Source organism: Petaurus breviceps, unplaced genomic scaffold (genome assembly GCF_028583685.1).
Source record: "Petaurus breviceps papuanus isolate PSGF00001 unplaced genomic scaffold, PetGlider_PUasm1.0 351, whole genome shotgun sequence".
In the NCBI taxonomy this organism is placed as follows: domain Eukaryota; kingdom Metazoa; phylum Chordata; class Mammalia; order Diprotodontia; family Petauridae; genus Petaurus; species Petaurus breviceps.
The window spans coordinates 1-64,391 of NW_027186243.1; the positions used below are offsets into that span (position 1 = coordinate 1).

General features: G+C 37.8%; 1 protein-coding gene across 1 annotated transcript; it reads left to right on the forward strand.

The window, feature by feature from the left end:
- The first annotated feature begins 877 nt into the window (after positions 1 to 877).
- Positions 878 to 45,380, forward strand: LOC138168100 (tyrosine-protein phosphatase non-receptor type 3-like). Its single transcript, XM_069097132.1, has 4 exons — positions 878 to 1,050; positions 10,971 to 11,023; positions 34,860 to 34,980; positions 40,854 to 45,380. The coding sequence occupies exons 1-4, from the start codon at positions 1,031 to 1,033 to the stop codon at positions 40,957 to 40,959; spliced, it is 300 nt and encodes a 99-aa protein (XP_068953233.1). The 5' UTR covers positions 878 to 1,030; the 3' UTR covers positions 40,960 to 45,380.
- Positions 45,381 to 64,391: the final 19,011 nt, after the last annotated feature.

Here is a 64,391-nt window from a genome sequence, read left to right on the forward strand (position 1 = left end):
GTGATGGGTTCCTCCTCATTGAAATGTTCATACAAAGGCTGGGTTGCCATTTCTTAAATATATTTTAGTAAGCATTTTTTTTTTCAGGTATATGGATCGGACTAAATGACCACTGACATTCATCCCTTACCACTCTCTAACTGTTATTCCATAAATAATGCTTCTGTTATAAAAAAAAAAAAGATAAAGAATGAACAAATAAAAACAGAAAGGGAATGTTCACATGGGAAAGATAGTGGTGAACATTGTTGAAAAGGTCAGCATCCAACTGCTAACCACCCAACAGCCATTCATTCCATTTTTAGAAGACTTAAAGAATAGAAAGAAAGGGTATAATAAGAAATGAGAAGAGTGAAGAGGAAAATGGTAAACTAGGGAGAGTATTTCTGTTTTTAAGTTTATTTTAAGTTTTCAACATTTACTTCCATAAGTTTTAAATTTTCTCCCCCTCCCCAAGACGATGTGCAATCTGATATAAGCTCTACCTATACATTACTATTAAACATATTTCCCCATTAGTCATGTTGTATAGAAGAATTAGAACTAATGGGAGGGACCATAAGAAAGAAAAAAAAGATAACAGAACAAAAAAAAAGAAAATAGTCTGCGTCACTCTGCATAAAAAGAATATTTCAAAAACAAAGGTGGCTTTAAGGTAAGAGTGTTAGTAATCTTAAGGAGAGCTGTGTAAAATCCACAAACCTAGGCAATATTGTTAGAAAAATATTTCTACAATTACCCTGATTTTTTTTTGCCTTTTTGGAGGGCAATTGGGGTTAAGTAACTTGCCCAAGGTTACACAGCTAATTTTTTTTGTGTGGTTGTTAAGTGTCTGAGGCTGGAACCGAACTCGGGTCCTCCTGACTCCAGGGCCAGCACTTTACTCACTGTGCCACCTAGCCGCCTCAATTATCCTCATTTTTAAATGTACAGATTTTGTTCTTGCCTAATCAAGTCTCTGTTGCTTATTTCAATTTAAATATTACTTCTGAATTTGCTTCATAGGCACTTATACTTCTTGCAACTGAAGATGGATATTTGCGAAGGAAGGTAATGAAAATTTTATCATTTTTTTCTCCCTCTAAATCATTAGACTTTGAAAAGAATAACTTCTTCATAGCAGTTTCATCTAATGCAGAACTTTCATTCAAAGAAATCTACCTGAAGTCATACCGTACTTTTTGTCTTCTATTAGAACTCGAGTTATCTTTGTGTTTAGAATGCTATTCAGCATAGACATGCCTCTTCTTAAAAGCAGCTATGGGAATTCTAAACCTCGACATTCTATCTAGTCTTCTAAGTCCTTTTTAGACATTGTCAAAATCACTTCCTTAGTAAGTGTTTGGCTCACTGCATGCTGGTAAAGGGAGGGTTTGGTCAAGGGTAGGCAGTAAACAATTTAGAGTAATTGGGGAGTTACAGCCAGTCATATTCTGATCTTTGGGATAAAAACTTAAGAAACTCTTGGAAGAAGACCCAGAATACCTTTGGGGAACACTTTTAGGGAAGAGCATAAGATGTACCTGATGAGAAAACACTGAGAATGTAGGTGTGGCAAAGTGAAAGGAAAGAAAAGTAGACATCTTAATTGTTCCTTTGGCATTCCCTCCTCCATCCCCTAGGTCTGGGTTTGACTTCTTTTTCTTTTCTGGAGAAATAGCAGAGGGACTAGAGTCATTTGGGAAGTTATGTAGTATTATCTTGTCTGATTTCTGACTGTCAGTGCCTGATAATTAAATTTCTGCTTTGTGGTTTTTTTTGGGGGGTATAGGGGGAGTTTTCTGGCAAGAAGAGTCAGACAGAGTGGGAGAAAATAGAACATGCTGTTATTCAATTGAATAAATATCTGTTAAGCACCTACTATGTGCACAGCTCAGCACTGGCAATATTTATATGTGAAAGGCTAATCAAGGGATGAGCACTAAGGGCTTACTGTGTACAAGGCTGTGGGATAGGCACTGGGAAGCAAACATACACACAGAATGAAATGCTCCCTCCCCTTTATGAAGTAAGGGTGTTCTGGAGCAGGGAGGATGGAAAGGGATGCGGGAATCAAGTTGGGAAGAGTTTTGAATTTAAGGTCAAGGAGTTTGTATTTTATCTTGTAAGTAATAAGGAACCATTAAGTGTCTTTGAGCAAGGGAGTGCTGTGGTCATACCTCTGCATTAGCAAGATTATTTTGGCAGTGGTAGACTAATTTTAATGCTGTTATTGTGCCATGTGTAAGAGGTGATAAGGATATTCATTGAATGAGAGGCATGGCAGTAGAAGTGGAAAGCAACACACAAGTTATAATAGAATTAACAGGACATGGAAAGTGGTTTGATATGGAGGGTGAGCGAAGATTCAATGAGGTGAAAGTCTAGATGACTGGGAACATGGTGTTACTATTTCTTCAACAAATATTTATTAAGCTCTTCCTATGTGTATAACATTCGACTTCTAGGTAAGGTCAAGAGTTTAGATAAGATACTGTTCCTTTGCTCATACAGTCTAGTTGGGAGAATAATAAGATACAAATAATTATAATATATGAATTAAATGGGCATTGTATTAGAGAATAACATAACAAAATTCCACATGAGGCTTTGGAGGGAAGTCTTTATGCAGTTTGTGGGGAATGGATCAGGCTTCATGGAGAGAAGGAACATTTGAATTGGGCTTTAAAGTGCTAATTAAATGCCTCCTGGGAAAATCAAGGTCATTTCACAGAAGCTCTCTGTACTTTGGAGTCTTTTTACATCATCACCCATCTTTGCCTCTATTATTCCAGTGTCTGGAGAGTATGGTATAGGAAGCCCTTTTGGGTATAGTTAACAACAGAAGGGCATGGAACCAGTTGATCAGAGATCAATTGATTGGAGCATAGAGTGTGAGTAATATAAGCTGAGAATGGAAAAGGGTTTTGAGCATAAGGCAAAGTAATTTGAATATTTACTCAGAAGGCATTCAGGGGCCCCTGAAAATTTTTATTTTTTTGCCTTTTGGAGGGGGAAAGGCAGGGCAGTTGGGGTTAAGTGAGTTGCCCAAGATCACACAGCTAATAAGTGTTAAGTGTGTGAGATTGGATTTGAACTCGGATCCTCCTGACTCCAGGGCCAGCACTCTATTCACTGAGCCACCTAGCTGCCTGAAAATTTTGAGCAGAAGAGTTAACATGACCAGATCTGATAATCTTATGGAAATGATAAACTCAATGTTGAACTTACTGAGTTTAAGGTTTGGTTGTGGGACATTTGAGTGGAAATGCCTTACAGTTAGCTGGAGGTGGAGTTGTAAAAAGTCCAAAGAGAGATCAGGGTTATTGAGATGGTAATTGAAGCTTTGGGAGCAATGAGATTGCCAAGCAAGAGAATAGGAAGAGGGCTGAGGATGGTCCCTGAGAGGAGTGTGAACCAGAGGCCCAGACCCATAGACAACTGAGTATTGAGTAGGGGGAAGTGGTTGATAGTGTTAGATTATAAGAAAAGAAATCAAGGAGGAGGAGGTCTCAAAAAATCCAGACCTTAGAACTGTGCCTGGCACATAGTACACATTTAATAAATATTTATTAACTTGACTGGTTGGTATGCCATGCATGATCTTTGGAAGAACCATTTCAGTAGAATGATGGTGGTGATAAGGGATCAAGAAGACAGTGAGTAGTAAGGATACATCACATGGGAAGGAGCTAATGGCAAAAGTAAAGATGGCCGTGCATACTTTTGGTTACTTTAACATTCACAACTGATATCCCTTTAAATACCTTTCCCAATTTTTGTGACCTGTGTCTCCTCTATCCCATCCTCATCCAAAGCAGTCATGTCTCTGTGATTTTGCTTTTGTCCTTCCATCCTCCAACAGCTTCATTCTTCCTATACCTATTCTCCCTTCATGCATCAGTCTCTCCATTCTCTGTTCTTGCAGCCTATAACACCTTCTCTGGCCTCAGTTTCATCCCTTTAGTCAAGACCATTTCAACTGTGCACTATCCTCTATGCTTGAATTCTTTTCTTCTTTATCCCTAATTTGTGCTCTACTATCAGCCCTGGGTCACCCCTCTACCACTCCTATTTTTGGTGTTGTTAAGTCCTTTATTCAGTTGTCTGATTCTTCCTGATGCCGTTTGGAGGGTTTTTGGCAAAAATATTGGAGTAGTTTAACATTTCCTTCCCCAGCTCACTTTACAAATGAAGAAACCAAGGCAAACAAGGTTAGGTGACTTGCCCAGGGTCATAGAGCTAGTGAGTGACTGAGGCCAGATTTGGACTCAGGAAAATGAGTCTTTCTGACTTCAGGCCAGAGCTTTATCCACTGTGCCACCTAGCTACTGCACCTTCCCACTCCCCTCACCTTTTTTGTTGTTGTTGTTTCTACTTCAGAGCTGGTAAATGCTGCTAGTATAAGTCACAAAAATGTGACAGTAGGACCTACTTAACATAAGCTCATTACGATTGGGTCCTCAGCTGTTATGTGACAATCCTTTTATTCTTTTCTCTGTAATTCTTGTCACACTCCCCACAATTGTTGTTCAGATCTTCACATCAAACCTCCAGTGCTGCTCACAACACTCTCTCGAAGCAAATGATTGCTTTTAATGATAGTCTCTCATATATGTCCTTCATCTCCACTCACACAGCTACAGTCATCATATATAGCCCCTTATAACTTTTCATATGTTCTGTTGTAGTTAACTTCTAGCCTATGTTCCAGCTTCAAATCTATCCACACTACAATACATGCCCATGCAGCTGCCAAGATGATTTTTCTAAAGTAAAAAAGGTCTGACTATGCTACCCTTCCTGCTCAAGGATCTCCACTGGCTCCCATATACCTCCAAGATCAATATAAATTCCTCTGGGATTTAAAGTTCTTCATAACTTGGCCCCTTCCTACATTTCCAGTTTTTTTTATACTTTATACCACTCTCTGAACCCTACAAAAATTCCACAGGTCTACTTGTAGTTCCTTGAACAAGACACTTCATCTTTCATCTTTATGCCTTCTGTACTTGGAATTCTCTGGCTTCCTTTAAGACTCAGGCTGAATATTGTCTCTACCGTTAGAATGAAGGCTTTCTTTTTATCCCCAGTGCTTAGCATGGTGCCTGGCATGCAGTTGGTACTTAATTAATACTTGTTGACCAACCAACTGACTAATTGTACAAAATACATAAATACAAATTAATTTTGTATGAATTTATATAATTTAGGCATGAAGGTCTAGGAGAATGCTAACAACTTGGTGGATCAGTACAGACTTTCATCTGTATTATCCTATCAGGCAAGGCAAAACTATGGTTTTGATCCTGGATAATTGAGAGAATGGTGGTCTAAGTGACAAATCAGAAAGCCAGAAGGAATGGTTGTGGTGGAAAGAAACATTCATGGAAAGGATAAAAGGATCATAGCTTTAGAGCTTGAAGAAACTTTAAAGGAGAGAATAGAGGCTTAATTAATAAGAGAGGTTTGTCATGTTTGAGCTGCTGATGGACTGTCCATGTGGAAGTTTCCAATAGAAGATCAGGCAAGGAAATAAGTGATGGGGGACAATAAAGGGGAGCTCTGATTAAAGGAGGCAGTGGTTAGAAGCAAAATATACTTTTGAGGAGAGACAGGATAAAAAGAGATGAAGAAACAGGAGGTAATGGGATGAAGGAAATACAAAGAAATCATAGTGGTTTTTTTTTGGAGGGGGCAGGGCAGGGGCAGGGCAATTGGGGTTAAGTGACTTGCCCAAGTTCACATAGCTAGTAAGCATTAAGTGTCTGAGGCCAGATTTGAACTCAGGTCCTCCTGACTCCAAGGCTGATGCTCTATTTACTGTGCCACCTAGCTGCCCCAGAAATCATAACTATTAATGTGAATGGGATTAGCTCACCCATAAAATGGAAGGAGATAGCACAGTGGATTAGAAAATAGAATCCAACAATATGTTGTTTACAAGAGACATACTTAAAACAGAAAGACACACACAGGGGTAAAAGAAATGGCTGGAATAGAATCTATTATACTTCAACTGAAGTAAAAAAAAAGGCAGGGATAGCAATGCTGATCTCTGACAAAGCAAAAGCAAAAATGAACCTAATTAAAGGGAATTATCAGGGACACTAAATTTTTCTAGAAGCTAACATAGACAATGAAATAATATCAAAATTTTTTGCAGCAAGCTTAACTCTCATTTCTCAAAAATATAATAAGTATAGGACTCAGTCAAATTTATAAAAATTAGAGCCATTCTTCAAATGATAAGTGGTCAAAGAACCAAGCAGTTTTCAGAAGAAGAAATCAAAGCTATCTATAGTCATATGAGAAAATGCTCTAATTCACTTTTTTAAAATGCTTTATTAACTTCTGATTTACATCATTTGTTTCCACCAGATTTTGAGTTACAAATTTTCTCCCCATTTTTCCCCTACCCACTGCCCCAAAATAGCAGTCCCACAGGATATCCCCTCCTCCAATCTGCTTTTTCCCATATTTTCTGCCATATCCCTTTCGACTTTTCCAGTGGATCTCTATGCCTCAGTGCCTGTATATCTTATTTCCCAATTACATGTAAAATAGTATTAATAATGGTATACACACACACACACACACACACACACACACATATATATATATTTGAATATTTGATTTTAAAACTTTGAATTCCAGATTCATTCCCTTCCTTCCTTGTCACCTACCCTTACTGTGAAGATAAGCAGTTCAGTATAGGTTGTACATGTGTGGCTAATGAAAAACACTAACATAGTAGATATATTGTAAGACTGACTATATTTCCCTCCCTCCTATCCCACCTCCCACTTGTTCTGTTCTCTACTTTGATCCCATCCCTTTTCAAAAGTGGGTGCTTCCAACTTCCCTCCCCCCAGCCTGCCCTCCCTTCCATCATCCCCCCTCTCATCCCCTTCCCCCCTATTCTCCTGGAGGGTGAGATACCCTATTTAGTGTGTACTTCATTCCCTCCTTAAGCCAAATTCAATAGGAATAAGGTTGACCCTTTCCCTTTTGTCTTCCTATTCTTCCCCTCCATTGTAACCATTTTCCCTTGCCTCTTCTGTATGAGATAGTTTACCCCAATTTGTCTCTTCCCATCTTCTCTCATTATATTCCTCTCTCACCTCTTAATTTCACCTTTTAAGTATGATCCCTTCCTGTTAAATTGGTCCTGTGCCCTCTACCTATGTATACCTGTAAACATATATACACACATTCACACATGTATTCATATACCCATATACCCTCATATATAGACACACACACACATATTTCCATTCCCTTCAACTACTGAGAAAAGTTTCGTAAGTTACAATTATTGTTTTTCCATGTAGGAATGTTAATAGTTCAACTTTGATAAGGTCCTTATGATTTCTTTTCCCTGTTTACCTTCTCATGCTTCTCTTTCTTCTTGTATCTGAATGTCAAATTTTCTATTCAACTTTGGTTTTTTCAGCAAGAATACTTGAAAGTCCCCTATTCCACTGAATGACCATATTTTCCCCTGAAACATGATACTCAGTTTTGCTGAGTAGGTGACTCTTGGTTTTAATCCCAGCTCCTTTGCCCTCTAGAATATCATATTCCAAGCCCTTTGGTCCCTCAGTGTAAAAACTGCCAGATCCTGGGTTATCCTGATTGTGTTTCCACAATTTTCAAATTGTTTCTTCCTGGCTGCTTGTAATATTCTCTCCTTAATCTGGGAATTCTGGAACCTGGCTATAATATTCCTAGGAGTTTTCTTTTTGGGATCATTTTCAGGAGGTGATGGGTGGATTCTTTCAACCTCTGTTTTGCCCTCTGGTACTAAAACATAAGGGCAGTTTTCTTTGAGAACTTCCTGGAGGATGATTTCTAGGTTCTTACTTTGATCATGGCTTTCAAGTAGTCCAATAATTTTTAAATTATCTCTCCTGGATCTATTTTCCAGGTCAGTGGTTTTTCCCATGAGTTTTTCACATTGCCTTCTATTCTTTCATTTGTTTGGATCTGTTTAACAGCATCTTGATTTCTCATAAAGTCATTAGCTTCCATTTGCTCCAATCTAATTCTGAAGCAATGATTCTCCTCAGTGAGCTTTTGAGATTCTTTTTCCATCTGGCAAGTTCAACTTTTTAAGGCATTCTTCTCCTCATTGCCTTTTTGAGCCTCTTTTGCCATTTGAGTCAGTCTGTTTTTTAAGGTATTATTTTCCTCAGTCAGGCTGTTGACTCTCATTTCATAATTTCCTTGCATCGTTCTCATTTCTCTTCCCAATTTTTCCTCCAGTTCTCTTATCTGCTTCTTAAGGTCTTCTGTGGCCTATAACCAGCTTGTATTTTCCTTTGAAGCTTTTGGTGCAGGAGTTCTGACTTCACTGTGTTCTTCCTGTTCCATGCTTTGCTCTTTTTTGTCCCCAAAATAGGAGTCTAATGTTAGAATCTGCTTTGTTTCCTTTGCCTGGTCATGTCACCCCTCAGTCACTTGACCCCTGGGATTTTTGCCGCAGTAGGACTCTGCCACCAGACAGGGGAGCTTTCGTCCCAAATGCTGGGGTTTTCTCAGCTGCTGGAGAGCTAGATGATTGCTCTCTCTGAGTTCTCCACATGCTCTGGCAAGCTGGACACACACCCCAGGATCTCCACCCTAGACTGCAATCCAGATCCAAGCAGGTTAAAACAAGAGCGATTTCCCCTCAGCCTGGTGCTTGGTCCCCCTACACTCTGCAGGCCAGGAGCTGAAGCTGCCACGTGGCACTGGCTGGCAGTGCCGGCGTCTCAGTGGCTTCCCCGTGGCTTCTCCCCTGGCAGGGCAAAAGCCACGCATTCCCACTCACTGGGTCCCAAAGTGCAGACTGCACTGACCTCTCACTTTGTCCTTCCCATCTATGTGTTGATAAATCTGGAAATGGCCACAGCTGCTGCTGATCTGGAGTCCCTCTGGCTGGTGGCTGTTCAGGCCCTCCCTGGGGCTAAAGCCTAGGTGTGAGGCTGGGCTGAGCTCCCAGAGTGCTGGGCTGGATTCCTGCTGGCCTGCAGTGCTGTCCTCAGCGGGAGGTTAGCTTCTCTGTGTCATTTTGTGGGTTCTGCAACTCCAAAGTTCGTTTAGAGTTCCCTTTTTACATGGATTACAGAAGGTGGAAGCTGGAGCCACAGGGAGGTAGGTGCTTCTACTCCGCCATCTTGGTTTGGCCCCCCCAATTGTCTCTAATTCACTCTTGATTAGAGAAATGCAAATTAAAACAACTCTGAGGTACCATCTCATACCTATCAGAAATGATAAGTGCAGGAGGGGATGAAGGAAAAATAGGGATACTAATAGGGTGGAGTTGTGAACTGGCCCAACTGTTCTGGAAAACCATTTGGAACTGCATCCAAAGGGCTATAAAACACTGCATACCTTTTGACCCAGCATACTAGGTCTGTATCCCAAAGAGATCAAAGAAAAAGGAAAAGGGCTTATAAATGTGCAAAAATATTCATAGCAGTTCTTTTTGTAGTTGAATAAGTTGTGGCATATGATTGTGATGGAATACTCTTATGCTTTAAGACATTACTTGGAGGGTGGTTTCAGAAAATCATGGCAAGACCTATATGAACAGATGCGAAGTAAAGTGAGAAGAACCAGGAGATCACTGTGCATAGTAACAGCAATGTTGTAATGATGATCTACTGTAAAAGACTTGGTATTCTGATAAATACAATGATTTAAGACAATTCCAAAGGACTCTTTGTTTTTCTTGCTTTTTTTGTAATATGGAAATACATTTTGCATGATTTCACATGTATAATTGATATCATATTGCTTGTGTTCTCAGTGGGCTGGGGGAGAATTTGGTACTTAAAATTTAAGAAGAAAAAAATGTTTAAAATAAATAAATTTTAAAATTACAAAAAAAGAAAATTAGGCAAGTAGGACCTACTTGGGTGAGAGATCATGATCTGATCGGAGTCATGAGGTATTGTGTTGCCAGGAATTCCTTATTACAGTCATCTTCTTTCCCAATGTCTCCCTTCCTTCCTTCCTCCTGCCCATTCATCCTTCCTTCCTTCTTTTTTCCCAGGAAAATTGTTACCAGTCAATAGCATTTAGGAGTTTTTATATTTCTTTTTTTTTTTAAGATAGTATTTCTTTAAAGAATTTCCTGGGTCTCTACATTTTGTCGCAACATGATTTGCACTATAAGGTCTTGAGAGTTGACCTTTGACATCAGGTCAGCCTGGTTTCAGGCCCTGCTTCTGACATGTACTGGCCGTGAGGTCCTAGGCAGGACCTCTCAGTTTCTAGGCTACTTGTATGGATGAAAAATTGATTTAGACTTAAAAAAAAAAAACCCCTTAGAATATTACCAAACAATATTAAACTATTCTGTTCTGAACCTGACATTTGACACTTACCCTTTGTTGTTGTTGTTCATTCATTTCAGACTCTTCAGGACCCCTTTTGGGGGTCTCTTGGCAAAGATATTAGAGTGGTTTGTCATTTCCTTCTCCAGCTCATTTTACAGAAAAGGAAACTAAGGCAAACAGGGTTAAGTGACTTGTCCAGGGCCTAGGAAGAATCTGAGGCCAGATTTGAACTCAGGAAGATGAGTCTTCCTGATTCCAGGCCTGGCTCTCTATCTACTTAGCTGCCCCTTTGACTCTTAATACAAATGCCCAAAATAAGAGTGTTAACTTTTGTAATGTGAATGCAGTTGTCTCACTAATGTAAAAGCCAGTGTTTATTTTTTGTCTGGGTAATATGTGCATTTTGGGTGTTTTTTAACTTAAACCCTTTAATTCTAGTATCTAGTATTTACTTCAAGAACTGTACAAGCCTTGCAATTGGCATACCTATTTGGGATGAATGATTTTCCTGCAGTGTAGCAAAAATGACCTTCAGTATGATTCATGAAATTCCTTTAAAACATCAAAAAATGTCATCCACAATTATTTGTGATCAAATACATTGTTTGGTTTTATTCAGTATATTGTTGAATTTTATGTTTCTTGATTTTTCTTTCCTTCTAGGTTAACATGCCCTCTGAATTCTGCAATTGTTCTCGCCTCATACGCAGTACAATGTAAGTAGCAAATACATATTTTAGTATGATAGGGAGCGAGCAGCTGAACTCATCCTATTAACAGGATTTCTGCTTCTGTCTGCTAATTTCTTAGCAAATTTAATTCTTTAACATTAGAGGGGTCAACAAGATGTCTAGGTGGAAACATCCAATAGTTTCTTTTGCTGTTCCTACCTCTACTCTCTGTTAGGTTCTTCTCTGGCATACGTCCCTGTTTTGGTGGGCAGATGGGAAGCTAACCCGAGAGTGGATAAGTGTGGAATTCTGAATATGGGAAATGCATTTATGTTGATCCCATAAGTGATATTTTTAAAGATGTAGTTAGATGAGATTACAACAATGGTGCTTTTTGAACATGGATTTTAGAAAAAGAATACTTTGTTTATAAATTTATAATTCTCCTAATATGTAAATAATGGAAATAACTGGAAAAAGAGAAGGTAAATGCAAGAAAAGATGTGGTAGGGTTAACAGACAAATTATTTGGGTGGCAGTGATGAGTCTACTCGATTGGATAAGTCAAATCTTCTAGGATCCACTAAACCTGATGCTTTTTGGCTTGAGAAGATATTTTTGGATGGCATTAGCAGAAGCAGCGTGTCATAGTGGATTTAGAGCTTGCCTCCGACCCTAGGCTTGGGCTCCACCTCTGACACATACTGATTGACTCTCTTACTCTAGTGTAGTCATTAGGAGGCGCCGATTTGCATTGGTATTGAAAATTCTCTTACCCATGAGTTCCCTGCACTAAATAAATCACAGGTCCAGGTACTATCCCTATTAAATAGATAGTAGGAATAGCCCAGATTATCTTTTCAGTAAAAAAACTTTTTAAAGAATTATCCATTTCCTACTGTTTTCATGGCAATAATTCATGAGTAGTAATCATGGACTTGAGGTGTTTCAGGTTCTGAGAGGTTAAGTGCCCATGGGATTTCCCAGTAACGATGAAATCACAGCTCTGAGTAACAACAACAACCAATCGCAGAGTAAATTTCAGATAAATTATATAACTATTCAGAATTCTGTGTTTGACCTTTAACTTTTCATCCTTAAGGGTGAAGCCCTGAGAAAACCATTACAATGGAAATGTTAGTATGAAGGATAGTGATGATTGAGGTTTATTCCCCATACATACATTGATACATTTATACAAACCACTAGATGAATAGGAATCTTTAAGAATAAACTCTTCTGATTACTGTATATACAATTAAATCTCAAAAAAAAAAAAAAAAGGAATTCTCACAGTGATTGCTGCATGGCAAAAGAATGATTCCTTTTTTTTTTTTAACCAATGTTTTTTGAAGGGTCAGGCATGGAAATTCCTGGAAGGAAGCCTTGTTGAATAATATTAATTATCCAGCAGCATTGCAAGGTTAAATAAAGGAAGATTGCTCAGAGTTCTTGGAACTGCTTAGTGATCAGTGTTAGAAAAAATAAAATGTTAGTACCTAAGGGGCATTGAGTGGAACTGAAAAGGTGAGATAATTAATACATTTGAGATGGTGTCTTAAAAGGTTGGGGCAATTGTGCTTTTATAACATGAATTTTAGAATGAGAATAATTTTTGAAAAGGTTCTTACCCTTGTGTTTCCTTCAGCTTTTATCATAGTATCGCATACATACATGGTCAAATTTAAAAAAAAACGTAGAAAAAGGTCTGGCCTTTTAACTTTACCAACAAATTTATTAGGTGAAATTTTTAATTAAATAAAATAGCATTTTCTTAAATGAAATAGAAATTTTTTTATCAATTTGGTGGAATTTTGAAAAGTTGACTTGAAATTTCAAATTTATTTGTGCTTAGTAGGAATCTTTGTGATAGACAGAATTGACCTGTTTCAGACACGGGTTCCTCTGCCTCAGCCTACCTCCACTTGCTGCCCAGCAGTTCTTTGTCATATTATTCATTGTGTGTGTGTGTGTGTTTGCTTTTTGGAGAGGGGAAGGTAGGGCTGTTGGGGTTAAGTGACTTGCCCAAGGTCACACAGCTAGTAAGTGTTAAGTGTCTGAGGCCAGATGTGAACTCAGGTCCTCCTGACTCCAGGGCCGGTGTTCTATTCACTGTGCCACCTAGCCGCCCCTAAAGCTCATTGTTTCTTGAATAATTTCTGTCCAGAGATTGAAGTTTTTCTGGGCTTTCTTTTTCCTTAAGTATTCCAACTTGTTCCCCACTCCCTGTGCTTTTGGTTTTTAAGCACTCCTCCCATTTCAAAGAAAAGTCATCTCATGAACTTTCATCCTCTCTGTAACATGTCCCCACTTTGATATTTATTTTCTTTTGGTGTCAGAGAAAAACAGCCTTTTCTAAAACTAAGCCTTTGAATTATCCTCTGGATCCTTGGGCTCATGGGATAGTAGATTTAGAGCTGGAAATTGTTCTCAGAGGTCATTTAGACTAACCTCCTTATTTTGCAGATGAAGAAACTACCTCCTAGACAGGGGAAGGGACTTGATTGAGGTTACATAGGGAGTAGATGGCAAAGCCCAGATTCACATTGAGGTTTTCTGACTCTAAATCCAGTATTCTTTTCACTTAATAATGCTGCTTCCATTTGAAGCCTTCTGTTTTCTCCCTTATAACCAGTATTTCACAGAATTCTATTGTTTTACAATGTCTCTTGACTTTATGCCTTCTACTCTGTCCCTGTTGTTACCATTCTTTTCCAGGTAATCCTCACATCACACCTAGGCTTTTGTAGCAGTTTCTAGTCTTTCTGGTTCAGAAACTCTACCCTCGTCCATTGTATCCAGATTAGTGTTTTTAGACTAATCTTCCTAAAGTAACATCTGTCATGTCATCCTACTCTTTGTTGGTGTCCTGGATCTCCACATAGAACGTTTTGCTGTTGGTGATGAGGTTTTCCATTTATACGTAGAATCTAATTTCATCCAGTCCCAGGACATGTCTGAGTTTCAATAAAATCTCTAGTTATTCTAAATGGATTGGTCTAATCATCCACACTAAGAAAACTAAAGTGGAAGTTTTGTTTGTTTTAAAGTGTATTAGAGCAACTAATTTTTTTAAAGCATATTACATACAGTGTGCAGTCAGATAGGCAGCTTTGACATAACTTCTATGTCTTGAATAGATATTGAGTAGGGCCCAGTATTGAACAAGAAGTGGAAATTAGACTAGGTTGTATGTGGGGAATTATATGGTCCTTTAAATGGCACCAAAGTGTTCACTGCTGCAAAAGCCCATGTTTTTAACACCAGTATTCTCCAGATGATGCTATATATGCCTGTGAATCATGGAATACCACGAGCCCAGAAGAACCAAAATTGCACTTGACTCAAAGGAAAATTGAAAGATGCATGGTTATTTTAAGTAGGAGGCTGTAGCTTATAACCAATGGTGATGACTTGCATTTGAAAACTGCCATAACAGATATTGTCAGGGATATGTATGACTGGAAAAGGAGGTAAAGTAGTCATATATTAAGAGTAAAGGACTGCCCCAGCATTACCTTGATGCATCTGAAATAGACAAAGGACCAGAGGAAAAGTCCTCCTTATTAGATGGCTCCTCATTAGATGGGTCTTTTACAAACAATTTATAGACAGACATGGATAGGAATGTAGGAAGGCACTGTTGGGTTGTGAACTGCATCAGTAGGATGAATGAGGTCATAGATCCATTTGTTACATAGTACATCAAATCTAAACTCCTTTACTTGACTTCCACAACCTTCACACCTTGGTCTCCTGTCTATCGTATCATTTGGTGAATTAGTTGGATGAAGTGCTGGACATGGAGTTCAGAAGACCAAATCTGGGCAAGTCACTGGGAAACTTCTCTCTACTTTAATTTTCTTATTTATAAAATAGGGATAATAATAATGCCTGCCTGTCAGTTACTTATAAGGATGAAATGAGATAATATTTATAAATCCTTTTGCAACCTTTAAAGTGGTATATAACTATTATAGTAGAGATGGTAGTGGTAGTAGTAAGTGGTTGTGGTGGAGGTAGTGGTAGTAGTAGTGGTTGTGGTAGAGGTGGTGGTGGTAGTAGTAGTGGTTGTGGTGGAGGTGGTGGTAGTAGTAGTGGTGGTGGTAGTAGTAGTGGTTGTGGTGGAGGTGTTGGTGGTAGTAGTAGTGGTTGTGGTGGAGGTGGTGGTGGTAGTAGTAGTAGTAGTAGTTGTAGTAGTAGTAGTTGTTGTTGTTGTTGTTCCCATTCTTCTCTGAAGCTAATTGCTCCAGTTGAGTCAGCATTATCGCCCTATCCCTCCCCATTCCAAAACCCATTTCCTCCTTTCTTTCTTTGATTTCCTTGGTCTGGCACATAGTAGATGCTTAATAAGTCCTTTCTTCCTACTTTCTTTCTCTTCTTCCTTTCCTCTTACTCTTTCCTTCCCTCCTTTCCTTCTTTCTTTCCTCCTTCTCCCTCTATACATCTTTCTCTTCCTTTCCTTCCCTTCCTCACTTCCTTCTCTTCCCTTTTCCCTCTTTCTCTCCCTCCCTTCCTCCATTCTTCTTCCCCTTATTTTTTCCTACTTCCTTTCTCCCTCCTTTACTTTCTCTGTCCCTACCTCTCCCCTTTCTTCCCTCTCTTTCTTCCTCTTTCCTCTCTCCTTTCTTCCTTTACTCCTTTATTTCTTCTCTCTCCCTCCATTCTTCCCTTTTCCTTTCTCTCTCCCTCTCTCCTTTTTGCCCTTCCATTGAGTTAGAAGGAAAAAATGAAAACTATTACATAAGTGATTATGGAAATTACAAAACACGATGGTAACTTAGATCCAAGAGGAAAGTTTTTTAAAGAAATAACAAATCCTGACAATCACTACCTGCAGTTTCAATACTCTAATATTTACTTATGATAATAGTCAATATTTGCATACTTCAATTCCACCTTTCCAACAATGCTTGTTGGTTATAGGCTAGAATAAATTTTGCTTCATTACATTATGGTAGCCATAATAGTACATTATGGTAACTATATGGTACATTATATGGTAGCCACCATAAAAATCTTACCACTTGATCATGGTTCCATCAGTTATCTTCAAAATATAAAGGTCCCATAACTTCAAAAAGTTTGAAATCCTTGTTCACAATTAATTATTCAATTTTTGGAGTCTTACTGAGTGAATAAGCAGTGTTAACAGCTTAACATACTGTTTTATACTGCTTTCTGAATTGTTTCAAATAGGTTTATTTTCTCTGATTAAGCTATTAATTTAAATTCTTAGAGCCTAAATCTGAACCAAGATTTTTTGGGGCCCCTGTATTTTTCTTTTTTTTCCTTTTTCAAAATTTTATTTTAGACTCAAACATCGGAACACAAATATAGAATAAAGAAAAGAAACAAAAACACATGGTAAACTTAAATATTGGAGCTTAAATACAAAATTAGAAAGAAAAAGAGCTCATTGTGTGCATCACAGAACATAAGAGAGGATTAAAAATTTGTAGCAATAAATTTTCATTTTCAAGAAAGCCTATATAATAAATAATATTCGTTGTGTTGAGAATTGTCCATCTTCTCTTTGCTTCCTTATGAGTTTGCTTTTATTCTCTGCTGTGTACTATTTTACTTTGTTCTTTTTTCCCTCCCTCCTAACCTCCCCCAAGGTCACAATAAAGTTCAGATATGTTTCTTTATAGCTATAGTATATGTATATACATATACATACATACATATATAGTCATATGCTGTTCCAAACCTATTCTACTCCTGATCGTTGTTTTTTATGTATGATTATATCGCTTGTTTCCTATCCCTCCTGCCACCTCTACTTTACTTCTACTTACTACCTTGCCTTCCTATTACTTGCCTATCCCTCTCCAGGTATCTCTCCCCTTTCCTCCTATTCCCATAAATCTAAACACCCTTCTATACCCCTATTTTGCCTATTCCCTCCCCCTCCCCTCTAAAGCTCCCTCCCTTGTCCTCTCCCTATGCCCCTACCATTTTATTTCTTCTGAATTTAAAAGACATTTATACTCTTCTAAATATATATGTAGTGTTCCCTCTTAAACCCATTCCTGATGAAAGCAGGTTGCCAGAACTACCTGACCTCTTCTGCCATCTAATTCCTCTATATCAATTCTTCCTCTTGTACCTCAAATAATTACTCTTTTGGGGGGGGGGGTTTGGAGGGTAGTTGGGGTTAAGTGACTTGCCCAAGGTCACACAGCTAGTAAGTGTTGCGTGTCTGAGGTCAGATTTGAAATCAGGTCTTCCTGACTCCAGGGCCAGTGCTCTGTGCCATCTAGCCACCCAATAATTACTCTTTTAAGCTATTCCTAAATGGTTTTACTTTTTAAATTCATATCATTATCAGGTTTACCCCAATCTTTCTTATAAACTACCCAATTATTGATAAGAATCTTAGACATCCATTTTACAGATATAAAAAGTAAACAGTCAGGGGGTGGCTAGATGGCACAGTAAGTAGACTGCTGGCCCCGGAGTCAGGAGGACCTGAGTTTGGATGTGGCCCCAGACACTTAACACAGAAAACTAGCCATGTGACCTTGGGCAAGTTACTTAACCCCAATTGTCCTCCAAAAAGCAAAAAAAAAATTTTTTTTTAAAGCAAACAGTCTGTCCTTATGGGTCCCTTATAATCAGTCTTTGTTATGTGCCTTATATTTCTGTTGGTTCTTATATGTTAAATCTTATGTTAAGTTGAGAATTTTTTCTTTTTAACAAAGTCTTGAAAGTCTGAGAAACCTGTATTTCTTTTGTCTTCCTCACAATACCTGATAACAGTCCTAGAAACTTGCATTGAACCAGTGCTTTCTTTGGTATAGGCCACTCCCATTAAGAAAACTCCCCCTCCTAATGCATGTCATCTTTTCTGAAATTTTCAGTCTTAAGGGGTTTGTGTGGGGCGTTGAAATGTTAAGTGACTTGGCCAGGGTCATACAGCCGCAGTATGTGTCAGAGACAAAACTTTTCTTACATGGAGGCCAGCTCTTTACACAATATGCCATGTTGTCCATCTGAGCCCAGGAAATGTAGTAGTCATTTAAGACCCGCTTATTGATTGCCTTAATGTTAGACTCCTAGTCACGGAGTCATAGAATCTTAGAGCTGGAAAGGACCTTCAAGGTCACCTAGTCTGAGAGTTTACAGTATTACCATGTTGCATGTGGCAAAGTCCTCATGACTTATTTTCTCTAATTTAAATGTTTCTTAGCTGCCTTTTTCTTTTTTAGAAGAGGTAACCTCTGTCTTTCTGACCTTGCTTCTTTATCTGCTCCCTGCCTATTCTTTATTATTTGACTTTAAATACAGTCCAACATGATTTAGTGAAAAAAGGGTCTTGGATTCAAAATCTGACTCTGCTGCATAGGAACTGAATCTTCTACAAGCTACTTAATCTTTTTGGGTCCTAGTTTCCTATGTGCAAAATTATGGGGTTAGAGTAAGTTATTAGCAGAAGTCCCTTCCAACTCTGAATTTTCCATATTTATGATTATGATCCCATGAATTTATTAAAGCTGTTGCTGCTAGCAACTAGCATCTTTTATAAATTCTCTGGTACAAACTGTTCCAGCAAAACACTTCCTTAGTGGTAATTTCTCAATAAACTGTTACCTGTAGTATAAAAAAAAATTTTTAAGCAAATATTTAATAAGGTTTTGAGTACTTCCTGGAAGATAGTGAAGTAGTCAGAAATCAAAGAACTGATTTTCCCCAACAATAACCATTGCTAAGGTATGGGTGGAGAGAGAAAGGAGGGAGGGAGGGAGGGGATGGGGAGAGAAAGGAGGGAGAGGCGGGGGGGGCAAAAGAGAGAGAGAGAGAGAGAACGAGAACACAAGTCCATTAGAAGAGAGAGAGAGAAAGAGAACACAAGTCCATTAAAAGAGAGAGAGAGAGAACGAGAACACAAGTCCATTAAAAAATATGTCATGAGAGGAACTCAGCTTAATCTGCCCACTTGCCATTGCTGCTGAGACAGAGTACTGGCCTTGTTCCTCAATGCTTGTACTCCCCATTATGGGCAGAGGATGCTAGAGGAACAAAATGGTTTCTGCATCCTGTCAATGGAGCCAAGATGGAGGAATGATGGGCCATACGAGGGTTACTGCAGCATCCTGCTCTGGGCCCAAGTTGAGAAGAGGACAGCAGAAGAGAAGTTGTCTAAGTTGCCTCTGCAGTTATATAGCATACTTCCTCCCCAAGCTTTATGATCCCCTAAGTTGAGGAATAAGAAGGGGCAAAAAGGAAATCTGGAATCTGTCACTGCTGCCATAGCCACTTTTCTATTTCCTAAGGACTTAGAATAGGGACAGAGTAATGGAGGGAAAGCTGGACTTGGAGTCAGTAAGATTTGAATTCAAATTCAAAGACCTGCTTCAGATGGTTAATTACCCTGCAACCCTGGGAAATTTACTTTGCCTCAGTTTCTTCACCTTTGAAATGGGGATGATAATAGCACCTCCTTGAGTGATTATGAGGATAGAATGAGATAATATATGTAAAGCACTTTGCAAGACCTTAAAACACTAGAAATATTAGCTCTCATCTATAAAATAGATATAATAATAACACCTACCTCCCAGAGTTGTTGTGAAGATCAAGTAAAATTATATATATATATATATATATATATATATATATGTAAAGTGCTTTGTAACTGTAAAGCTCTATGTAAATGTTAAGTATTGATGGAGGAGTTTGTCTGCTGTTGGCAAGTATTTGTCCATTTCTGGAGTTGAGAGAGGGCCCAAAGATGGGATTACCACCATTTTATCTACTCCAGTCACCATTAAAATAATTGCTATCAGGTCATATTTTCTCTTCCTCTTCTACCCCTTTTGGGGTGGACAGAGATGATGAGGGAACAGGATTAGGAACCATTATCCCAAGACCAGGCCAGAACAAATGGGAAAGGAAAAGAGAGAGCAGGGGAGAATGTGTAGAGCCTTCCTAGCAACAGAGAAGGGGGAAGAGAATAAGCATTTACTATGTGTTACACTCTGAGCTAAGCTCTCTTTACAAATTTTATCTCATTTGATCCTCACAACAACCCTATGAGGTAGGGACTGGTATTATTCCCATTTGGTGGTTGAGGAGACTTGAGTCAAACAGAGACTTGCATAGGGTTATACCTAGCACCACCTAGCATTTTTGAAAGAAGTAAAAGGAATAAATATAGTTGAAGAAAGATCAGTAGTGAGAATAAAGTTGAGTTCAGAATGTCACAGAACTTTAAAAGTGTGATGTAAGTTAAATAATAGATTTTTGAAAATAGAATGAGTTTAGTCAGTCAATCATGAAGCATTTGTTAAAGAGATTGTTAATGTACCAGGACCAGGAGAAAGAAGGAAGAAGACAGTTTTTGATTAAGGATGGTTTATAGGGCTTAGATAGACCTGTAATTTCATGAGTCTAGGGTACTCCTGCATGTGCAAAGCCCCTCATATTACATGCCAATACTTTTGCTACATTTTATAGTCTTAGAAGGTGCCTACAGTACAAGGTTCAGTGATGTACCCGGGAGTCACAGAACCAGTACGTATTAGAGACAGGGCTTGAATTTAGGTTTTCTAGGGTCCAATGCCAGGATTCTATCCTGTACCCCGTACTCTTATTAGAAGAAGTAATTGGAGAAAATTTCCTCAAATGTAAAACAGTAATCAGTCCACAGGCAAAGAAAATCAATAGTGCTTCAACACGTAGAAATTAAAAACTGTAGTCTCCCAAACATATAATTATCAAATTTCAGAATGATAAAGATAGTTTTTAAATAGTCAAGAAAGGAAAATAAATTATGTATTTGCCCCTGGGCCCATGGGTGGCACTTATAATAAAGTACTGATTAGAATCTCCCCAGATTTTTCACTAATTAGATGAAAAAGAAGGCAGAATTGGTAAAAAAAAAAAAAAATATGCACAGGCCTTAAAGATAGAGAATTGGATCTAAAAATTGCATGTCAAATTAAAGGAATTTATTGAAAAAAAAAGTTCACAATTAAAGAGATCACCACAGTTGGGGAGCAAGCAACTTCAGATCAGTGAGATAAGATGTTTGTTACTAATTAAATAGTAGTCTAGTTCTGTTATTATCTTTAGTTGAGACTATAGAGTATGCTATGTAAGATTTTATTAGAGATAGAAACAAATTAGGATTTGAGATAATAATTATGTACATTATAATAGGGAAGAAGAAAAGAGTTAAGATTTATTTCTAGGCTTCTTTACAAGGCTTGGCAGGAGTAGGGGAAAAAAGGCAGGCAGAGACCTGCAAAATGAAATCCCTTTCTGGCCAAAAGTGGGTGACAGTTAGGGAGTTAGGGAGCTCCTATTTTACAGGATGAAAACTTAAATGGATTTGTTCATTTTCAAAAGTAATTTTTTTTTAAATTTTCTGCAGTAGAAATTTCGGAGGGTTATTTGTCTAGTCCTGTGATTTGATCACTATAGGGGGAACTCCTGGTTTGAAAAGTCCCTCTACTAAAGCAGATAGGCAACTAGTATGTAATTTACAGTCTTGGAGAATTCTCTTAACTTAGAGCACCAAGATTTTAAATGACTTGTCCAAAGTCAGACACCTTCTAATATATTGCAGAGGCTCCCCCCAGGACGCTGCCACATCCCTAACCATCCTTTCCAGTCCTAATTATATATTCTTTCACATCCTTCCTAATTGACTTTTCGATAATGCTTGTTTTTTCTTACCACTTTCAGATTCTCCCTGTACCACCATCACTCTTCAATCTCTCCTTATTGATACAGATTGATACAGATACAGATCCTTGTGACTGCAATCTGTTAGTACCTAGGTCTATTTACATCCTTTCTAAATAGGTCAGTCTCTTTCGCTATCCTGAGTCCTGCTGTCATACTAAGAGACTGTGATGACCCATGTTACTGTTCCCTTAACTACCCCAACTTATTACTTCCTCTGTCTTCTCAACTCATAGGACCTACTCTTTTCTTCTTTCCTGCCTTTGGACAGAGTTGGCCCTATCTTTAACTTTGCTATCTTTCTCAGGCATTACACATGTTCAAGAATTTCTTCAATCCTTATTCTCTCACCCCCATGCTTTATATTTCTAAACTTATTCTTTATTGTTATTATGACTTCCAGTCTATCTACCCTGAAGTGTTCTCTTCTCTTCTCAATCCTGATCCTTTGGCTAACTAGTCCAACTGAGTTCTGTGCTTTACTTTGGAATTCCCTGTTCCTTTTTCTTATCACCAGTCATGTCTTACTGATCTCTGACCCTGGAGTACTCCCACTGCCTGCCTCCCTGCTTCCTTTGCTACTAGACAGATTTGGAAGAAGTCACAAAACAATGCTGAGTCGGTCTATTAAATGTTTGTTATATATTCACAAACTGAAACCCTCATTGAAACAAGCTGATTCTTCTACTGCTCTCCAATTGAATCTTTATTCTGCTCCCTACAGAGACTGTTCCAAATATTTTCTTCTCTTTTCTAGTTGTGTAATACCCTTACACACACACACACACACACACACACACACACACACACACACACACACTCCCCCCCCTCTCTCTCTCCCCCTTTCTCTCAGGAGAGGGCATTCCTTTATAATTCACCATAAAGAATGAGAGCATTAGCTGTCAGCTCCCTCTTCTCCCCCCATTCTTATGTTTTTACCCCTCCCTACCTTTTCATCCTTCACTCTAGTTTCTGATAAAGAAGTGGTTCTTCTTTCCAAGGGTACCCCCGTAGTTGTGCCTTTGATCCAATCCCCTCCCAGCTTCTCTAGCAAACTTCCCCTTCAGTTATCCCCTCTCTGCAATCTTTAGTCTTCTTATCTATTGGTTCCTTTCTTGTTGCTGACAAGCACCCCCAAATGTCTCCCATTCTTCAAAAGCCCAATTAGACCTTAGCATCCCCACAATCATCTTATATATTGCATCCTTTCTCAGCTAAACTTCTTGAAAAAGCTATTTAGATTCAGTTCCCCTACTTCTGCTTTTCTTTCCTAAACCTTCTGCATTCTCATTCATTATTCAACTGAAACTTCTTTCTCAAAGTTATGGGTGGTTTCTGAATTGCTGAATCTCATGGCCTTTTCTCAGTTGTCATCCTTCTTAAGCCTCTTCCTCATTTGGCATTGTTGGCTACCTTCTTCTCCTCTCTGGGTTTCATGATACTATTCTTCCTTGATTCTCCTCCTACATATCTAACTGTTCTTCAGTAACCAATATGTCCTAGGCTCTCTTTTCTTTCTTTAATCTCTCACTTGATAATCTGATCTGTTCTTATGACTTTCTTCAATTATTATCCCTATATAGATGACTCCCAGATTTATAAACCTAGTTCTACTTTCTCCCTTGAGCTCCAGTCTCATTTTACCAACTACCTAGAAGAAATTTTATTCTTATGTCCCATTGATGTCTCAAAGATACCATGACCAAAACTGAACTCTAATTAACTTTACTCCCCAAACTCACCCCTCTTACGTACTTCCCTGTCATTGTCATGAATATCAGTATCCTTTCAGTTACCTAAGTTTGCAACCTTGGTGTCATTCTTGACCTCTCATTCTCACTCATTGTACCAGTCAGTTGCCAATGAACAGTTTTTCTTTTATTTTACACTTAAATATTTAGATATTATAACTTAAACTAAAACTTAAATACTTAAAAAAACAGAGAAAAGAAAAAGAAACATATTACTAACTTAAGTATTGAAGCTTAAATACAAAATAAAAAGGGATAAAAGCATGTTATGTGCACAGCAGAATATGAGAGAATTCAAAATATATAGCAACAAAATTCCAGTTCAAGAAAGCCTATATGATAAACTCTATGCATTGTGTTGGGAGCTATCTTTTCTCTGCTTCCTTGTAAGTTTCTTTTGTTTTCTGTTGTGCACTTTTTACTTTGTTCTTTTTTTTTCCTGCTGCACAACCCTCCCACCTCCCCAAGGCTATAATTAAGTACAGATATATTTATATATAGTTGCCAATTTTTATTTCATACATATATACATATATGTACATATACACACATATAATGCCCCCTTTCTCCATTCATACAGCCACCATCCTACTTCAGGCCCTGATTGCCTCTCACTAGGACCATTGTAGTAGTCTCCTCATTGATTTCCCTACCTTGAGTCTCTCCTCTCTCCAATCCAACTACCAATATGATTTTCCCAAAGGGCAAGTCATACATATCGCTCCCCTATTCAAGGAGCTCGAATGGGCTTCTACTCACCTGTAGGAAGAAATAGGAATTCCTGAGTTTGGCATACCCAACCTGAGCCTTCTTTGTCTTTGTGATCTTACACATTACTACCTTCTACTATACTGGTCAATTTGTTGCTCTCATACAAAATGTTTCTTCTCCTGTGTACAATACTGGTTCCTTCCATGGTTAGAATGCTCACTTTCCTCATCTCAGCTTCTTAGTATTGCTGGATTCCTTCAGGCCTCAGCTCAATGCCACCTTCTGCATGAGTCCTTCCCTGGTCCCTCAGTAACTAGAACTAAGTCAAATAAGGTTGGCTTTCATCTCCTCATATGTTCGTTAATGCAGAGTATGTACTGTTTCCTCTATTTGAGCCCAATGACTAGAAGGCTCTAAAGATAGCCTAGGTCTACTCTGTGTGTATTTTGTATATACTTGTTTGTGCATAGTATTTATGTTCTCTGCACCAGTAGGGCTGTAAACCCACTGAAGCCAGGGACTGTTTTCACTTTTATTCATATACTTAATATTTAACACAGTCCTTGGCAGATAAATGCTTAAAAAATATTAAATAATTGATTATTAATTGGTTGTCCAGACACAGATCATCTTAACTCCAAGGCTTAGCTTTCTATCACTATACCATGCTGTCTCTAGCAGGAGAAATAGTTACAGGGAAAAAAAAGATGGTTTTACCTCTTGGATCATATTAAGAACAAAAATTTCAGGAGGCAAATCAAATTTAATAACTATGAATGGTCTGGTTTGTACCATTAAAAGGAAGAGAGTTATGGGATGATTTAAAAAATGAAATACATTAAAATGTTGCCTAGAGGAAGAGCATTCAGTAGAAAAAGATATGTACAGGTATTAGAACATTAATTGGTCTAAAATATGTAACTGCAATTTTTTAAAAAGGAAAGACTAATATCTGATAAAATTGGATTCAAATTAGAAAATGTCAGGGACACAAAAGGGTACTATATACCGTGCTGAAAGGAACTTTAATGAATACATATACATCAATGCAATAATATCAATATTTTACTATATCAGACATTTCAAAATTAAAATAATAAAAGAGACATTAACAGCATAAGAAGCAGTAAATAAGAATGTAACAATAGGAGATATAAACATTTCATTATAAGAAATTAGAAATAACAAGAATTGCGGGGCAGCCAGGTAGCACAGTGAGTAAGAGCACCGGCCCTAGTGTCGGGATGACCTGGGGATCAATCTGGGCTCAGATACTTAGCACCACACCCAGAAATAACTGGCCACGTAAGTAACCTTGAGCAAGTTACTTAACCCTGATTGCTTTAAAAAAAAAAAAGAAATAACAAGAATTTTTAAAAATAAAGATTACATGGAGATTAAAAATGTTTCCATCAAAGAGCTAAAAAGAAATTAGAAAATTAAAAGAATATTTAAAATTACAATGGTAATACAATTTATCAAAATTTCTAAGATAGAGCCCAAACCATTCTTTGAGGCAAATTTACAGTACTAGCTCCCTATATTAATAAAAAAGAAAAAGACTAAAATAAGTCTACCCATGAAGTCATTATAGAAGGAACAACATAATAGTGCAAAAGAAAATGGAAAATGAGAGAATAGAGATAAAAACAGAAATAAAATATTAAATTAACAAAATAAAAAAAATTATCTTAAAAGATGGGACCATTGACATGTTTAACCAAAAGAAGGAATGTGAAAACAAATTTTATAAAATTAAAAAAGGATCCTGACAAGCAAAAAAGAAATTTGGAATATAGTCTGAGAATATTGCACATTACTTTGTGCCAATAAATTTGAAAAGTTCAATGAAAAAGATGACTACGTTATTGAAACTGCTAGAACAAGAAATAGATAATTTGAGTAAACCAATTTCACACAAGAAATACAAGTCAACTGTCAGTTTTCCCACAAGAAACACTAGGCCCAAATGAGCTTATGGGTCAGATTTTCCAAAATAAAACAACAGCAACAACAAATCCTATGTTGTGTAGCTTATTTCTAAATATCAAGGAAGAAGGAATGCTGCCATTCTTCTTGAGACAAACTTTATCTTGTTTCTAACACTTGCTAAAAAGAAATTTTTAAAATGCTACACAGAAAATTAGCAGATGGAATAATGCAACAGTTTAATCAAAATCATTCTTTGTAACCATGTAATATTTATATTAGGCCTTCAGGGATGGTTTAAGATTAGGAAAAAATAAATATATGTGATACAAGAAAAATTAATGAATACAGCATCTACCTTATAACAGAAATCTTAAGAATAACAGTTATGGGGGTGGCCAGGTAGCACAGCGAGTAAGAGCACCGGCCCCAATGTCGGGATGACCTGGGGATCAAATCTGGGCTCAGATATTTAGCACCACACCCAGAAATAACTGGCTGTGTAACCTTGAGCAAGTTACTTAACCCCAATTGCTAAAAAAAAAAAAAAAGAATAATAGTTATGGGAATTTTTTTTACCCCAGAAAATTTCTGACTAAAACCTACAGACATTCCGAAATGTAAAAAACTATTTAGCATTTTCACTAAGAGTAGGTCTGAAACAAGAGTACCTGCTTTCACCACTTTAACATGTGCTAAGAATTTGATTTTTTATTTGTTTTGTTTTTTGAGAACCATGTTCCCATTTTACCCAGGCTAGAAGTGCAGTGTCCTCTCACAGGTCCAACTCCACTGTTGAGTAACACAGAAACTTTGACCTGGTCCATTTCTGAGCAGGACCATTTGCCCCCTTTATAGGCAGCCTGTTCTTCCTCCCACTCTGAGCACATTGGTGCTGTACTTAGTACAGATATTAAGAGCTTTTCAGATCTATAGAACTCAATAAATCCATCATCAGCCCTAACCAGGATTACCAGGGATTATAGGAGTGTGCTGCCACACCCAGCAGCAGTCTGTAATAAAGTCCTCTCCTCCCCCCTGCCCCTTAAAAAAAGGAAAAAAAAAAAAAAGAAACCAAATAGATTGTCATAAGAAGCAGCTAGGTGGTACAGTGAATAGAACCCTGGGCCTAAAGTAAGAAAGACCTGAGTTCAATTCCAGCCTCAGATACTTAGTAGCTGTGTGACCCTGGGCAAGTCACTTTATCTTTGGTTGCCTTAATTTCCTGTAAAAGGGGAATAGCACCTACCTTTCAGAGTTGTTGTGAGGATTAAATGGGATAATAATTGTTAAATTAATGCAGTACCTGGAATTTATTAAGTACTATATAAATGTTAGCAATTGTTATTATTAGATAAGTTGTAGTGAAATTTATATGGAAAAAAAATGGGTAGCATTTTTAAAGGGTAAATTTGGGAGAGAAAAGTCAAAAAAGTTGTATTTGCCCTCCTGGACTTTAAAACATAAGATGAAAAAGTTCACATAAAAACTGTCTGATGATGGGCAAAAACATTTTTTTTAAAGAAAGGGGTGAAGAAAAGATAAGTAGAACAGAATATAAGACCAAATAAGTATAAAAGATTATTCCTTGGTAACTCTGGAGAATATGATAGCAGCTGGAGAAAGAATTCATTATTTGACAAATTTAAGAACAATGGCTAGAGCAAGGCAATAAATAAATTTATATCTTTGCTTCATACTCTATACCGAAATCAATTCCAACTGGGTCCACATAATTTTTTTTGAATATAAGAAAAACTATTAAAAAGAAGAAGGTGTATCTCCACTCTGGAGGGCAGATCATTTTTAATGACTGAACATATAAAAATTATAAGGTAGAAGAATTTTATTTCAAAAATAAAGTTATGCAAAAGAAAATACCAAAATAAAAAGTAGAAAAATTTTTGCAGCAAGTAGATAAAATCATAATATTTAAAATTTGAGAAACTCATTTAATCCAAGTCACCTTTGCTAATTTTTTTTTACAACAGAGAATATCCCATAAATAATTGTTTTTAAAAAACTCATTCTGACTCATGACCACCCCCCTGCCCCGACAAATTTAGCAAAAAACAGCTTTGAGGTTCCTACCTATCAAGTTGACTTATCAAGTTGAGAAGCAGCTAAAAGTAACACAATTATGTGGTGGCAGGATTTGGAAAAAGAGGGACACTCGTGGTTTTCTTGATAGAATTGCAAATTGGCAATATTTTTCTTTTTGCAATTTAGTAATATGTGATAAGTCACAACATCATATTCTTTGATCTACTGAAATCCAATCATAAGAGTTATCATTAATTATTGATATTAGTTATATCATTATCATTTAATAAGGCAATTTATGTTGGTAAAATGCAAGTATACCATCCATGATCAATAGAGAGCAAGGGTAAAGATACAACCATGTAGTGGAGAAAGAACAGATAAATAGGGAACAAAAATTGTGTATTCATCAGTATTCATTGGAGGCAGTTAGTCCAGGCTCATAGATACTAGCAAAGGGGTGGCTAGGTGGTACAGTGAATAGAGCACCGGCCCTGTAGGACCTGGGTTCGGATCCGGCCTCAGACACTTAACACAAAAAATTGTGATCTTGGGCAAGTCACTTAACCCCAATTGCCCTCTAAAAAAGCGCAAAAAAAAAACCCAATAAAAAATAATAAATAAATACTAACATTAAGGACTCTTTTGATGCTGGTGATCAAATTTTTTCAGCTTTATGAGACATATTCCTATAGAAGAAGAATTATCTGTGCTTTCACAGATGAGATTCTTGTTCAGAAATATATACACACCAGGTGGTTTCCTACCAAGTAGTTCTGTGCCCTTTTTCCTCAGACAGTCTGTTGTGGTGCTGCTTTTATGTCAGGCCATTTGATGCAAGTTTGGGGAAATGTGTGTTATCCTTTTTTTAAATTATTTTTTTAAATTAAATTTATTTAAAAAATTTATTTTCTCTCCCTTACCACTCATTCCATTGGGAAAAAAAGCAAAAAGAAATTCCTTGTATGCATAATCAACCAAAATAAGTTCTCTGACCCTGTTTTTTCTGTACCCTACATTCATCACCTCTCTCAGTCCTGAGATTATACCCTCACTAATATAAGAGGCCAGAGAGAGTTATGGGCTTCATCTGAAACCAGATTAGAATGACACTTTTAATTCTACAGACATTTCTGAAACATCTTCCAATGCAAGTCACTCTACTAGGGAACTAGGAATATGAAGACAAAACCAAAATATATCCTGCCGTCATGGAGCTTAGATTCTCCTTTAATTGAACTTGATTTTGAACCACATAGTACTTTGATAAAAGCCCATAGATTAATGGAAAATGGGGTGCATCGTGAGAATGAATTCCTCTGAGGTCAATGTAAACAATTCCTACAGTGTGGTGGTAAGGGAGGAAACCAAATGAAATTGAAATATTAATGGGAGGTTAATACAGTTTCATGGAAGCAGCTAGGTGGCTTAGCAGATAGAATCCCAGCTTTGTAGTTTGAACCTGAGTTCAAATCTTATTTGAAGATACTTCTTAGCTGTGTAACCCTAGGCAAATCACTCAACCCTGTTTGTTTCCTGATCTGTAAAGTGCAATGGAGAAGGAAATGGCAAATCACTCCCAGTATCTTTGCCAAGAAAACCCCAAGTGGGGTCATAAAGAGTTGGACATGAATAATAGATTGAAAAAGACACAGTTTCATAAGTATCTCCATTATGTGATAAGATAGAACTTGTTATAGAATTATAGTAATGAAAAGCTACTTTGATATGAGGTACATCTTTAAGGGCCGTTCTCTGTACTGGTTAGACCAACTGCGACATTTTAGAACACACATTGACAAGGAAGGATGAAGCCAGGGAGGGTATGGCTGTGGGCAGGGGTCCAGGATGGTTAGAGGACTGAGAACCTTCTGCAACAGCAGACTTTCTAGTATAGTACTTCCAGTTAAGGAAGAAAGACTGTTTATCACTTTTATTTTGTTCTGTATTTCTTACCCAAAAGGAATGAAGCAAAAAAATACTTCAAGGAGGAAAGAAGGTCATTGTTGATATCTCAAAATACTTGAAGGACTTTCTGTAGCAGGGGCATTAGATTTGTCTTGTTCTTTCTTAGAGGACTGACATGTAAGAACAGTGAGTGAAACTGAAAAGGCAGATTTTAGCTCAACATAAGGAATGACTTTCTAATAATGAGACCTGTTCAAAAATAGGCAGCTTTCCCCATCCCTGGAGCTGGATGAGAACTCTGTTGAGAATGTTGGGCATTCCTCCATGGCTGTAATTTGGACTGACTGACTATTGAGATTCCTTCCAACTCTGTGCTGTTTCTGTATGGGGATGTTGGGGTAACTTGTGTTGCCTGAATTCATGTAGGTGACAGAGCTATGGCTAAAACTTAGGCCCCACTCCAAATGCAGATCTGCTGTAATTCCTACTAAATCATAATATGCCGCACCCCAATAGTTTGCTGAAATAGAATTGTACATTGGCATTGATCTTTTTTAGCACCATCTGTAAAATGTGAAAAGTAACAAAAGTAATTGTACTCTTCAACCTGTTGAAATCCCATCATTGAGAAGTACCATAAGAAAGTTATTGCCCACCTCCAAACCCTAGCTACTGGGCTGATTGGGGAAATATTCCTCTAAAGACAATTATAATGCATTTTATTTTGCATATTAAGAGCATTATAAAAACTGTCCTATGAGAGGGCAAGGGGACAAGGTTATTTAGGTAGAGGAGATGGCATACAAATTGTATTTTAAAGGATGGGAAATGTTATAATCCTTCTTTACAACTTAACTAATGTTCAGTGTGAAGGTATTTGTAGAACCTATATCAGGTTGCATGCCACCATGGGTGGCGGGGCGGGGGAAGGGAAGGGAGGAGGTGAAAATTTGAAACTCAAGGGATTGTGGAATTGAACGTTGTAAACTAAAAGTAAATAAATAAATTTAAATTTTAAAAAAAGGATGGGAAAGAGTTTCCCATGGGAAGGGGACAAGAGGGCAGACATTTCAGGAATAATAATAAAGACATGGATGTTTGAGGTTGGAGTGCAGGGCAGTATTTGGGGTGTGATGAGGTATAGGTGGTAGGTGGGACTTAGAGTTGTCCTGGAGGTAAGAAGATTGCCAGTTTTATCTCCATTTTACAGATGAGAAAACTGAGGCTCAGAGAGGTTAAACAATTTACTTGTGGTCATATATCTAGTATTACTGGGCATCGGGTAGCAAGTTAAGCACAGTGGATAGAGCTCAGGGCCTGAAATTAGGAAGACCTGAATTCAGATTTGGCCTCAGATACTTATTAATTTGTGACCACAAGTAAGTCACTTTACCCTGTTTGCCTCAGTTTCCTCATCTGTAAAATGAGCTAGAGAAGGAAATGACAAACCACTCTAGTATTTTTGCCAAGAAAACCCCGAACGAGGTCTTGACAAATCTGACATGACTGAAAAATAACTAAGCAACAGCAACAGCATTTAGACAGCAGTTTTTCAGAAGAGATATGGGAGCTTTTGGGGACAAAAAGTTCAATATGAGATGTGGCAGCTTCTCCCCCCCAAAAAAAACCACCTCAATTTACTTTTAGACTCTGTTAGGAAAGGCAGAGCTTCTAGGGAGAAGGCTGTCCCTTTGTGCACTGCCCTGGTCACAGGATGGTCTTTGCCCCTGGATACCCCATTTTGAGAAGAATATAGGTAAGATGGAGAACGACTGTGGCACACAAGGCCTGGGCTCAAATCATGGGAGATTCAGGATAGTAAGAAACACAATATCATAGCAAAAAAAACCCAAAAACCTTTTACTGAATGGGAATGAGTTCACATATCCAACAGTAGAGGGAAATTCTAGGGTAAAGACCCCACAAGGTGGCCCCCTGGAGGGTAAACTTCTGGTATCACTGCTTTGAGCTGGTTTGAAGCTTTGAACCAGTCAGTGCATCCCCCTTTTCTTCTGATCACCTGTTGCTGTGCAACCTAGATTCTTGTCAGTCTGCAGGCAGTTATCACAGATAAAAGGGTTCCACTGGTTGGCCAGGTTCAGGCTGCAGTCATTTACCTGCTGCCTGGATTCAGATGGTAGTTAGTTACAGCTATAGTAGAAACCAAGAGAATGTCTCTTTGTTCACCTTGTCTTTCCACATAAAGTTTCCTGCAAATTTCCTTTCTTCTATCTAGAGCATCTCAACAAGTATAACGAGGGTGGTGGGTGACCTTAAGTCTATACCACATAAAGACCAAATTTGAAGGAACTAGGGAAGAGACTCAGGAAGAACATGGGAGTTGCCTTCAGATATTTGAGGAGCTGCCATGTTGAAGAGGGATTGAGCTTATTCACTTGGCAGAGCAAGATAGTAGAGCTGGGCACAATGTGGGGTGGGCTGCAAAGATTCAAGTTTGGGACTTATGTAAAGAAGAATTTCCTGACAAAGCTATCTAAAAGTGTAATGGGTTACCTTAGATTGTAGATTTAGAACTAGAAGAAATTTATTTTTAATAGTATTTTATTATTTTCCAATTAGACAATTTTCAAATTGTTTTTTTACATACAACTGGGAATTAAGATACACAGGCACTGGGGTATAGAAATCCATCTTACCCTACTAGAAAGTTGGGGGTGATGGAGGATGATATAAGAGAGAGCAGACTGGGGGAAGGGGTATTCAGTAGGCTTGCTATCTTGGGGTGGGGGATAGGGGAAAGACGGGGAGAAAATTTGTAACTCAAAATCTTGTGGAAACAAATGTTGAAAACGAGTTAGACAATTTTCAACATTCGTTTTCTGAAATATTATGAGTTCCAAATTTTTCTTCCTCCCTCCACTCCCTCTCCAGGATGCCAAGCAATCTGATATAGGTTATACATGTGCAATAATGTAAAACATATTTCCACATTATGAAATGTTACGAAAAAAGAAAAAGAAAAAAAATTAAAAAGTGAAAAGAGTATACTTTGATCTGCATTCAGACTCCACAATTGTTTTTTCTCTGGATATGGATACCATCATGAATCAATCATAGTTGACCATCATACAGTGTTATTGTTACTATATACAGTGTTCTACTAGTTCTGCTCACTTCACTCAGCGTCAATGCTAGAAGGAATTTAGAGGTCATTGAGTCAGTGCCCTCATTTTACAGATGAGGAAACTGAAGCATAGAGAGATTAAGTGATTTTCTCAGGGTCACACAACAACTAAATATCTGAGGTGAGATTTGAACTCAGATCTTTCTGATTCTAAAATTCAGTGTCACTATGGCACACTGCCTCTCATGCCACATGGTTCCCCATAATTGGAGGTCTTCAAGCACAAGTTGAATGGCCATACTTGTTGGATATATTAAAGAGAGAGAGAGAGAGAGAGAGAGAGAGAGAGAGAGTATGTGTGTGTGTGTGTGTGTGTGTGTGTGTGTGTGTGTGTGTGTATTTTAATATGGGTTGGCCTGGGTGACTTCTGAGTCCTTCCCAACTCTGAAATACTGTGATAAGGTTAATCCAGGCAGCATTGATTTAAGACCACAAATTCCATTGCTCCCAGTAGAGGGCAGACTGGTTCTCACTCCCATTGAGTTCATAGCTCTCAGCTGTGATTGCACTGTCCCCAAGGAGGCTAGGAGAGCCTGCAGCCCATAAACACAGAGGTCATGTATCATGGGATTTTAACAGAAGAGGGGAACAAAGGAATGGGTTAGCAAGACAGAGGTGGGGCACAAAACACGCATGTGGATTGTCTGGGTATCAAGTCAGCAGAATTGAATGGGAATAAAGATAACCTTGGCCAAAAAAAAAAGAATAGCATGGCTTCCCAGGGAAGGGCTTGTCATCCAGCAGAGATGAGCACTGAGAAGGCAATAGGAACTCCCATAGGTTCTTAAAGAGGAATTAGGATTTAGTCCTGGCACTTGAAAAGAACAATAGCTTGTCTAGAAGAAACAGATGCAGTAGAAGAAGGTGCCATAGCCCTATATGCCAACAAGCTCTCTCTCCTCTATGGAGATCTATTAGCATGAGGGTAGAAAATTATTGGGAAGTACTTATGTCAGAATCAAAGGAGAGAGAAGCAGTACTATATTGTTATAGTATAGACCAGGAAGATGATAAAAATAAAGTCCTTCTAATAGAAATTTCAAACTTAGGACTAAAGGAATTTATATAACAGTGTGTATGTGTATGAAGGTTTGTATGATATCTGTTAGATGTAGAAAGACATGTATATGTATAATTTGTTTTTTGTTTAGTCATTTTCAGCCATCTTTGACTTTTCATAACCCCATTTGGGGTTTTCTTGGCAAAGATACTGGAGTGGTTTGCCATTTCCTTCTCCAGCTCATTTTACAGATGAGGACACTGAGGCAAACAGAGTTAAGTGACTTGCCCAGGGTCATACAGCTAGTAAGTGTCTGACACCAGATTTGAATTTTTGTTTGTAATACTAGCATGTTATTTCTGAGGGAGATTTCTTATTTGTCTAAACCCAAGATCTAAGCCTAAACTGTTGTACTGTGTGTGGTCAAATAGAATGAATATTTCCAGTTCATCTATCAGCAGTGAACATGGTAAAGGACCAAGTCCAAAGGGGAGCTTTCTTCGGACTCATCCTGGCTCTCAGCTATGATGGGAATTCCTTATTGTGTGCACATAGCAAGGAGTATTATCTTTGTTAGTCTCATTTATAGAACTATTAATGCTTCTGACTATGATGCTGTTGTATTCTGTTAGTACAGACTGTATGAATAAAAGATTAAATTAATCATTAATTTCCCCTCTCCCTTTTTTTTCTTAATAGCTCACTTTGGAGACCATAACTCTTCACTGCATCTTTCAGGATATCTTTCTGATAGCCAGTTTATACCAGATCAGAATAAAGACTTTGTAACCAGAGTAGAGTCACTGCATGAACAGCACAGGTAATACCTGACTAAAGCAGAATCATTTCACATGCATCACTGATTATTTTAATAATGTGTTTAGGCATTATATAATATGACTTGTGTGATCTTATCTCTGATTATGGAATCATTTTAAAAGAATGGTGGATGGGTTTGCATGTTGGTAGCTCTATTTGTATAGACTAGTACCCTAAGTGGAGCAGCTAGGTGCCACAGTGGATAGAGGACCAGACCTGAAGTCAGGAAGACCTGAGTTCAAATCTGGCCTCAGATATTTAATAACTATGAGACCCTGGGCAAGTCACTTAACTCTATTTGCCTTAGTTTCCTCATCTGCAAATGAGCTGGAGAATGAAATGACAAACCACACCAGTATTTTTGCCAAGAAAATTCCCAGTGGGGTCAAGAAGAGTCAGACACAACTGAACAGCAATTAGAAGTGGTTCTGAGAGCTTCTCTTAGGGGCATACTACCTAATACCTATTCATTGAAGATTAGTCAATGTTGGTAAATAACTGTTTTTGCTTTTACCCAGCATAGATTATAGTAAAAGTAGTATGACAAATTTTGTTTTAAAATGGAAAACTGAGCCTATTTTCCTATTAAGACATTTGTCTTTATAGCCTTAATTCCTAATAGAAATATCCATTTCAAAAGTTGTCTTGACTGCCATTTTGTTTCAGTATGGCTGGCCAATGCACAGACTGAAGTTAATCTTTTGATACCTGTTAGTATTTTCACAAGTTTAGCAAAAATCGGCCAATTTCTACTTGAATTATTATGAAATTAATATACAGTCATGTGCAAAATGATAAGTCAAAACACAGGCTTCGCTTAATTAAAAATTACTTTCACAATAGGCAAAGCTCAATAAACTAGAAGTTATGGCCTCAGTATCTTACACAAAGAAGGAAGTCCAAGAGATTGCCTAGAACTCATGCCTATCTGTGCTCAAAAGCTACTTGTCTAGAACCTAAAAATTACAAAGCCTCTAGGAAGAAGAGAGAATTTAGAATTGAATTCAGGTTCTGCTACTAAAGTACTTTATGTGATCTTGGATAATTAAAAAAAAATAAAGGCAACACTACTTAGATTGTGAGCTAAATGTTCTTGAGACTGACCTTCCCATGCTTGGAGAAAGATCAGATTACTGGGTCATGACATCTTCAACATCACTTAATACCTCTATCACTCAGTTTCCTTATCTGTAAAATGAGGGGGTTGTGCTTAATCCATCAGGGCCCCTCTAGTACTGACGTTCCTTGATCCCAGGACTTCACATATGTTCATTTCAGATACATGAGACCCCTGAGACCATAGCAGACATGACCCTGCTTTATTAGGTAGCTCTGTCTCTGGGGCTTTAATTCAATCTGTAAGATTTGGACTAAGATTCCTTTCAGTTTGAACCTTTTTAACATTCATGAATATGGATCTATAAAAACTGTCTAGCAAATGTATATTAGATTTATAATTATACTAGTAGCTAGGTACCACCATACCAAGAGTCAGGAAGACCTGAGTTCAGATATGGCCTCAGAAACTTACAAGCTATGTGACCCTGGAAAGTCACTTGCCAGAAACTTCTGTTTGTCTCAGTTTTCTCATCTGTAAAACGAGGATAATAATAGAACCTATCTCAGAAGATTGTTCTGAGGATCAAATAAGATAATATCTATAAAGAGCTTAGTACAATGTCTATCACAGAAATAGGTGCCATATAAATGTTAGTTATTATCAGCATTATTATTATTAATCCATTTACCTCTCCTTTTCTTTTCTTTTTCAATTTGTTGTTGTTTTTCAGTCATGTCTGACTCTTTGTGATCCCATGGAGAAGTCCATGAGATTTTTGTGGCAAAGGTACTGGAGTGGTTTGCCATTTCTTTCTCCAGTGTCCCCATTTTACAGATGAAGAACTAAGGTAAATGGGGTTGACTTGCCCGGGGTCACACAACTAGTAAGTGTGCGAGGTTGAATTTGAACTCAGATCTTCCTGACTCCAAGCCAGTGTTCCATCCACTGTACCACCTAGCTGCCAGTTGCTTTTTTTTTTTTTTAAACAAGAGTTTATTTTTTTCCTCCTGCAGCAGTTAGATAGCATAGTGGATAGAGTGTGGGGCCTGAAGTCAGGAAGACTCATCTTCCAAAGTTCAAATCTGACCCCAGACACTTAGCAGGTATGTGACTCTGGGCAAGCCACTTAACCCTGTTTGCCTCACTTCCTCATCTGTAAAGTGGTCTGGAATGGAGTAGGAAATGGTAAACCACTCCAGTATCTTTGTCAGGGAAACCCCAAATAGGGTCATGAAAAGTTAGACAACTGCACAACTAATTTTCAGTTCTGAATTCTCTCCCTTCTTCCTGTCCCTTCTCTACCCACTGAGAAGGCAAGAAATACAATATATATTATACCTACTTCCTTGGTTGAAAGAACAAAAACACAAGGAAAAAAGCATAGACAAGCAAAACAATTTATCTTTCATTTTCCAAGAATTTCTGAAACATGCTGCTCTAATATCTTTATCTTTAATAGAACAGTGCATTTCATCTGAAGGAGAAAAAATTATTTGACTCTTATTCTGCTAGCTAGGAGATTAAAAAAAATAACATCACAGTTTCATGTTTATCTCTAAGGATAGGAACACTGGACCTCTGATTTCTTTGGCATGGGGAATGCCCAAATAGGAGAACAACTTCCACCAATGCAGATTAGCACCTTCTCTCCAACTTAAAATCTTAGAGAGTTGCCCGAAGTACTGAGAGGTTGAACTTGAACCCTGGTCTTGGCTAGGAAGCCAACTCTCTATCCACTTTGCCATCCTACCTCATATTTATTATTCTCTTTTAAAAAATGATTCCTTTAACAAGTAATTATATTTTAAAAGATCCTTTAGTTTTCAACATTTCTAATCAAAATTAATATGAAATTTTTGATGTATCTCTTTACTACATATGGGAAATTTTTGAGAAAGGCTTTCATTCCCTATACATATTTTACAACTTAGTTGAGAGGTTGGGCTAAGTGAGCACTGGTATCTTTTTCAAATCTGAGGTTTGAAATCCAGAACTCTAAATATGAGGCAAACCTTTAGAAATGGGAATATGTTACGTACTCATAAGTACCTTCTGATAAATTACTCCGGTGCTTGGCTCTTCTCCCATTCTAAGCAGAACTCGTGTTCTTGATTGTTGGTTTTGTTCTTGTTTTGGTTTTAAAGATCCTGGGTCTTCCTAGAGTATGTGTTTTTCTGAGTTTTGGCTTGAGGCTTAGAGCATCTCTTGGGCCATCCAACATGACCTCAGCTTTCTCCATAAATTTGTATCCAGTTGTTTGTCTTTATTAAAGTAAAGGGATCACTTTTGATACTTGCTTTCTTTAAAATGAGTCCTAGAGTCAGCTCCTAAGTATAACTAGGTATTCTTTTTGGAATCTGAATTGAAAAACAATAATAATGACTCTTTGTGCCTCATGATTAACCAAAATGCCCTGTCCATCTATTTATTTCCTAGCAGGGCTTTTGGGTATAGTATGCTTATGCTACTATATCATTTTATCATTTGCTGTCTTCAATCCCCTACATGTCTTTTTTTTTTTTTGCCTTTTGGAGGGCAATTGGGGTTAAGTAACTTGCCCAAGGTTACATGGCTAGTTTTTTTGTGTGGGTGTTAAGTGTCTGAGGCCGGAACTGAACTCGGGTCCTCCTGACTCCGGGGCCAGCACTTTTACTCACTGTGCCACCTAGCTGCCCCTATCCCCTACATTTCTGAAGAACAATTTTATGTACTTTTAAAAATCACTTCTGTTTCTAGTGACTTTTAAAAACTTGAATTTCTCCCTCATTGGGATTTTCCCTCATTGTGTGAATCCTAGGAATAATAATGATGACAGTATAAAATTGATATTATGATTTTATTGTCATAAAGGGTATCATTGAAAAGCAGGTTATATTTTCCTTGAGCATTAATGGTATAATTGGGAGTTATGCTCCTGAAAAGGAAACAAATTGTAGATCAGTCATAAAGGATAAGATACAAAAATTTTACTCCTCCATATTTATTTAAAATTATAAAATATTCATTCAGATACTAAAAAACCCCAAATGTACAAGGCACATACAGAATATAACTTTACTGTGTAATAAATTTCACTCCCAAATAGCACATTCTCATTATAAACATTAGATATTTGTACATGTGTGGAAAAGAAGCGGATTTAAATTGGGTAGCTTCAGTAGAATATTTTGGTGAATAGTCATTCAGTTAATCAGTAATTATTAAGAGTTTATTATGTGTAGGGGTGGCCCCGGAATCAGGAGGACCCGAGTTCGGTTCCGGCCTCAGACACTTAACACCCACACACAAAAAAAAAACTAGCCATGTAACCTTGGGCAAGTTACTTAACCCCAATTGCCCTCCAAAAAGCAAAAAAAAAAATTATTATATGCTAAGCTTTGGGGTTACAAATACAAATAAAAACAGAGACAGGCCCTGCCTTCATGGAACTTATAGTCAGGAAGACTTAGGTTTTAAAGTCTTGCCTCTAATAGATATATAATGGTTATGTGACCCTGGTCAAGACACTTTCAACCTGTTCTCTAAGACTATGAGTTGCCAGTGACTATCAGCATTGGTTGAGAGGAAGTTTCTTCTGTGGGAGTCCTCTACTAAATGAAATCACAGGTCCATTAAAATACATAAGTACACATCTGTATAAGACTGTCATGGTAGACAAAAGACAGGCCTTCTGGTCAAAAAGATCAGAGTTTAAATTTTGCCTCAGATAAACTCTGTTGGTGAAAATGAGCAAGTCAGTTTTCTTCTCAGTGTTCCAGACAATTTGTTGAGACTTAAAAGCTATAGAATTGTCTATCTCCATTGAAGGAGTCCATATACTTGAAGCTCACTACATTCGTTGAAGAAAAGGTTTGGAAATTACACTTCAGCAGCCAGAAAGGTATTTGTGTGTGTGTGTGTGTGTGTGTGTGTGTGTGTGTGTGTCTCCCCTTTTAGCAATTCATAACCTCTAGGACTTCTTTGGAATGATTCAGAAGGCTATGATCTTTAAAAATACATATTATATTAGATGAAATGTAAACCAGTTAATTCTTGTATTTCGCTATCGCAATCAAATGCATTCATGATCATCCCCTTGATGTTAGACTAATCTCAAAGTACTGTAGTAATTCCATTATATGTGTATACATGCATACCTGTTTTATTGATTCTTTTCAAAAGGAGAATCCCTTCTTGTCATTATTTTAAAAGGAAGAATGATTAGGCCTTTCTTCCCTATTTGCAGTTGCTCAGATTCAGGCCAAATTAAACCATAATAAAAGAGTAAGTGTTGACTTCGTTGACAGGCGTAAGTATACTTCAAACTCTGAAAGCTAAAAGCAAGGACCAAGTCATTAAAAAGAGCTCATAAAAGGAAACTTCAAAATATATATCTTTCTCTGAATTTCAAAGACTTTGCTCTGTGTGTAACATTGCCTTTGGGTGTTCTGGCATTGGGACTCTCCAAGGAATTAAGACAGAAAATCAGTTTGGATTTAAATTGGGTAGCTTCAAATAAGTAAAAAGACGAAGGAAATTGTAATTGAATATCGATGGACTGGTAAATGAGATGGGTCATTTAATTGTAAAAGTGGTAGAGAAAGTTGAGGCCATAGTAAATAGATGAAATTGATCACATCATTAATAAAAATTTTGCTTTTTTTTGGAATTAACAGCATTAAACTAGAACAACCATGCAACGATGATTATCAAATTTTATTGATTTTATTATGAAAAAATCCAGTTCATCAATTCCACAATTTCTCTTTTATCTACTTATTGAATTACTCTTTCCCATTGTCATAAAATCTCTTTTTTATTTTTGTTTTCTCTAGTGGCCTCAAGCAGTCTGAAGCAGAATCCTGCTTTATTAACATTGCCCGAACACTAGAATTCTATGGAGTGGAATTGCACAGTGGTAGAGTATGTTTGTTTTTGTAACTTTTTGGTTGGAAAATTTTACTGTGGTTTTATTTTTTTTTTAACATGAAGATGTCCTTGGCTAATAAAACCTATTTCCTCTCCACAGTAGATGGGTGGACCATTATGAGTTCTAATATAAATTTCTTCTCTTCTATTTTTAGAAGGCTAATATAGAAAACATTTTCTATTGATTATTCTTTAGTGTTCTTACTTTTTAAAGGATTTTTTTCTAGAAATGCTTTTTATAAAGTCATATCTGCAATTTTCTTTTTATTTAATTTAAATTTATTTATTTATTTTTAGTTTTAACATTTGCTTTTATAGGATTCTGAGTTCTAAATTCCCCGCTCCCCCCCACTTCTCCTTCCACAAGATGGCATGATGTCTGGTATAGGCTATATATGTATGATCATATTAAACATATTTCCACATTAGCCATGTTATGAAAGAAGAATAAGAACAAAAAGGAAAAACCATGAGAAAGAAAAAAACAAAGAGAAAATAGAATGTTTTGATCTGCATTTAGACTCCATAGTTCTTTCTGTGGATGTAGATAGCATTTTCTATCATGAATCTTCTGGAATTGTCTTAGATCATTGCCTTGCTCAGAAGAGCTAAGTGTAACAAAGTTAGTCATCACACAGTGTTGTCGTTACTGTGTATAGTATTCTCCTGGTTCTGCTCAGTTCACTCAGCATCAGTTCGTTCCAGTCTTTCCAGGGTTTCTGAAGTCTGCTTGCTCACTATTTCTTATGGAACAATAATATTCCATTACATTTATATAGACAACTTGTTCAGCCATTCCCCAATTGATGGGCATCCTCTCAATTTCCAATTCTTGTACATCAGAAAAAGAGCTGGTATAAAAACTTTTGTACATGTGGGTCCTTTTCCCTTTTATTATGATCTCTTTGGGATACAGATCTTAAAGTGGTATTTCTGAGTCAAAGAGTATGCACAGTTTTATAGCTCTTTGGGCATAATTCCAAGTTGTTCTCCAAAATGCTTGGATTGGCTCACAACTCCACCAACAATCATTAGTGTTCCAATTTTCCTGCATCTTCTGCGACGTTTATCATTTCCCTGTTTTGACACATTGGCCAATCTGATATAAATAAATTCCACCTGGTCATAGCATATTATCATCATGATAAGTGAGATGGTACCTCAGAATTGTTTTAATTTGCATTTTTCCAATAATCATTTGACTATAGATAACTTCAATTTCTTCATCAGAAAACTGCCTGTTCTTATCCTTTGACCATCTATCAATTAGGGAATGACTTGTATTCTTATAAATTTGACTCATTTCTCTATATATTTAGAAATGAGGCTTTTATCAGAGATACTGGTGGTAAATATTATTTCCCATCTTTATGCTTCCCTTCTAATCTTGGTTGCATTGGCTATGTTTGTGAAAAACCTTTTAAATGTAATGTAATCAAAAATATCTACTTTGTATTTCATAATGTTCTCTGTCTCTCATTTGGTCATAAACTCTTCACTTCTCCATAGATCTGACAGGTAAATTATTCCTTGCTCTCCTAATTTGCTTATGGTTTCACCTTTTTTAATTTGTTTTTATTTTTTTAAGTTTATTTATTTTTATTTTTTGACATTCACATTCACTTCCTTAAGTTTTAAATTTTTCCCCCTCCCTTCCCGAGATGTCCTGCAATTTTTGTAAATATTCATCCATTTCACTTAGGTTGTCAGATATATTGGCATATAGTTGGGCAAAATAGCTCCTGATTATTGTGTAAATTTCCTCTTCATTGGTGGCAAATTTGCCCTTTTCATTTTTGGTATTGGTAATTTCGTTTTCTTCGTTTTAAAAAATCAAATTGACCAAAGATTTATCTATTTTATTGTTGTTATTTTTTTCATAAAACCAGCTCTTGGTTTTATTTATTAAATAGTTTTCTTAATTTCAGTTTTATTAATCTCTCCTTTGATTTTCAGAATTTCTAATTTGTTTTTTTTAATTGGGGGTTTAAATTTTGTTCTTTTTCTAACTTTTTTAGTTGCATGCCTAATTTATTGATCTCTTCTTTCTCTATTTTATTCATGTAAGAATTTAGAGATATAAAATTTCCCTAAAAACCACTTTGGATGCATCCCATAGTTTTGGTATGTTTCATTATTGTCATTCTGTTGGGTGAAGATATTGATTGTTTCTATGATTTATTGTTTGACTCACTAATTCTTTAGGATTCGATTATTTAGTTTAGTCTATCTTTCCTTGACACTTTATTACATGTATTATTACATGTTATTATTACATATTACATCATGATCAGAAAAGGATGCATTTAATATTTCTGTCTTTCTGCATTGTGTTGTGAGGTTTTTATGTCCTAGTACATGATCAGTTTTTGTGTAGGTTCTATGTACCACTGAGAAAAAGGTGTATTTCTTTCTATCCTCATTTAGTTTTCCCTAGAGGTCTGCTATATCTAACTTGTTCTAAAATTCTGTTCACCTCCTTAACTTCTTTCTTGTTTATTTTGTGGTTAGATTTATCTATTTCAGAGAGGGGGAGGTTGAGGTCCCCCACTAGTATAGTTTTGCTATCTATTTCTTCCTATAACTCCCTTACCTTCTCTTCTTTTCCTTCTTTATCTCTTTTAATTAGATCTGTTTTTGTTTTGTCTGAGATCAGGATTACAACCCCTGCTTTTTTTTTTATACTTTAGCTAACTCATAATATATTCTGTTCCAGCTTTTTACCTTTACTTTGTTTGTATCTCTCTGCTTCAAATGTGTTTCTTGTAAGCAACATATTGTAAGATTTATGATTTTAAATCCAGTCTGTGATCTGCTTCTGTTTTATAGGAGAGTTCATCCTATTCACATTCACTGTTATGATTACTAACTGTCTTTCTCTAAAAAATCCTATTTAACCCGTTTATACTTTTCTGTCTCCTTTCATCATTTCCCTGTGTTTTGCTTCTGACCACCACTACTCTCAATCTCCCCCTCCCTTCTATCAGTTCCCTTCCTTTTTCTTTCCCCTTTTCCCAACTACTTCCGTATAGAGTTTGATAGGTTTTCTATAACCAACTGAATGTATGTTTTTCCCTCCTTGAACCAAAAGTTCAAACAATGCTTTCCCCCCTCCCTTCTTTCCCTCTACTGTAATAGGTCTCCGTGCCTCTTCCTGTGATGTAAGGTATCCTATTCTGCCTCCCCCTTTCCTCTTCTCCCAGTACAATCCTTTTTGTCACCCCTTAATTATTTTTATCATCACATCAAATTCAACTTATTCCCATACTCTCTATGTAAAAAAAGACTTCTGAATGCCATAATAAAGATAAAATTCTCAAGAGTTACAAGTATCATCTTCCCATGTAGGAATGTAAACAGTTTAAATAACCTTATTGAATAACATCTTTTTTTTCCTTTCCTGTTTAAATGTTTTATGCTTCTCTTGAGTCTTGTATTTGTGGATCAAATTTTCTGTTCAGTTCTATTTTTTTAAGTCAGAAATGATTGAAAGTCCTCTATATAATTGAATATCCATCTTTTCCCCTGAAAGATTATATTAAATTTTGCTGGATAGTTGATTCTTGGTTGTAATCCAAGCTCTTTTGCCTTCTGGAATATTGTATTCCTTCCCTGTGATCCTTTAATGTTGAAGCTGCTATGTTCTTCATAATCCTGACTATGTTTCCATGATATTCAATTTGCTTCTTTCTGACTGCAGTATTTTCTCCTTGATCTGATAATTATGGAATTTGGCTATAGTATTCCTTGGTGTTTTCCTTTTTGGGTCTCTTTCAGGAGGTTGTTGATTCTTTCAAGGACTGTTTTACCCTCTGGTTCTAGGATGTCAGGGCAGTTTTCTGTGATTATTTCCTGAAAGATGCTGTCCAGGCTCTTTTTTTTGATCATGGCTTTCAGGTATACCAATAGTTTTTCAATTATCTCTCCTGGATATATTTTCCAGATCAGTTGTTTTTGCAGTGAGGTATTTTAAATTTTCTTCTATTTTTTCATTCTTTTGATTTGGTTGATTCTTGATGTCTCATAGTCATTATCTTCCACTTGCTTAATTCTAATTTTTAATGAATTATTTTCTTCCATAACTTTTGTACTTCCTTTTCCATTTGACCAATTCTACTTTTAAAGGAGTTCTGTTCAATGAGTTATTGTACCTCCTTTTCCATTTGAACAGTTCTACTTTTTAAGTTGTTTTCTTCAGTGGTTTTTTTTTTCCCAATTTGGCCAATTGTATTTTTTTTGTTTTTTTAAATACTTTATTAACTTCTGATTTACATCATCTGTTTCCGACAGATTTTGAGTTACAAATTTTCTCCCCATTTCCCCCCCACCCACTGCCCCAAAATAGCAGTTCCACAGGATATCCCTCCTCCAATCTGCTCTCTCCCACATTTTCCCCCATACCCCTTTCCACTTTTCCAGTGGATCTCTATGCCTCAGTGCCTGCACATCCCATTTCCCAATTACATGTAAGATGGTAGTAATAATAGTATATATATATATATATATATATATATATATATGTATGTATATATGTATATATATATATACATATTTGAATATTTGATTTCAAAACTTTCGATTCCAGATTCATTCTCCTCCTTCCCCGTCACCCACCCCTACTGGGAAGATATGCAGTTCAGTATAGGTTGCACATGTGTGGCTAATGCAAAACAATAACATAGTAGATACATTGTAAAAGACTGACTACACTCCCCTCCCTCCCATTCCACCTCCCACCTGTACTACTCTCCACTTTGATCCCATCTATTTTTTTTTTAAGCAATAGGGGTTAAGTAACTTGCTCAAGGTTACACAGCCAGTTATTTCTGGGTGTGGTGCTGAGTATCTGAGCCCGGATTTGATCCAGGTCATCCCGACACTGGAGCCAGTGCTCTTACTCGCTGAGCCACCTGGCCGCCCCATCCCATCTATTTTCAAAAGTGAGCGCTTCCAACATCCCTCCCCCCCCCAGCCTACCCTCCCTTCTATCATCCCCCCTCTCATCCGCTTCCCCCCTTATTCTCCTGGAGGGTGAGATACCCTATTTAGTGTGTATTTCACTCCCTCCTCAAGCCAAATTCAATGGGAATAAGTTTGACCCATTCACTTTTGCCTTCCTATTCTTCCCCTCCATTGTAACCATTTTCCCTTGCCTCTTCTGTATGAGATAGTTTACCCCAATCTGTCTCTCCCCATCTCCTCTCATTATATTCCTCTCACCTCTTAATTTCACCTTTTAAGTATCATCTCTTCCTGTTAAATTGGACCTGTGCCCTCTATTTTTGTATACCTGTAAACATATATACACACATTCACATATGTATTCATATGCCCATATACCCTCATATATAGACAAATATATATTTTTCTAATCCCTTCAACTACTGAGAAAAGTTTCATAAGTTACAATTATCATTTTTCCATGTAGGAATATTAATAGTTCAACTTTGATAAGTTCCTTATGATTCCTTTTCCCTGTTACCTTCTCATGCTTCTCTTGCTTCTTGTATCTGAGTGTCAGATTTTCTATTCAACTCTGTTTTTTTCAGCAAGAATGCTTGAAAGTCCTCTATTCCACTCAATGACCATATCTTCCCCTGAAACATGACACTCAGTTTTGCTGGGTAGGTGACTCTTGGTTTTAATCCCAGCTCCTTTGCCCTCCAGAATACCATATTTCAAGCCCTTCGATCCCTCAGTGTAGAAGCTGCAAAATCCTGGGTTATCCTGATTGTGTTTCCACAATATTCAAATTGTTTCTTCCTGGCTGCTTGTAATATTCTCTCCTTAATTTGGGAATTCTGGAACCTGGCTATAATATTCCTAGGAGTTTTCTTTTTGGGATCTTTTTCAGGAGGTGATTGGTGGATTCTTTCAGCCTCTGTTTTGCCCTCTGGTACTAAAACATCAGGGCAGTTTTCCTTGAGAACTTCCTGGAGGATGATTTCTAGGTTCTTACTTTGGTCATGGCTTTCAGGCAATTTTTAAATTATCTCTCCTGGATCTATTTTCCAGGTCAGTGGTTTTTCCCATGAGATATTTCACATTGCCTTCTATTCTTTCATTTGTTTGGATCTGTTTAACAGCATCTTGATTTCTCATAAAGTCATTAGCTTCCATTTGCTCCAATCTAATTCTGAAGCAATGATTCTTCTCATTGAGTTTTTGATATTCTTTTTCCATCTGGCAAGTTCAACTTTTTAAGGCATTCTTCTCCTCATTGCCTTTTTGAGCCTCTTTTGCCATTTGAGTCAGTCTGTTTTTTAAGGTATTATTTTCCTCAGTCAGGCTGTTGACTCTCATTTCATAACTTTCTTGCATTGTTCTCATTTCTCTTCCCAATTTTTCCTCCACTTCTCTTATTTGATTTTCAAAATCTTTCTTAAGGTCCTCTATGGCCTGTGACCAGCTTGTATTTTCCTTTGAAGCTTTTGGTGCAGGAGTTCTGACTTCACTGCCATCCTCCTGTTCCATGCTTTGCTCCTTTTTGTCCCCAAAATAGGAGTGTATTGTTGGAATCTTCTGTCTGCTTTGTTTCCTTTGCCTGCTCATTTTGCCACTCAATTACTTGACTTATGGGCTTTTTGCCACAGTAGGACTCTGCCAGCAGACAGGGGAGCTTTCGTCCCAAACGCTGGGGTTTTCTCAGCTGCCGGAGGTATTAGACGGGTGCCCTCTCTGAGGTCTCCACGTGCTCTGGCAAGCTGGACACACACCCCAGGACCTCCACCCTAGACTGCAATCCAGATCCAAGCAGGTTAAAGCAAGAGAGATTACCCCTCAGACTGGTGCTTGGTCCCCCTACACTCTGCAGGCCAAGAGCTGAAGCCTCCACATGGCTCTGGCTGGCTGTGCTGGCATCTCAGCGGTTTTTCGCCCTAGGGGTAAAAGCCACGCACTCCTACTTACTGGTCCCAATGTCCAGACTGCACTGACCTCTCACTTTGTCCTTTTTGTCTATGTGTTGATAAATCTGGAAACGGCCACAGCTGCTGCTGATCTGGAGTCCCTCTGGCTGTGGCTGTTCAGGCCCGCCCTGGGGCTAAAGCCTTGGCGTGGGGCTGGGCTCCGTCCTGGAGCGCTGTGCTGGATTCCTGCTGGCCTACCGGGCTGTCCTCAGCGGGAGGTTAGCTTCTCTGAGTCATTTTGTGGGTTCTGCAGCTCAGCCAATTGTATTTTTTAAGGAATTGTTTTCTACATTCAATTTTTGTCCTTTCTTTTCTAAACTATTGACTCTTTCTTGCATTCTCATTTCTTTTCCCAATATTTCCTTCTACCTCTCTTATTTGATTTTTAAAATTCTTCTTGAACTTTTTAAGAAGGCTTGAGATCAGTTCATATTACCCTTTGAAGTTTCAGATGTAGGTATATTAACAATGTTGTCCTCTATTGACTTTGTATCTTGATCTTCCCTGTCACCATAAGTTGAACAGTTCTACTTTTTAAGTTGTTTTCTTCAGTGGGGGTTTTTTTTTCCCATTTGGCCAGTTGTATTTTTTAAGGAATTGTTTTCTAAATTCAATTTTTGTCCTTCCTTTTCTAAACTATTGACTCTTTCTTGCATACCTCTCATTTCTTTTCCCAATATTTCCTTCTACCTCTCTTATTTGACTTTTTAAATTCTTCTTGAACTCCTTCAAGAAGGCTTTTTAGGCTTCAGATCAGTTCATATTACCCTTTGAGGTTTCAGATGTAGGTATATTAACAATGTTGTCCTCTACTGACTTTATATCTTTATCTTCCCTGTCACCATAATAACTCTCTATGGTCAATGTTCTTTTCTGCTTTTTGCTCATTTTGTTTGCCTGTTTCCCAGCTTTTAAAGTTGAGCTCTTTTGTTGGAGCACAGGGGGCACTGTCCCAATCTTCTTGTGCTGGGGAGCCAGGGACCTGGCTTTGTGCCCTGGGACCTTATGTGGCGGCTGCTAGAGGCTGTAGATATCTGGCAGCTTACCTGGTGCGGAGCTGGGGTCCTAGTGGTGGTGTCTGGCTTGTGCTGAGGCCAGGTGAAGTTTTTCTGTGTTTCCCCAGAGTTGCACTGAAGCACAGGAATGTTCAACTACTTGAGGACACCTGGCTGCCCAGGGCTGCACTGGCACATGTGGTGGTTCTCCAGACTGGAGTCTGCTAAGGCACATAAGGGATCCTGGTGTTGGCATTTGCCTGCTCCATAGCTCTGAGGCTCAGGATCTCCCACTGATTTGTTGAGGTGGAGCCTTGGGCTTGCTGGGACACTCCCCTTTAACTCGAGTGATATGGGCCTTATTTGCCTATCCTCTAAGTTTCCTGGATCAAAAGAGTCGTTTACCCCATCTTTCCACTGACTCTGTTATTCTAAAGTCTGTTCTGGGGAACTGTTTTATGGGTATTCAGGGATGAGAATGGGAGAGGGACAGCAATCTACTGCTTATACCATCTTTTTTGCTTCAAGAAGTCCTCTGTAATTGTCTCTTAGGCAGCTTTATGATCCAACAGGTCCTAATTTTTCAAAATTTCTGTCCCTGCCAGTAAATAAAACAGTTCATTTTTCACATGGAAAGTGTGATTGTGTCAGTCAGCAGATAAACATTTGTTATTAATTGACTATATCTCTTTGTTTTATTCTTTGGACCATCTCCTCTTAACCTGACCTAATTGAAGAAGAATTATTTGTGTGTTTTATTCCTTAAATGTAGTTTGATTTTATTTGTGGGAGATATATTAGGAACACTTTTAGAATCTTAAAAGGTACATTCTTGTTTTCAAATTCTTTAGTGGGTTCTTCTTAAACCTGCAAGGTCATTTTTCACTTTTTGGAATTATGCTACCTGGCTCTTCCCGAACATCTTTTACAGTCAGTATTTGAATGGGGTTCCAAGTTACCTTTTTACTTGAAGTTGACAACTTTTTTTTTTGGTTCTTTGGGCTTCTCTGTCTTTGAAATGCCCATTGCATTCCAAGATAAGAGATTCCAATGAGGAAGCATATAATAAAAGAAAATTGTACCCTGATACATCTAAAAGTATCAGAATGAACAATGAGCCAGTGTTCGTAATGTTGGAATAATGCATTATGGAAACCACTGTTTCTATTTCTATTCTTTCTAGAAAAGGGCCTTGTATTGAGTGATCTCATATGTACCAGATGTATCTTCTTGGTAACTTTTTCTGTTGCTCTCCCTAGAAAGTAATTTAGAGATGATATTATAACAGCTTTTAGGCTAAAGCCCAATGAGTAGATTAGTACTTTTTATGAAAAGGGAACAGCTTCAGACATTTCTGCAAAGATAATATTGACATCTTCTACCTTTGAACTGCTCCATTCTTCTTAATTTACAAAGAACAGCATAATACCTTCTTAGCATTTTTGCAGTGATATCAGAAGTATGAGTATTTTTTCTTTTGATTTATACAAATGTACTTTATTTTTCAAATACTTCTTCCACTCTCTATTTTTCAATTTTTTTTTTATTTTTAGTTCTATGTTCTTTCACTTCTCATCTCTCCTGTCCCACTCTACTGCCAGTTGAGAAAGTAAGAAAAGCAACCCCCACCCCCTTCAAATATTTATAGTCAAAGTAAAACAAATTCTGGCATAAATCACATTAAAAAAAAGAATTTGGTCTCAATCGGTACTCAAGTCCATTACCTTTCTATCAGGAGATTATTGACATGTTCTATCTTGAGTCCTCTGGAATTGTGGTTGGTCAGTCACTGCGTTGAGCAGTGTCCATCAGTCTTTCAGAGTCTTTGTAGTATTGCTGTTATTGTCTCAATCGTTCTCCTGGTTCTGCTCACTTGTCTCTGCTTTGGTTTATACAAGTCTTCCCATGTTTCTCTGAAATATCCCCTTCAGACAGATAGAACTGTTAACATCATGTAAGAAAAGATTATTTCAAAGTGTTTCATTAAAAACCTGAATATGATTCAGAGACCAGAGTCTTATGAAACGGGAACTTTTGGCTTAGGCATGTCTCCTTATGTTTCAGAAATTATCTGTTCTTAGTGATAAATTATTTTCTGAGGATTTTAGCTAGTGGTATATTTGGTTTTCAAATATGCCAAATTAAAAAATATTATGGTTTGAGCTGTCTTGAGCAATTAAAAAACCCACTTTAAGTGCTGGTGTTTATTTTATATCTGCCCTCTCTAGTCACCTTGCATATGTCCTCTCTATTCCCTACAGCCACCATTGAGATACTATAAATATAGGTCTTCCTCCTCCACTCTTTCTCTCCTCTAATCCATATTTTGAATTACTGCCAGACTTATCTTCCATATTTATAGATTTCGTGCTACTTAGAAATCTTCAGCTCCTTACTCTCACTTACCCCAAGCATCTATTCAATTGCCAAAGCTTGTCATTTCTCAAATCCTCATCTCTCCATTCACACATAGTTTGCACTCTGTTTCAGGCCCTCACCACCTAATTACTCAGACTTTTGCTTTAGCCTCCTAATTCTATTCTCTCTACAGTCTATCCTCCACACAATCACCAAAGCAGTTTTTCTGAAGTTTGGGTCTGACTGTATCACAATCCTACTCTATAAACTCAAATGACTCCCTATTACATCTGGGATTAAATGTTAACTTAAATATTAAGTAATGATTAAATATTAATTTTTCTGTTTGGCATTTGAAACTCTTCACAGTTTGGCCCCACCCTACCCTACACGTTATTCTCCTTCACATACGGGATGGTCCACCCAAACTGGTTGTCTTTTCTCATGGATAGCATTCCACCTTCATTATATGTGACTTTGCCCTGGCTACCTCCCATGCCTGTAGCATACTCCCTCTTTACCTTCCCCTCTACCGCTCCAAATTCTTCATTTTCCTGCAAATTTTCTCTCAAGCATCCCATTTTAGATGAAGCTTTTTCTCATCTCCCTATGTACTAGTCATTGCCCCTTAAATTTTCTTGTATCTGTTTTGCCTATGTTTCCTGTGTACCTCTGTATGTACACATTGTCTCTTGGTGAGATTGTGAACACTGCAATAATGGATTCTATCACTTTGGGCTGTTTAACAACCTTACCTAGCATGGTGCTTGGTACCTGGTAGGCATCTATAAGATAAATGCTTGTTTGTTGACTTAAGTGGCTTCCTCATTGCCTGCTAAGACAATTTTAGTCTCTTTTGCTTGGTTTGCTGGTTCAAGATCCTCCTCAGTCTCACGCCATCCTTTCTTTTTAGCTCTATCTCCTCTTGTCCTATCCCAGTCACTGTTTGCTCCAGCTAGAACCTGGGTGCCTCATCCTCTGAATATTCCCTGTGTTTTCCATACGTTTTCTAACACTCTTCCATATAGTTGACATTTTCCTCCTCCTCATTTCTTTAATTCTAGTCTGCCTTTCAAAGCCCAGTTCAAATGCCACTTCTTCCATGATGCCTTTCCTAATTCCTGGTCAGTAAAGACCTTCTCCTTCCAGCCTTGTTTAGCACTTTGTTTTAGGACAGCTGGGTGGCACCGTGCATACAGTGCTAGGCCTAGAGTCAAGAGTTGAGTTCAAATCCAGTCTTAGACACTATTTGTGTGAACCTAGGTGAGTCACTTCACCTCTGTTTGCCTCAGTTTTCTCATCTGTAAAATGGGTATAATTATAGCCCCTTTTGCCTAGAATTGTTGTAAGGATGAAATGATATAAAATTGTAAAGTACTTACCTCTGACAGCCCACAGGCAATTAGGTACTAATGGGATACATACAGGGTCAGTTAGGGATGATCTTAGAGGGAAGGCACTAACATGAAAGGACATAAAGAAATAATTATTCCTAGTGCATAATTAACTAATATAAGCTATATTAATGTTATTTATTATTATCATTATTATTCTCTTTGTTATTTTCTTTTTAACTTTTGTGTTATTTATATTATGTATTGTAGTTATCTATGTATATGACTTCCCTTCTGAACTCTTAGGCTCTTAACACCATGAGGATAAGGACTATTTCTTATCTTTGTAGCAGCATGGTACAGTGGAAAGAGAACTATACTTAGGGTCAGGAAACACGGGTTTGAGTTTTGGCTTTAGCCACTTAATGGCTGTGTAACTCTGGAAAATTATTTCTTTTCTTCAGGGTCACTGGTTCCTCATCTGTAAAGTGAAAGTGAAGGGGGTATGGGAGAAGATATGGGAGAGAGCAGATTGTAGGAGGGGATATCCTGTGCTACTGCTATTTGGGGGCGGTGGGTAGGGGAAAAACGGGAAGAAATTTTATAACTCAAAATCTGGCGGAAATGAATGATGTAAATCAGAAGTTAATAAAGTATTTGAATAAAAAAAAGAAAAAACATATTTTGAAATCTAAGAAATCAGTGGTTTCTAAACATTGGAAGCCATTTTGGAGGGAAATGTATATGTGTACACATATACACACATATATGCACCTACATATGTAATACATGTGTATGTATTATATATAATATATACTCACATACGCATATGATTTATACATTATATAAATTATATATGTTCAATCATTTTCTGTCATCCCCGACTCCTCATGACCCCCCATTTGGGGGTTTCTTTGCAAAGATACTGGAGTGGTTTGCCATTTCCTTCTGCAGTTCATTTTACAGATGAGGAAACTGAAGCAAATAGAGTTAAGTGTCTTGCCTGGGGTCACACAGCTAGTAAGAATCTGAGGCTAGATTTGAACTTGGGAAGATGAGTCTTCCTGACTCCAGGCCTAGTACTGACTGTACCACTTAGCTGCCTTTAAATTATAGATATGTAAATATATATTGATTAAATATATATTAAAGAGGATTAGAGTAGATGATCTACAGAGTCCCTTCCAAGTCTTAAATTGTATAATTCCTGGACTTAAAATATTAAAACACTGGTTAAAATTTAAATATTTTAGACAGTGCATTTAAAAGCACTAAAAGGGGAGGAGGCAGCATGATAATTTTTTTTTTGTTTGTTATCCAGAGAAAACAAAAAAAATCTTTGTTTTTGTCCAAGACAACTCCAGGGGTTAGAAGCCACTGCCTGATTGTTTTTTTTTTCTGTTCTTAATTGGCAACCATTTGAAATTATATCAAGATAGAGGTTCATTTGAATTAAATATTTTTCTAATTAAGAAAATGCAGGTACCAGTATGAGGGTTAAGGGTCTATTTAATCATTCATTGTGCAGTAGTTTAATAAGATTGTTTTGTTCTGAATACATATCCAAGATTAGCTGCCTTGAGAGGATATACATTTTGATCGAAGAAGAATTAGGTGAATTTGGTACATATGACACTCTTAAGGGTAGGAATAGACTGGTTAAGATAACCCTCCTGACTGCGAAGTGATAGAAGAAATATGCAAAATGAGATGCATATTTCTGTACACAGTCACTATTTGAAATTTGTTTATCTAACAAGGCATATTTTGTTGCATAGGTTTTGTTTTTCTTTTTTAACTCCCCCCCCCCGCCGACTTTGGAGGAACAGGAGAGAAAAAAATGTAAATTGAAGAGAAAAAAAAACCTGGGGAGGAGGGAGCAAAACAAAATGTTTTGTTTTTTTAAATAGCTAGCTAGAATACCTGTTTCTTGTCTCTACAGGTGTCAGAGTGCTTTCAAATGGGTGGGACTGCAGTTATGCTGATGTGCTTGTAGGTTAAGTACTTTTTGCAAACATTGTCTCATTTCATCTTAGCTTCTGGGAGCAGTTCCACTGTTTCAACAGATTCAGTACTCTAGACAGCTCCTGCTTGTGGACCAGTCCTGAATGTCTGCCTATACCTACTACAGCTCTCTCTCTCTTTCAGATCCCAAGCTGTAAGTGCCTCTTTGCTCAACCACCAAACAGTGATCTAATAGTGAAGTGATGAAGTTATTTGGCCCTGGATTCTGAGCACAAATACATGTCAGCTTTTTGGCATCTTGGGAGCTCAGGATCAGTCTAGTTTGAATCATTTACATCAGTTTCATTTCCAGAAGCTCCTGTGTCCAGACATTTCAGGCCCTGTGTAACCGTTTCCTTTTCTAAGTGATGGATTAAGAACAATAAGTACTGATAAGAAGCAGGAGAACTTTGAGAGAAGGCTCATGCTGGCATACCAATAGACTGTCCATAGTACATGTGTACGTTGGTATAGGGTTCACTGATTGATTGACATATCTGTATAGGTCCAGTGTTCTGCTAGAGTCTATGGTTGTGGTGTCTCTTGATCTTCAAGCAGCAATTAACTGACTTCATCAGAAAGAATTATACCTCACCTGAGGTAAGCTTACTCTGGAAGTTTGAACTTAAGTTCCTCCTGGAATCATTTTACCATCTGGTTCTAGTCTAAGATTTGAGCCAAGACCCTGAACCCAATGGCGTATCTCAGCAATGAACCCTAGCCCTGTTGCATACCTTCTGTTTTACTGAGAACTTGCATAAGACAAGAACTCCCATGGAAGTCAGAGAAGTGGTACAAGGACACTCTCAAGGTCTCCCTGAAGAATTTTAATATCAGTTGTGAGACAAGGGAGACACTGGCACAGGACCACCCAGTATGGCATGCCCATGTCAAAGAAGGCGCTATGCCTTCTATGAGCAAAAGCAGAATCACAGTTGTACAAAGTAAACATGAGATGTACAAATCCAAAAAGTTCTCCATCCCAAATGTTTAAATGGGCTATTTATGCCTGACCTGTGGTAGAGCTTTCTGAGCTCTTGTTGAACTGATCAGCCACATTAGAACACACTGTAGCTTGTCTCCAGTGCCATGATGTCATTGGGCCTCTTTGAGGAGGAAGGACAAACAATAACAGCCTCTAATAAACACAGTCTACTTTAGGTTTTTAACTTTTCTACACACTGATTAAATTAACACGTGTCCATTCTAAAGGAAAGTCCTAGGGTCTTTTATCTATATACTGATATACTGTCATAGTGCTTCCTATAGTAAAGTGGAGAACTGGGCCCTCTGGTGGGCTTTTAGTGAGTAGGGGTGATTCTTTGGAATCAAGAAGAGGTGAATTTGAATATCATCTCATACTTTTACTAGCTGTATAAAACTAGGCAAATCACTTGACCTCTGAACTTCATTGTCCTCATCTGTAAAGGATAAAGATCATAATAGCTGCTCCCTCACTGGGTTGTATGAGGATCAAATGAGATCTGTATAAAGGTGAGCTGTTATTAGTTCAAAGCTCTGTTTGCTGCCTGGCATTTTCTCCAGCTACTAGCCTTTGTAGGACAGTACTTTCTTCCAGATCGTCTATGAATTGTTCCTACAGGGTGATATTCATTATTTGCTGGTTGAGCTGAATTGAGCTTGACCCCTTCAGCCCATATGCGTTAGGGTGAGCTGTTGTGTTCAGGCTTAATCAGCTTAATGATGCCTTTGGAGGGCTGTAAAAGTGGGAGGTCAGTAGTCAGAGTCAAGACATTTTAAGCAGAAAGAGAATAGTTTGGTTGGATTTTTACTTAGAGGCCAAGGAGCAGAGCAGTAAGAAAAAGATAATCATGTTAGAGTAGTGGATTGAATCTGAGAAGTTTAGAAGACAAAGACTGAGGCCAGAGGCTTAATACTTACCAGTCTCTGGAGTCTGTATCAGCAGCTTGGTAAGAGCACTGAACTTGGAATGAGAAGACCTTGGACTGTACAAGGTCTGAGTCTTCATTTATGAAAAAATCACTTAGCTTTTCTGGGTCTGATTTTCTTCATTTGTAAAATGGAAGGCTCAACTAGATGATCTCAAACCTAGTATTTTGTGATTCTAGGGATAAAAATATCCCAGAGAGGTTCATACAAGCTGTTACTCAGATGAGGACTTAGGATTTTTATAGCCTCATTGATCTGTTAAGCCTCTCCTCAGTTTCTAATGAGAATCACTCTGTCAGGAGTAGCTAAATGAACCTGAATACCTAAGCCCACCAGCTTTATGTTTTTGGATGGAACAAGGGGCCCTGACAACTTTCCTGTTTGTAATAAGTCTACTCCAGAACAGCAAGGTGACTCAGTGGATAGAGCACTTGACCTGGAGTCAGGAAGACCCGAGTTCCAACCTCAGACCCTTACTAGCTGTGTAACCCTGGGCAAGTCAATTATTGTCTGCCTCGGTTTCCTCATCTGTAAAATGGGACTAATAGCACCTCCCTCCCAAGATTGTTGTGAGGATCAAATAAGGTAATAATTATAAGCATTTATCACAATGCCTGGCACAAAGTAAACACTATATGAATGCTGGCTATTATAGCTTTTCATTGAGCTTCCTTTATACCCATTCTAATCCAGTGACAAGATATTCAGTTATATGTTTGATAGGGAATACAAAGATAAAAGGAAAAGACATCCTTGCCCTCAAGGAGCTTACATTCTATCAACTTAGTATCCTCTAGATGAGGGCCTGTGACTAAGGAATCCACATAATGCTTTCCTTCACCAGCCATGCCCCCCCCTCCTTTTTTTCCTTACTCAAAGTTCAAGGTCGTGTTTTAGAGAGATGTAATTGCCAGAAATTTGACTGGCAAATAAACAGAATGTACCTAATCAAAACCAAACCAGAAACACCTGAAAACTAAATAACTCACAGAACCAAAAAAAAAAATTTCAAAAGAGGCAGCATTTGAAAATTATAATTTTCATATTCTACTCAGTCTTCCGGGTACCGAAGATATAAAAATGTTACTGTGTGAACAGCACAGCTATACAAAGGCAGCTGTCTGGAGGAGACATAAAAGCTGCTGTTTCCTTAGCAGGAAAAACAACACCAAACATTAGTGTCCTTTATATAATTTCTTTATAGCTAGAACCCTGGAATTGATTATAGTAATTTAATTTATTTATAGCCAGTCTGCTTCCATAAGGTTTTGAGACAACTTACATAATTAAAAATAACATGGCAGAGAATAATGAAGGCTACAGACAGAACAAAGACCTGTCTTAGAGGCACATGGGAAGCAAAAGCTACCAGAAACATGGACAGTAGTAATTATAGCTCAACACCAAATCTGGCCCTAAGTTTTGGGGCTGATAAAGAATGAACCAGAAAAGTTTGGGCTTGTTGTCTGAGGAGAGAAAGCACAAATCAGCCTGCAGGGATCCACTTTGTACTGGAACCAGACTTAAGTTATGCTTTATTGGTTAGGTCCTTGTACCAGGGACTTTGAGGAACATATCAGACAACACCTTCAACTGCTTTTAGACAAAAGACATGAAAACACGGACATGTTATTTAAATGGACATTTTTGTATCTATTCTCTACAAAAGGTTAGTCCATAATTTTGTGTATAGGAAGGGGGATGAGATATTGCCCACGTACCTTGTCTGATGACCTAATTTAATAGAGGGGAGACAGCTGTAAGAGTCTTCGCAAATAAATAGCCTGTGAAGCTATCTTTCACATAACAGTTCAATTAAGTTCAACAAGTACTGATTAAACATCTTCTATGTGTCAAGCTAGGTGAAACAGTGGATAGAGTGCTAGGCCTGGAGTCAGGAAGACTCATCTTCCTGAGTTCAAATCTGACCATAGATACTTACTATCTCTGTGACCCTGGGTAAGTCACTTAACCCTATTTGCCTCAGTTTCCTCATCTGTAAAATGAGCTGGAGAAGGAAGTGGAAAACCACTCTAGTATATTTGCCAAAAAAAAAACCCAAATGGAGTCACAAGGCATCAGACATAACTGAAAAATCACTGAACGACAACAACATGCCAAGCTCAATGCTAGATAGATGCTCCAGATATACAAACAGTGAAATAGCCTCTTCACTCAAAGACCTTCTGTTCTATTCAGAAAAGATAACTATATAGATAAGTAAATACAAAGTATACACTAAGGAAATGCGTTTTAATTTTGAAAGTGGGACAGAGAACGCTAACAACTGCTGAATGGTGTGGTGGTGCTAGTAGTGAAGAAAGGCCTTGTGCTGGAAGCAGCATTTGGGCTGAGTCTTTAAAGGAGAGTTCAGGATTCTGAGAGGCAGAGGTCAGGATGGAGAGCGTGCCAAGGCCCACAGGAGTGCTGAATATGGGGAGGTGGAATACGGAGTGTTTGTTAAACAAATAGGCTAGTTTGGCTGGAATGCAGAATACATGAGCTGGGGAGCAATTTGAAGTCAATCTACAAAGATGGATTAGATCCAGATTGTGAAGGGCTTTTGGTGCTAAATTGAGGAATTTGGATTTTATCGTAGAGTAGTTCTTTATCTGGGACCATGGGCACTGCAGTGTTCTTAGGTAGATTTCAGGGCATCTATGAACTTGCATAGGAAAAAAAATATATCTTTATTTTCATTTAACCTCCAACTGAAATTAGGCCTTTCAGTTATTGGAAAACATTATTCTGAGAAGGGGTCCGTAGGTTTCACCAGACTGCCAAACGAGCCCATGATCCAAGAAAAATAAGCAACCCTCTCTTTGAAGTAACCAAAAGCCTTCATTCAGTCAATAAATATTTATTAAGCACCATGCTAACCAGTAGGGTTACAAAGAAAGGTAAAATAGAGCCCCTGATCTCAAGGAACTCACAGTATAATGAGAAATAACATAAAAACAAATATGTACAAATAAGTTGTATTGGGCAAAACATTGGCAGGAATTTGAGCCATGTCAATCCATAATCGAACTCAGAACTTCTTAGATAATATAGACATTCAGTGATTGATTTAAGTGAAATACCGGGAGTGGGAAACCTGTGAGCTCAAGGACACATGTGGCCCTTTAGGCCCTCAAGTGTGGTCTTTTGAATCCAAACTCCACAGAACAAATCCCCTCAATAAAAGGATTTGTTCTGTAAAGTTTGGACTCAGTCAAAAGGGCTGCACCCAAGGACCTAGAAGGCCACATGTGGCTTTGAGATCGAAGGTTCCCCACCCCTGTTAGATCTAAGGACACTGTCGCCCTTCTTTTGTGAAAGTTTAATAGCTGAACTTGTAGATTTGTTCAACAAAATACCAGTTCAGGGCAGCATCAGTGTAAGCAGTTAGGTACCAAATAATTTTCTTAGAAAAGAGATTTTAATCTTAAACTCTTCCTCAAGTAATTAGTTAAAAACCCCTAACATTGTATGCTCTCTGTCATAGAAGAGTCACACAGATAAGTGTCTGAAACAAGATTTGAACTCAGGTATTCCTGACTACCATACCACGTACACCTGACTCTGCAACACCATGTACATATTAGGGGCAGCTAGGTGGCGCAGTGAATAGAGCACCAGTCCTAGAGTCAGAAGGACCTGAGTTCAAATATGACCTCAGACACTTAACACAAAACCAGCTGTGTGACCTTGGGCAAGTCACTTAACCCCAATTGCCCTCCAAAAAAGCAAAAAAAAAACCAAAACCCACCATGTACACATTAGTCTAGCTGCCTTATATGCTATATAGCCAGTATACATATGTACAGTATTCTACATCTATAGTCCCCAGCTTTTGTACCAACATTAGAAGATAGATTTTCTCAACTATTCTCTAGGGCCAAGCTTTGTGTTTTAATTATGCAGTATTCATTTCCAATTTATTACTCTTCCCATTTATATTGTGTGTATTATTGTCTTATTCTGATAAGTTGAGCTTGTTTTCGTTTATATAATTTTTCCTGTCTTCCTCTAAATTCTTCATATTTGCTGTTTCTTATGGTGAGATAAAATTTCACTTATTTTAATTTGCCATTTTCTTATTATTAGTCATTTGGATCTATCTTTCATATGGTAATTTTAATAGTTTGAAATTGGGGGTGGGGAGCTATTTGTTAATATACTTTGACAGTCACCCATTGGGTCATATTTCTTTAGATATCAGACTCTTATTAGAAATTTTTTTCCTGAGCAGCAGTTTTTCTTTTTATCTTACCTAAGCCTAGTATGAGCTATGTGACCTTGGGGAGTCAGCTATTCTAGGCTACAGTTTCTTCATCTGTAAAATGAGAGTTTAGAGATGATCTCTCAAGTCCCTAAATATGTGACCCTCCGATACTGTCCTGTAAGTACCTTGCGCACTTGGATTTCTGAATGTCTTCTTAACCCGTTTACAGCTTTGCCAGAGACAGCAGGTGCCACAATGGATAGAGTATAGGACCCACGGTTAGGAAGACCTGAGTTCAAATCTAGTCTTAGACATTTAGTAACTATGTAACCTTGAGCAAGTCATTTAACCTCTGTTTGCTTCTGTTTTCCTCAACTATGCAATGGAGATAATAATAGTACCTATTGGGGCAGCTAGGTGGTACAGTGAATAGCCCTGGAGTCAGGAGGACCTAAGTTCAAATCCGGCCCCAACCACTTAACACTTACTTAACCCCAATTGCCCTGCCTTCCTCCCTCCAAAAAAAAAGCAAAATACTACTACTACTAATAATAATAGCACCTACTTCCCAGGGTTGATGTAAGGATCAAATGAGATATTTATAAAAGCACTTAGCACGTTGCCTAGCACATAGTCAGGGCTTTATAAATGCTTATTTCCTCCCTTTCCCAGACTCCTATCCTCATACTTTTGCAACTTCATTCTTCTACTGAAATTGAACTCTCCAGGGTTGCTCTCTTAATTGTCAGATCTGATGGTCTTTTCTCAGTTCCCATCCTTCTTGACCTTTATGTCTCATTTGACACTGTTGAACACCCCATCCTCCTGGATGCTCTTCTCCTGGGTCTTCTCCTACCTGTATGACTACCCATCAGTCTCCTTTGCTGGATCATCATCCATGTCTCACACCCACCAACTGAGTGTACCCCAAGACTCTATCCATGACCCTCCCATCTTTTCTCTCCATACTCTCATTTGGTCATCTCATTGGTTTCAATTATGCAGATGACCCCCAGATTGATAAATCTAATCTGATCTCCAGTCTCACATCACCAGCTATCCTAGAAGTATGAAATTTATCATGTCCAAAACAGTACTCATTATCTTTGTCCTGAGACTCACCCCCTTCCACACTTTCCTACTTTTGTTAACGGCACTGCCATTTTTCCAGTCTCCCAGGTTCATAACCTTGTTGTTTCCTTCTTGACTCTTCACTCTCCCCCACTTTACATGTCCAGTCGATTGCCAAATATTGTTGTTTCTGCCTCCACAATAGCTCCCTTCTCCGTCTTTTCCCTTAACATAGTCACCACTACCTTAGTTCTGGTCCTTATTATTTCACTTAGATTATTGCAATGACTTCATAAGGAGCTTCTCTGCTTCAGATTTTTTGGCTTGTTGTTTTTCTATTCTGGTCCATCCTCTTCAAGGTGCTAAAGTGATTTTACTTAAGTATGGCTCTTATTATGTTGTTCCTCTACTCGGTAAACAATAGCAGTGCCTTGTTACTTCTACAATAAAATATAAATTCTCCTATTTGGTTTTAAAATCCTTTACAATGGGACCTCACCCTATCTTTCCAGTCTTATCGGACGTCACTCCCTCTGCTTTCCTTCTTTCTGTTCCTTACACACGGCATGTCCTCTTCTATCTGTGTATCCTTACAATGGCCATCCCTTTTCCCTTACCCCATGCCTGAAACAGACTATTTTCTCACTTCTGCCACATAAAATTCCTCTCTTCCTTCAAAATGCAGCCCAAGCACCACTTCCTACATGATACCTTTAAGTTCTAGTGCCATCCTAACTCATTCATTGTATACTGAATCTGTTGTGGTTTAGTCATTTCAGTCATGTCTGACTTTTCGTGGCCCCATTTGGGGTTTTCTGAGCAGAGATACTAGAGTAGTTTGTCATTTCCTTCTCCAGCTCTTTTTTACAGATGAGGAAACTGAGCAAAAAGAATTAAGTGACTTGGCCAGGGTCACATAGCTAGTAAATGTCTAAGACCAGATTTGAACTCAGGAAGAAGAGTCCTTCCTGACTCTCGGCCTGGCACTCCTTGAATTTATTCTATATGTATTTATATGTATTTGCCCCACTCATAGAGTATAAACTGTTTGAGGGTAAAGACTATTCCATTTTTTCTATTTTCCTGACTTACTATTATTACCTATAAAAATACAAAAAGATATACAATTTCCTTCAAAATAGGTTCTTGAGCATAACGAATCCCATAGGTTTCAAATCCTCCTTTGAATGTCCTTAGTAGCAATATCGTCAAAGGCCACAAGATGGTGATGTGGCTCCATGAAAGTCTTCATGGCAGCTCAATCGGCTGCCTCCTCTTTGCCCTGTTTTTGCCTTTGGTTTTCTGTGGCTTCCTTTCTCATCCAGCTCTCCTATTTTTTTCTTCTCCATCAAAACAAAACAAAATAACCTCAGAACTAAATGAGGTTCATCTTCCTTGTAAGTAATAGGGTTTTTCCTCCCATGCAATGAGTTGGTTAATCTTGATAGAACAAAAGTGTGTCTTCTACTTTAAGGTTATTGGATTTTCAGTATTTACAATATTAAATAAGTTTGGGTTGTTTTTTTTTTTTACTTTTTGGAGGGGGGAGGGCAGGGCAGTTGGGACTAAGTGACTTGCCCAAGGTCACACAGCTAGTAAGTGTTAAGTGTCTGAGGCTGGATTTGAACTCATGTCCTCCTGACTCCATGGCAGGTGCTCTATTCACTGTGCCCACGTAGCTACCCCGATATTAGATAAGTTTAAAACATTAAAACTCACATAATTTTAAAAATGTTCTGTATTCCAGATTTCAGTCACTTAAATTTTCCTCTAATTCTTTTGCCCCTAGTTGTCTCTTAAGATGAAAGGGTTGGACTAAATGATTTCTGGAGTTTATTCTACCTTTAAAATTCGGTGATAAAATATTTTTTTTTCAATTCTGGGTTTTGGTAGGAAATTGAAAGGGAACAGTATTATTGCTAGTGTATCCTTTTCCCCCCTCTGTGCGTGGTAGTATTAGAATTAGAAGTTTTCTTTTTTTATTCTTACTTCAATATTCTGCTTTTATATCAATGTCATTTTAAAGTGTATGCTTTCCTCCTCCCCCATCTGTCAAACCATCCTTTGTAACAAAGCTGTTTGTTTGTTTGTTTGTTTTTTAAGATAGAAAGGATCAGCAAAAATCAACCAGCACATCAACCTCGTGTGACATTATGTAGTATTGTACCCATAGCCCTCTACCTCTGCAAAAGAAGGGAAGGAGGTGCATTTTTCCTACTCTTTTGTGGGGCCAAATTCGGTCACTGTAATTACACAGCATTTGGTCTTTCGGTTTTTCCATTTACACTGTTAAAATCAATGTATACCTTGTTTTTCTGATTCTGCTACTTTCAGTGTACCAGTTCAAATAGATCTTCCCATGCTATCGGAAACATTTTTAACAATGGGTACAAGTCTGGTTTCATTTCTCTGATCTGTCTTCTAGGTAGCTACCGGATTGATATTCCTGTCACAGTCCTGATCTTCAGCAGCTTTTCTCTTGTTTCTAGAGTGAAACATGAAGTCCTCAGCCTGGCATTTAAAGCCCTCCACAATATAGTTTCTTCCTAACCTTTCTCTCTTATTTGATATTACCCCCCCCCCTTAAGCACTTTCTATTCTGGTCAGACTAACCAGTAGTGGGGAACCTGTTGCCTAGAGGCCGCATGTGGCCTTC

Coding starts and splice junctions, on each gene's coding strand:
- LOC138168100 (XM_069097132.1), top strand. CDS start 1,031: ATGGATATTTGCGAAGGAAG. Junction 1,051..10,970: donor ATGGATATTTGCGAAGGAAG/GTAATGAAAATT, acceptor CTTTCCTTCTAG/GTTAACATGCCCTCTGAATT. Junction 34,981..40,853: donor TCACTGCATGAACAGCACAG/GTAATACCTGAC, acceptor TGTTTTCTCTAG/TGGCCTCAAGCAGTCTGAAG.